The 63,169-nt window shown below is 34.4% G+C and overlaps 2 protein-coding genes across 2 annotated transcripts; both read left to right on the top strand.

Moving 5' to 3' along the window:
* Positions 1-1,325: 1,325 nt before the first annotated feature.
* Positions 1,326-2,456, top strand: LOC149263654 (expansin-B16-like). Its single transcript, XM_089389586.1, has 5 exons — positions 1,326-1,470; positions 1,564-1,622; positions 1,705-1,901; positions 2,011-2,140; positions 2,217-2,456. The coding sequence occupies exons 1-5, from the start codon at positions 1,326-1,328 to the stop codon at positions 2,454-2,456; spliced, it is 771 nt and encodes a 256-aa protein (XP_089245712.1).
* A 50,693-nt stretch (positions 2,457-53,149) lies between these two features.
* LOC149263653 (expansin-B17-like) lies at positions 53,150-60,247 on the top strand. Its single transcript, XM_089389556.1, has 3 exons — positions 53,150-53,294; positions 59,566-59,669; positions 60,008-60,247. The coding sequence occupies exons 1-3, from the start codon at positions 53,150-53,152 to the stop codon at positions 60,245-60,247; spliced, it is 489 nt and encodes a 162-aa protein (XP_089245682.1).
* The last annotated feature ends 2,922 nt before the right edge of the window (positions 60,248-63,169 follow it).

Genomic DNA, 63,169 nt, shown 5'->3' with positions numbered 1-63,169 from the left:
AGAGATTTAGTTGGAGGAGGGGAGAGAGGGAGGGAAGAACAAAGACACAACGAGAGAAAAGTGGAGAGAGAGAGAGAGATGAGGATGATGTAGGGAGAGAGATAGATATGGGTAGAGAGTGTGTAATTTTTTGGGATGAGATAGAGAGACAAAGAAGAAGAGACATAGGAAAATAGAGATATAGATGTAGGATGGGAGAGAAAGAGAAGCGAGAGATAGAAAGGAGGGTAGGAGAGACATATATATATATATATATATATATATATGGAGATATAAAAGTATATACATACAAATATTTTAAATATATAGTGTAAAAATACCATGCAGCATCAACCCACCAATTATTAACGTAATTTCACATCAAATGAATAAGTAAAAGCATAAGAACGAGTTGGCTTAACTTAAGCTTGCTCAGATTTCATCTCTTAAATTTAGATCTGTAAATCAAATATTTTGATGGTTGCCCAAATATAAAACAAACAAACAAAATCTAAATCAATTATTAAGATAACGATATTAAGAACGTTTCGATTTTTAGACTTTTCGAAACGATCAGAATTTCGATGATGATACAGTAATATATTCCATCACTTTAAATATTAAATGTTTATTTGAAAATTTAGTTTTGCTAACTGAAGTTTCGTATAATCTGGTGACACCAAGAAAATAGAATCGAGAGAGGATACGTCGTCCAGTTCCATCAAACTTCAGTGTGCAAACTTAATTGGATTCGGTTGGCATAAGAATATTTGGAATTGGTTACATGGTAAACATGAAGTATCATGTGTTAAGCTAATGGTTATAGGGTAAATATGGTAAATATTAAGCATCATGGTGTTAGGCAAATGATTCGTTTTCGCATTCATTTTATTGATTGGATAAGAATAAATAAGATAAAATCACTTAACCAATCCTTAGCTTAGTGCACCAAATATTTACTTAGCATTATTACATTGATTTTTTTAATTGTTTATCCTTTTATCCTAGATAACTAAACGTGCTAGTTGAGGCATTGGGTAAATTGATAGAGCCATCCTATCGCTAGAGCGGACTACCGTTAGAGCTGTTATGATAATTGCATGCTATTAATTGCACTTTGTTCCTGGTTTTCGGGAAACAAATGTATTTGTTTGATTTGTTTTCTTATTATAAAAGAGGCACTGCGCAGGAGAGAATTGCCATACATTTGGACTTGGGGACTTCTTTCCATCCATTTTCAGTTGGGGGCTTGGCTTGGCTTGAGATGCTCCAGTGGCAAAATTCTCACATTCTTTGATTCTGGTTCACTGTAGTTTCTCGAAGCTCAGTCTATGTTGTCTACTTCTATGGCATCCAAAATGAGACTTTCCTTTGCTTCTCTAATTCATGTACTTCTCACCTCTCTATTCTTGCGCTCCGAAGCAGCCACTGATGGCTGGAAGACGGCCACTGCTACTTGGTATGGAGATGTATATGGTGCTGGGAGTGAAGGTAATTGTAATGAGTCCTTTTAATCATATTAGTTTTCTGTAATCCGGAATAGGTTTCAAAGCATTGTGAAACAACCCCCTTTCAATTCTATAGTATCCGCAGGAAGTCCAGTGATATTCCAACGCGGAAAAGGCTGTGGAGCTTGTTATAAAGTATGGATTGAACTGTTGCTGCAATTTTTAGTAGTAACGTTAATTACTTTCTTGAGGATTCTCAAGAGTCGTGTGTAAACAGGTAAAGTGCACGGAGAAAGATGTTTGTACTGGAAAACCCTCTACTGTGGTTATTACTGATGAATGTCCAGAGGGTGGAGTCTGCGGAGGTGGCAAAACACACTTTGATCTCAGCGGTGCCGCTATTAACAGCATTGCAATTCCCGGGAGAGATGCAGATCTCCGTAAAATTGGAGTCATACCTATATTATTCCAAAGGTGAAATTATGTATTTATTTTTATAATATATTTTCATGTAAATGGTAGATTTCAGAAATCTACGATAAACATAATTCACAGACTGAAACACTTCCTCTTTGTTGTACAGGACACCTTGCCAATATTCGGGAGTGAATATTAACTTCCACGTTGATGCAGGAGCCAATAATTATTATTTCTCTGTATTTATTCAATATATAGGAGGAGATGGTAGTCTTGGGAAAGTTGAGCTCCGACAGGTATCGTATCCTTCATATTATATTTATTTGAATATCTGATTATATGAGGGATTCATTTCATTTTTATTTTGTGCAGGCCAATTCTAATTCATGGCAAAACATGAGGCAAGTATGGGGTGTAGATTGGGCTCTGAATAGTGCTGACCCTCTCCAAGCTCCTTTTTCTCTTCGTTTGACAACACTTTCCGGCAAGAAAAGGGTGACTGCAAATAACGTTATTCCTAAGAATTGGCAACCAAATGGTGATTACAAATCAAAAACTCAAATGGTTTCAGTTGATCTAACGTCCGACTTGTCCCATTCGTTGGAGTTCTGATCAAATATTGTAATATCTATGGACTTGTCCCATTCGTTGGAGTTCTGATCAAATATTGTAATATCTATGGAATACTTACTTTATTGAATATAAGAGAATACTTTTATTTTAAAATTGGTACTTTCAAATTGGTAGAGTTCATTAAATTCCTAGATTATTGGAGTTATGGTCATGGTCGTTATAAAGATGCGATTTGATGATGGAGTGAGATTTTAACGATAGATTTGCCTATTAATTATAATATATTTAGTTTGGAAACATAATTAATAAGATTCAAAATACTTGTTTTATAATGTATTTTATATTAATAAAACTTAATAAATTATATAAGTAATTAAATAGAATAATTATATAAATTAAATGACAAATAAATGATAATCAATGCATGATAAACATAAAAACGCCTATTCCAAAAATTATCCAAAAATATCTATATTAAAAAATACATCATAAAATTTTATTTTAAATTAAATTATTATTATTAATTATAAAAAGAATTAATATTAAACAATATTATTAACCATGGAGATTCATTCCAATTTTACAATGGATTTTCTTAACATATAAATAGATTTTGCTATAATATCATCTGTCAATACTACAACTTATCAATACCACATGCCCAACATGAAAAGTTTTGATATAACATTTTCTTTGATTAATTAATTTGAGAAATATTAAATAAAAAACATAACTATTTCATAGATAAATTTTAACCCTTGATCTATGAATACTACTATAAATATTCGGACATTTTCCATAGAGGTAAAATCTCAACCACCCACCCAATATTTACTAATAATTAAATTATAATTCTAGAAACCTATTCTGAAATAGACAAGTCTATAGGCTTAATTACTATCAAGCAAGATATTAATAATAGATTTGAATTATTAGTCATTATTAATAATAATGTTTATTTTAGTTAGCAAATCCATATAAATTAGATGACTCGTAAATGTTCATAGGCATCAATCCATAATAAGCATCAAAACACTTATTTTATAATATATGCAAAGTTGCTAAAATGTAAAAAGTCATGAAAACTAATTAAATTATAACTTTACGTTAAACTTTTATCATTCTTAATCATAAAATGAATCAATAAATAAGTTAAACATATATACATTTAAAAAGAACATGAAACAAGATCCTTAACTATAAAGATTCACTCTCACTTTACTATGGGGATTCTTAATATGTAAATATACTTTGTTACAATACTACTACGAGCCAATACAATGGCTTATCAATATCACATGTCCAAAAGGCCATGACACTTTTTTTAATTAATCAAATCCATTGAAAAGGATAAAAATGACATAATTGCTTTGAAGATAAATCTCAACATTTCATTTGTGTATAGTATTATGGATATTCTAAAATATTCCATAAAGGTTAAATCCCTACCATCTATCTAATAATTATTGATAGCTAAATTAAAATTCTTAAGATCCATATTCCACACAAAGTCAATATTTAATTTTCAATATTATTAAAAAAAACTATTTTGTAACATTTAATTGGACCACAACTTGAAGATCTTGTCGCAGTAATTCAACAATACAATGCCATCTAGATAATTGTACCACATATTTTGTTTTTCTATGATTTATCGATACAATTGGGATATTTGTGCCATACATTTACCAGAAGTTACTGCCCACCATTATTTATTTGTTTTAATTACTTCAATAAAAAGGAGCAAGTAAAAATGTAAATGTGCATACTTACAAGTGCTTCCTACACACCAAAATTTATGAAGCACCTGTACATAACTAGAGAATTAATTTCTCCACTTTAGACATCAATTTATTAGTCCCTTGCCAAGAAATAAGTATAACAATTAATTTTTTTGTTCATCACTATTAATTTAATATCGACCAACCCAAGTTGTAATGTTTAACATTGAAAAATAAATATTTATTTTTAAATATTATTAATTTTTTTTTTTGTCAAACATATGATTCCACCATTAACTGTGAAAGTCTTATTGCAACATTTACACAATATAACATCACATGGATAACTATATCACATGTTTTAAATAATATTTTTTCGAATACAATTGCAATATTCATGCCAATATTTTTAAATATTTACATAGCCATGTTTTATTCTTAAACTTTGCATATTGCTCCTATTTTATGGGATGTTTCCCACAATCATCATCTAAAAGATTCCTTGAAGGTTAAATCCCTTCCATCTATCTAATGATTTTTGTTAACTAAATTAAAATTCTTAAAGCCATATTCCAAAATAGACACAAAGTCGATATTTAATTTTCGATATTATTATAAAATGCATTTTTCAAATATTTAATTACACCATAACTTGAAGATCTTGTTGCAACCATTCCACAATACAATACCATGTGGATAATTGTACCACATATTTTATTTTTCTATGATTTATAGATACAATTTCAATATTCATACCATACAATTACTAGAAGTTGGTGCCCACCATTATTTACGTGTTTTAAGCACTTCAATAAGGAGGAGTAAAAATGTACATGTGCATACTTACAAGTGGTTCCTACCCACCAAAATTTATGAAGTACTTGTACATAAGTAGAGAATTAATTTCTCTAATTTAGACATTAATTTGTTTGTTCATCACTATTAATTTAATATCGACCGACCCAAATTGTAATGTTTAACTTGGAAAAATAAATATTTATTTATTTTTCAATATTATTAAAAAAAGTATGACAATTAATTTGTTTGTTCATCCCTATTAGTTTAATATCGACCAACCCAAGTTGTAATATTTAACTTGGAAAAATAAATATTTATTTTTTAATATTATTAAAAAAATTATCTGTCAAAAATTTGATTCCACTCTAACTTTGAAAATCTTATTAAAACATTTACACAATATAACATCACATAGATAACTATATTACATATTTTCTAATAATTTTTTAATACAATTATAATATTCATGCCAATGTTTTTAAATATTTATATAGCTATTTTTTTATTTTTAAACTTTACACCTTGCTCTTAAATTCCAAAATCATTATTAAAACTCTTAATCTCCGTTTGTTTTGTAATCATGTCTCTAAATATTTTTAGAATTTTAGTTTTCAAGTTTATATAATAAAATTGATAGAAAATGCAATTTAATAATATCCCATTCTTCTCCAGTCATGTCTACAAACATTTAAATATTTACATAAGTATTTAAATATGTAAAACAAAGTTTATAGTAAAGGGACATAGTTCCAATTTGAATTTCAACATCTGATGGTAGTTCTGCTTTACAAATGTGATCTATTCATGCATATTACAAGATTATCTAATTTTCTAGTAAACTTGTGCATACCAATTCATCTTAAAATGTAATTAGTAAGTGATACCCTATTACTAACTCCCCACACTTTGTTGTGCCTCTTCATAGATGTCATAATTAATACACACCCATTTCATACTTTGATAATTTGAATTTTTCCGAAATATCCAGTTTGCCTAAATCTACCGAATTTAAATCAATTACAACTTTTACACAAATTCGATGAATCCACACATCTTAAAATGTAATTAGTAAGTGATACCCTATTACTAACTCCCCACACTTTGTTGTGCCTCTTCATAGATGTCATAATTAATACACACCCATTTCATACTTTGATAATTTGAATTTTTCCGAAATATCCAGTTTGCCTAAATCTACCGAATTTAAATCAATTACAACTTTTACACAAATTCGATGAATCCACACATGGATTCTAAGATACTTTGAACAAAATAGTATTTTATGCAAATTTTTTAAATCCTTTTTAAATCCATAATTTTTAATGGACTAAACTATCTTGTTTATTTTATGTTATTAAATTTAATTGAATATACAAGTATTTTTAAATAATTAATTAATGATTTGATATATAATTAAAATATTCTCTTAACTAATTTATTAATATGATTAAAATAAAATGTAAAATTTGGTTAAATCTAATTAAGTATAAAATAGTTTTTTAATAATTAATTAAGAGGTATATATGACTTTTGATTAAATTTAATTGAATATACAAGTATTTTTAAATAATTAATTAATGATTTGATATATAATCAAATTATTGCCTTAATGATTTGATATATAATTAAATTATTGCCTTAACTACTTTATTAATAGGATTAAAACAAAAGTGTAAAATTTGGTTAAGTCTAGTGTATTTTTTTTTTAATAATTAATTAAAGGGTATATATGATTTTTTTCCCTCAATATATTTAAGATTAATTAATAATTTTTTATATTGTTAAAATATTCTCATATATATATATATATATATATATATAACACTATTACACGTGACAAAACCTATGCCAATGATAACAAGAGAACCAAATATTAAAACACATGCCAATGATTAAAACACATGCATGTACTATGCATGCCAAACCTAGCAAGGGAAGCATACATGCAACTTGATACCTGCAAGGTAATCCCACTATAGCTACTTGATCCAACTCTTCCTTGCCTGATCCTTTCTTTCCTTTGCTTTATTTTCCTTCCTTTTCCTTTATTTCTCCAATGCTAGAGTGATCCAAGAATGCTCTAAGTGTGCAAGAGTATGAGGGACAGAATAAAGAGATATATCTAGGCTAAAATTGACAAAAGTTTGTGAATTTATCCTCATAAGCCTTTTATTATTGAGGCATATATTTTCTTCATTTTCCTCTAATTTTCCTTTAATTTTACTCTCATACAATTTTGTGACCTTTCACCTTTGTTTTCTCATTATTTCCTTTATTTTCATAAATAAAATGCCAATTAATGCCTCTTCGTCTTTCAAATTCTTTTGTCAATTTCTTTATCCATAATAAATCAAATGAACACTCATTAGGATGTTTTTCCCAATATTCATCTTGGAATATGTGTCCCACATTCTTGGTCTTATTTTTTCCTTTATTAACTTTATTACATGAAATTTTAAGCTGGGGCCATTACAGACCCCACCCCCTTAGCGGAAAACTATCCTCGATGTTCTATGACACCTATAGCTAGCAAATACTACTGAAACCAAAACATACTGTCCTTGGAGCTTTATAACTTAGCTCAATGTGGTATTTATAGTGACATCCCACTGAATGCAAAACCAACATGACAAACATAAAAACATGAAAACCATATCGCTTATTGGATCTTTAAAACATAACTCGTTGTGCTATTTACAACAACAACAACGATACATAAGTATGTACATATACAAAAACACCTTTGCCTCAATTGGAAAACAATGAAGGGTACAAATCCCATATCTGGTCAACCATCTCCCATGTATCTTCATTGGGCTCAAAGTGCTTCCACTACACTTTTACTTGCTCGATTTCTCAATTCTGGAGCATGATCTACTTTTACTATAAAATGCACCTAGGTTCTCACTAGAATTCTTCCTCTGGCTCCACCTACTACAAACCAGTCAATCACATGATCAACATCTTTCACATATTTCTTAAGCAAAGAAACATGGAAAACATCGTGGACTTTCACTGTTAGAGGCAGTGCAAGTTTGTAGGCCACTGGTCCAATCCTCTCAAGGATCTCAAAAGGCCTACAATACCAAGGTGCCAACTTCGCACATGATCCAATAATCAAGGATCTCTTTTTGCGCTTGATGCACAAGTACACATGCTCTCGAACCTAAAACGCCTTGAACACATTGTTCTAATTTGCACAACTCTTTTTTCTATCCTATGTTTCCTTTAGATTATTCTTTATAACCTACATTTCTCGTTCCATCTTTGACAACATGTACGGTCCAATCAATACCCTATTCAATGGATCACTCCAGTTGATGGAAGTATTACAACTCCACCCATAAAGTTCCTCAAATGAACTAATCCTCAATGTCTCCTAATGCCCATTATTTGAAGTAAACTCCACCTATGGAAGATACTCCTCTGATCTACTCTATTGATGCATAACATACATCGTAAAAATGTCCTCCAAAATCTTGTTGACCCTCTCTCTCTATGGATGATAAGTTGTACAGAAGGCCAAATTTGTACCCAAACCTGCAAATAACTCCTTCCAAGACTTGGAAGTGAACTTGGAATCTCTTTCTATCACAATCCTATTAGGAATGTCATGCGATTTCACTATCTCCCTGATGAAGACCTGAGCTACCTAACTAGTTGAATAAGTAGACTTAACTACTATGAATTATGAGCTACCTTAGTTAAGTTATCAACCACAACCATGATGGAGTCATGTAGTCTAGTTGTTCTTGGAAAACATGTAATGAAATCCATAGAAATGACCTCCCATCTCCATTGCAAAATCAGAATCAGCTGCAATAACCACCTGGATGATTGCACTTTGCTTTTACATGTTTAAAATCAAAGCGTCTCGCAACAAACACAACTACCTATTTCTTCATATTCAGCGAATAATAGACTTCTTAACTGATGTTAGTGTCTTCTGATATCTCGGATGACCTGAATACAACTTAACATAAAATTCCCTCAAGATAAGATTCTTGAGCTCATTATTTTCCGGCACATAGATTTTGTCCCTAAATTTGACCAAAGCATATGTAGCTAGATGACAATCCACATCCTACTTGCATGTACCCTACTGTTGTAACCTATTCCTAAACTCACTATACATGTCATCTTGTTGTCCTACCTGTAAGGTCTGTTATTGTAAATGTGTCCCATATGAAATCATAACTGCTATATGATTTACTTGTAGTCTTCTGCTAAGAGAATCTGCAACCTTGTTCTCCTTACCCTTAATGTACTTGATGTTGAAGTCAAACTCACTAAGCCTAGCAACCACCTAGCTTATCTGACATTCATATTAGGTTGGTAGAAAAAGTATCTCAACCCACTGTGATCACTAATCAATACAAACCTCCTACCAAGAAGATAATTCCTCCACATATTCAATGCATGAATGATAAATACCAACTAAAGATCACACTTCAAATAATTCTTCTCATGGTCATTCAATTTCCTTGACTTGTAGCATACCACCTATCCCTCTTGCACTAGGATTCAACCAAGCCCTCTTTTAGAAGAATTTGTACACACCACGAACTCTTAATGTGGATATGTAATCTTAGAACTGGAGCATTTGTAAGAAATTGCTCCAAATTCTCAAAACTAGCTGCACGTTCCTCTATGCATTCAAATTTGTTTCCCTTTCTCTGCAAAGAAGTGATAGGATAGGAAATCCATGAGAAGTTCCTGATGAACCTGTAATAACTTGCTAAACCCTCATCCACATTTCTAGGAGCTTCCCATTCCAAGATAGCTCTTATCTTTTTCAGATCCACTACTATGCCTTCCTTGGAAACAACATGTCCCAAGTAATGTACCTATGTCTGAAAGAAACTGCATTTACTAAGCTTGGCATACAACTGATGATGTCTTAGCAATATCAATACTGATGCTAAGTGTTTGACATTATCTTCATCATTCTTAGAATATATCAATATATCATCAATGAATACAATCACAAGCTTGTCCAAATAAGGACAGAACACACTATTCATCAAACACATGAAAGTAGCTGGAGAATTAGTTAGAACAAAATGAACTAAGACAAACTCATAATGTCCATACTTGGTCTAGAAAGAAGTCTTCTAGATGTCCTCCTCTTTGATGCATACCTGATAATAAAATTATCTTAAATAAATATTTGAGAACCCCTTTTCCTTACTATCATAGTACCACTATGACATGTTCTTCTTTTTGAAGAGTCTCTTGAATTCATGCCAACTCACCTACTCTATCCTAATGTATCTGACACACTTCACACCTTCCCACCAAATGTATGCTTTCTCTTTGAGGTTCAAAATAACTATCTTGGACTTCATGTTATCTATATAGTCATGAAGCTCAAATAATTTCTTCATTCCAAGAAACCATGCCTATGCATCTTTTTTTTTCTTCAACTCTCCATCAGATGTAGGTGGATTGGCTGTCTTGAACTCATTCAAAAAATATCCCCTCTCACTCCTCCTCGAAGGATGATAGCAATGGTGAGTATGGTACCTATTTGAGCTAGAACTAGAGTAGAACCCATATCCACTTCCTCTCTATTGACAACGATGGACTTGCCAACATTAAAAGGGGTATCCTTGATATGAGGTCCTAATTAGGCCTCACACCATTTGGGATAGGAGCCCCATCTAGAATTTGATTCAACTAATGTCTACTTAAATATCTACCTTGGCTTTAGCTATCAACACGAGAGATAATCACATATCTACCTTCGAAAAGTAAGCTAGTGTGCCTGGTGAATGTTCAATTGTAGGTACATAAAATTTCTTCTATTATAGATGGGAAGAGTGTGATTCTCAAAGAGAGAGGTAATAGTACCACCTTAATAAATACACATGTAAATGAGAGTGTTTAGTGTAACACCTAGTGGAATAGTCCATAGAGATGCGATGATTGTTATAACCATAATAACAAATTCTCAACAAGATAAGCACTAAAATAACCGAAATAGTTCAAGTACCTTAGTACTCGTGAAAGAAAAAATGAACCATAAACATTCATAGAATAGTCTTGAAAACATTCATAATCCATGTATGAAAACTTGCTGGCCACATGATCGAAAAAGGATCCTAAAAATGCTCTAAGTCTTCGAATACTTAAACTCTATCACAGAGGAAAAACCTTCACAAAAGGTGGAAAACACTATTACACGAGAAAAACATGAAGAAATTGTGAAAAAAGAGCCTATTGGAGGCTAAAACAACATTGCAGAGGAGCCGTTAGATCAGGCCGATCAACAGTCTAGATCTAATTGGAATATCACAATCGGAGGCAGTAGGCAGAGTTTATCGGAGGTAGCCTTATGGAAATCGCAATGGCAATCACCACAATTAAACAAGGACCATTGATCAAGTGCATAAAATAAACAATCCAGATTTACCCACATTATCACATTGCTCATATGCAGAAGGACTTAGCTCGCGGTTAGAAGGATTGGCGATATACGATTGCAATTTATTGTATCGCCATATCGCATCACAACTTTGTAAGGGGTGATGCCAAGGAGGCTAGCGACCATGTGATGCGTCGATAGCTGATAAGGCTGATCAACGCAATCAGTGATCGAAAGCCAAAAGGGATATTCTATAGCGATATATAGCCAGACCTGAAAGGGTTATGAATGCGATAGTATAATATTTGAAGTCTGATATGGAGCATTTTGTCAAGTTTTCCTTTGTTTTTCGGGTTTTTCGCTATAAACCCAAATATGAAGGAAACCACGACTAAGCGATTTGCGATAGCAATTTAAAGGTGGACCCGATGGAGTTTAGGGCAGATTCCATAATATTTCAAGTCCGATAAAAGGCTTTTTTGTGGATTTTATAACTTTTTATGTATATTTGTCTGTGTAAACAGAGGAACGATATTTTTGGGATTTTAATGCGCCGATGGTCCCTTCCATTACAAAACAGGCGGTCACCATCCCTTGAGATGTTTAACAATGATTGTTTAACGCTCAAAGGGGATTTGAGCAGATAGAGGTTGGGAGCCAGAGAGCTAAAACGGAGAACGAATAGACAAGTGTCGATTGGCTTAAAAGCAACTCAGTGTTAGAGATAGAGAAAATCGGTGCTGAGATAGAGAGAAAACAGAGACATAGAATGAGAGGGAGAGTATGTGTACTCAGAGAGACTTGAGGGATTCAAGCAAAACCCTATTGTTTGTTCCTGTTGTGTCGAGACGCAATTTGAGCTCACATTTATAAAAACTCTACTCTTGAAGACATAATAGAGAGGTCACCACTGAAAGCTAGACCAGGAGATGTAGCCCAAGAGTTTTGGGTGAACTCCTTGATTATTTGCTATGTTATGTGTGTGTATCTGTTATGTTTCTCTAACTGCTCATTGTCTATATTATTCGCAATCTTTTCGATCCGTTGCACTAAGTAATATAGGAAAATTCTACACATGAGTCTGTAATACCTTAATATTAATCTAAGATCACATTTACAGATCAAGTGGTATCAAAGCTTTTGGTTTTGGTTTTGGTAAGGTTAGACAAGCTTGTGTTGGATTTTTGTATGCTAACTAGATCAAAGCTCAAACTAGGAGAAGGAGAAATTGTTGAGGCTAATCCAAAGATTGGAAGAGTCTATCCTTAGAGGAGAATGGTGGAAGAAGTTCCATTGGAATCAGAATCCCAGTTCATGAACAATTTTATGGCGATGTGAGCCATGGTGGAAGAGATGTATTGGGAATTTAAGAAGGGTCGAGGTGAAAGCAATTCAACACCTAAACAAGACAAATAGGTAGAGGAACCTTCTCTAGTTGAACCTCCAGAGGGCAAAGGGAAAGGGGAAAAGCATCCTCCATCATCTCCTCCACCATCACCTTCATCATCCTCATCTCCTAGCCCTGATAAGAAAAAGAAGAAAGCTTCTTTGATTAAATTAGATGTAAAGTTTGATTTTCCAATTTATGATGGAGAACTAAATGCAGAAAATCTAGATAATTGGATTAGACAGATTGATGTATATTGCAGGGTGCAGAAAATTGATTCAGAAAAGAGAAATATTCAGCTGGTTAGCCTTCGCCTTGGAGGAACTACACTAGTGTGGTGGGAAGGTAGTACACAAGCTGATCTGAAGAGACATGGTAAAATTCTTTCTACCTGGAATGAATTTGTTTTTGCCATAAAAAAACAATTCTATCCTCTAGCTTATATGCAGCAAGAAATGATGATTTGGCAAACTCTTTGCTAATTAAAGGGCTAAAGTGTACAAAGTTATACCCGTGAATTTAGAAAAAGAGCTTTAACTCTAGGCATATCTCTAGACACACCTGAAACTTTGTTAAAGTATATAGGTGGTCTTCATAGCTATTTTAATCACACCATTCTAATGTTTAATCCCAGTAGCCTAGATGATGTATCAGTTCAGCCTACACATCTAGAAGCTAGAGGCATGAATGTGAACCCAAAGGTTGGGGGATCATAAAAACCCTCTGCAATCAAGAACAAGGAAAAGAAGAAGCTGAAATGGAAGGAGAGGAAGCCAAACATTGTACAAAAGGAAAAACCTTCATGCACTCACTGCAAGAAGGATGGACACGATGATGAACACTACTGGTCTTTGCATCCATAGATGAAACCTAAGAAGTTCGGTGGTAAGAAGAAGAAGAATTTTGTTGCTATTCAGAAAGACTTGGGGTCAGACTCAGGTGATGAAACAACAGTCATAGCCACAGGTATAAAAGGTAAAAATTCTGAAGAATCTACAAGTAATTCTACACAATCTATTGATAATGAAGATAATTAGAGGAAAATACATGAGCTTTTTCATATTAGAGTTATTTCCAAGCACCAAAAGGTTGGTACTTTATTTGATAGTGGATCACAAGTAAACTTGATTTCTGAAACAATTGTAAAGAAGTTGGGATTACTAACATCACCTCACAAGAAGCCATATCCATTAGGTTGGATATGTGATAAGGCAAAGCTACAAGTGATAAGACAATGCACACTTAAGTTTGCTATTGGGTCAACATTTGTAAATGAGGTTGAGTTAGATATAGTTCCTTTGGATATATGTGGTATTATTTTAGGAAGTCCTTACTTGCATGACAGAAAAGCCATTTTATATAGAGCTGAAAATAAGTATCAACTCACTAAAGATGGAATAAAATATATTGTAAGAGCTCATAAACTCAAAAATAACTATTCTCTCATAAACTCAGGGCAAATGAAAAGAATTGTAAATTCATGCAAGCAATTTTTACTATTGTTTGTAAAGGAAAAGAACCCTGACAAAACCAATGTATTTGAAGGCTGTGATGCTAAACAGAAAGCTGATTTAGTTAAAGTTGTTTTAGAATATGATATCCTATTTCAAGAACCTAAAGGCCTGCCACCCAAAAGGGAAATAGTACATGATATTCATTTGCAACAAGATGCTCCATTACCTAACATCAGAATGTATAGGTTATCTGCTTTAGAGAATGAAAAGATCATGAAGTAGGTACAGGAGCTGCTCAATAAATGGTTTATAAGACCAAGCACATCACCATGTGGATCTGCAATCGTATTGGTGTGAAAGAAAGATGGTTCATGGAGGATGTACATTGATTATAGAGAACTGAATAAAATAACGATCAAGAATCGTTATCCCCTTCCTCGCATTGATGATCTATTAGATCAGTTGAAAGAAGCAGTTTACTTTTCCAAGTTAGACTTGCGTAATGGCTATCATCAGGTCAGAGTTGCAAAACAAGATGCATGGAAGACTACTTTCAAGACAAAGCAAGGTCTGTATGAATGGCTCATTATGCCTTTTGGCTTAACTAATGCTCCTGCCACTTTCATGAGAGTTATGAATGATGTACTCGGACCTTTTATTGATGATTTTGTAATTGTATATTTAGATGACATTGTTGTTTTTAGTAAAACATGGGAAGAACATTTGAAGCATGTAAAGCAGACTTTAGATGTTCTGAAAAAAGAAAATATATATGTGAAGTTATCAAAACGTGAATTTGGCAAAACATCTTTAAATTATTTGGGTCATATTGTAGGGGGTGGTGAATTGAAGATAGATCTCTCTAAGGTTGAAGTCATTGTGAACTAGCCTAAACCCAAATATGTAATAGAAGTTAGGAGTTCCCTAGGAGTAGTACAATATTAGAGAAAGTTGATTGCTAACTTTCCTTGATTGCAGCTCCCTTACATGCTTTAACAGGATTGAACAAGGTGTTTCAGTGGGGAGGAAAATAGCAGAAAGCCTTCGACACCTTGAAAGAAAAAGTTAGTACAGGACTAGTACTAGCACTTCCAGTTCTTCAACGCCCATTTGAGATTGAAATAGATGCGAATGACTATGCCATGTGAATAGTGTTGATGCAACACGATAAACCCATATGATATCATTCTGAGATATTTGATTTTGCAGTAGTTAATTATCCCACGTATGATAAAGAATGTATGCATTAGTGCAGAATGTGAAAACGTGGAAACATTACCTAATGGGTAAAGAAAAAATTATGCATACAAATCATCGACCACTTCAATATTTGCACTTACAAACTAAATTGCAGCAATTAAGACATTATAGGTGGAGGTGTTTACTACAACAATTTCATCTTGTCATTAGATATAAGAAAGGCATACACAATAAGGTTGCAGATATGCTATGAAGGCCAATCATAAATGCATCTACTATACTTAAGCATAACTCAGTAATGCATGATAGTTACATTGAACAATATGCTCAAGATGTATATGCAACTTTAAGTCATGGAAAGAAAGTAGAAGAATTGAATTATTATGTTAAGGACCAACTCTTATATCATTTGGGAAAGTTATGCATTCCACAAATTGAAAGAGTTAACATAATATGAGAAGCACATACTTCTCTTATATTAGGTCATTTTGGTGTAAGTAAAATATTTGCATACTTCTCGTCCTTGGGAAAGTGTTTCCATGGACTTTGTTGGGGGATTACCAAAATCTAGGAAAATTCATGATTATTTTGATACCTTGAAACAAGCAGGTTATAGCTGAACAAACAACAAAGTTGTTCTTTCAGCATGTATGGGTTCATTTTGGGTTACTTGCTTCTATTTTATTTGATTGAGATTCCCGATTTGTTGGGAAGTTTTTGTCAAGTCTATGGGAGTTGATGGAAACCAGATTGAAGAAGAGCACAACATTTCATCTTCAAACAGATGGTCAAATAGAGGTGGTTAATAGGACAGTGATCCAGTTGCTTAGAGGCTATTGTAGCAAGCATCCCAAGATTTGGGATGAACATTTGTGTTGTGTGCAACATGATTACAACCATCCCAAGCACTCTTCTACTCATAGATCTCCTTTTGAGACTTGTTTTGGTTTTATACCAAAGTCTCCCTAGGATTTTGTCTTTGGTAAAGACATAGTAGTTGATGGACACAGTGATGTGGATAAAGCAACCAAGTTCATTGAATAGATCCAAGAAATTCCACAGGCAGTGTAGGAACAACTAGAAAGAAGCCAGGCCATGTAGAAGGCAAGGCATGATAAGCATCGAATTGAGCATAGTTTCCAAGTTGGTGATCAGTCTGGCTATACATCATCAGAGACAGAATGCAAGGTGAAGGTAAGAAGCTGAAACCAATAAGGTATGGGCCTTTCAAGATACATGAGAAAATTGGTGAAAACGTTTTTCACCTTGATTTTCCAACTTATATGCATACCTATTTAGTCGCAAATGAAGAGAACTTGAGATTGTATGAACCTTCATTGATTGAAGATCCTAAAGAGCAAAGTCAATTACCTTCTATTGATGATTTGTTGTTTGAATATCTCAATGAGTTATAGGAAGACACAGTTCTGGACAAGAAGGTGAGAATTACATGTAGAGGGCATGCTGAGTACCTGAGAATTAGACTCAAAGGTTCAAAACGAAGTAGTCCATGATGGATAGAGATTGGACAAGTGAGGAAGCTGTATCCTCACTTGATCGATTCTTAAAAACCAACTTTTGGTGGTCTAAAAGATTTTAAGTGGGAAGAAGTGATCCAAAACGGATGCTAAAAAACCTCTAAGGCTTCGAATAATTAAACTCTATTGCATGGGAAAAACCTTCACAAAAGGAAAAAAACAATATCACATGAGAAAAACATGAAGAAATGGTGAAAACAGAGCCTATTGGAGGCTAAAACAACATTGCACAGGAGCTGTCAGATTTGGCAGATCAACCATCCAGATCTAATCGGCATATCGTAATCGGAGGCAATAGGCAGAGTCTATCAGAGGAAGCCTTATGGAAATCAAGACAATGATCAGCACGATTAAATGAGAATCGTCGATCAAGAGTGTAGATCAACGGTCCAGATTTACTCGCTCTATCGTACTGCTCATATGCAGAAGGACTTAGCCCGCGGTTAGAAGGATTGGCGATATGTGATTGCGATCTATCGCATCGCAATATCGAATCACAACTTTGTAAGGGGTGATGCCAAGGAGGCCAGCAACCATGCGATGCGCTGATAGCTGATAAGGCCGATTGGCGCAATCGGTGATCGGAAGCCAAAAGGGATATGCGAAAGCGATATATAGCTAGACCTGAAAGGTTTATGAATGCGATAATACAATAGTTGAAGTCCGATATGGAGCATTTTGTTGCCTTTTCCTTTATACTTTGGGTTTTTCTCTAAAACCCAAATACGAAGGAAACCATGACTAAGCAATTTGTGATAGTGATTTAAAGGCGAACTCGATGGAGTTTAGGGTGGATTCCATAATATTTCAAGTCCGATAAAAGACATTTTTGCAGATTTTACAGCATTTTATGTGTATTTATTTGTGTAAATAGAGGAACGATATTTTTGGGATTTTAACACACTAATGGTCCCTTCGGTTACAAAACAGTTGAACACCATCCCTTAAGATGTTTAACAATGATTGTTTAATGCTTAGAGGGGATTTTAGCAGACAGAGGCTGGAAGCCAGAGAGCCTAAAAGGGAAAACGAATAGACAAGCACCGATTGGGTTAAAAGCCACTCACTGTCAGAGATAGAGAAAAGTAGTGTTGAGATAGAGAGAAAATAGAGATAGAGAATGAGAAGGAGAGTCTGTGTACTTAGAGAGACTTGAGGGATTCAAGAAAAACCCTATTGTTTGTTCCTGTTGTGTTGAGACTCAATTTGAGCTCACATTTTTAAAAACTCTGCTCTTGAAGACATAATAGAGAGGTCACCACTCAAAGCTGAACAAGGAAATGTAGCCCAAGAGTTTTGGGTGAACTCCTTGATTATTTGCTGTGTTATGTGTTTGTATCTGTTATGTTTCTCTAACTGCTCATTGTTTATATTATTCACAATATTTTCGATCCGTTGCACTAAGTAATATAGGAAAATCCTACACATGAGTATGTAATACCTTAATATTAATCTAAGATCAAATTTACAGATCACCATAAGACTTCAAATATCAAATAAAAGTCCCAAGATGCATGAATACAATGAATATCACTTGCTCCAATAGTGGAGCATTGGAGCCACAAGTTTCTGCCCAAAAGTAGTAACTTTGCATCTCTAATGCCTTATGGGAGAAGCCAAGGTTAAAATTCCTTTACATGAGAAATGAGGACCTATTTATATCTTGAGGAGTGATCTTTCATATCCTCATGAATCTTGACTTTCTAACTTCTAGTTACTGTTGGAATTCTACAACCTTTGAAGTTCCAAATGATTTTTGAAATTACATGTCCTTTGGAGTTCCGTGATGCTTAAGTTTACACATGAATCTTGGAATTCTACTCGTTTGTCTTATACAATGATTACAATGATAAATTTTGTCTTCTACATAATCATATATGAAATTTGACATGTCACTATCTTAGGTAACTTGGATTGACAATGACTAATGACATGGACTTGCTTTAGTAGTGACATGTCTTCCACTATGTTTGTTCTTTATCATTATCTGATCATGGTGTTTCCACCCTCTAAGGAGTATTCATGGTTCTTTGATCATTAAGTTTTAGGATTGTTCTTTGTTCTTCTTGTGCTTCCCTCATTCATCCTCTTCTACCTGATCTTCCTTATGTGTGCTTGCCATAAGGTCCCAGGAATACCTGTCTTTGCAATCACAAATGACGAGAAACTATCTGTTTGAAAATATCCTACTCTACCATGTTTCATGCAATTTTCCTCTTCATTCCTTTTCAGAAAGCTTAAAATAGTCAAGGGAGCTACATGGTACAAGGATGCATTAGAAAGGGTTTAGGGTTGAGGAGGAGGGTCTTCAGGGTTTCAACATGTGCTCATGCACCCTAAGAAGCAAGGCAGTCAAGGTAGGGCACATGTTGCGAGTCTGAAGGATGAATGTGAAATATTTGGGTTTCCCATGTGCGCTATACGCTCAAGGGAGAGAGGGAGGGTTCAGGGCACACTCCTGAAGGTTGAAAGCTAAGGATTCGTGCCTTCAGGCTGCACTCATTTGCTCAGGAGGTCTTAAAGTTGGTGCAGGGAACACTCCTAAAGGATGAAGGTTGAAGCTTCATGCCTAAAAGGTGATACAATGAACTGAAGAAGTCCAAGAGGGAACATGGCGCATAGGGAAAGGCTAAAGGGCTGAGCTTTACGTCTTTAGGATACACTGGTGTAGTCAAGGAGGGCGCACTTATTTAGGTCAAAGGAGTGAGCTCTAGGAAGACTTAACCATTCTTGGAGGGTACCATTCGGGACATTGAAGGGCATTTATGTTTTTGGAGTGCACCCAACATTGTTTGAGGGTGAAGGTTGCACTTATGAACAATGAAGGATCACTCATCAATGCTTCAGAGTGTGCTCATGCAATCTTGGCCTTAATGGGATCTTTTGGAACTGAGATTTGTCTAAGTTTGGGTGATTGGTCAAGGGGTGGGAAAGATGATTTTTGGACATAAAACTACATGTGACACATACCAACTCATTGAGATAACTTAGAAAAACTTAGCCAATAATGAATATACATCAAAGTGCCACTTTATGCACATTCCCCAAGCATAAATAATAAAGTGTGTGCGATTGCGACCCAAAAGTGTCGTTTTACAACAAGAAAGGTGTTGTGACCATGAAATTCATATAATGATATTCAAATCATTGCAATGACACTTAAGAACACTCGAGACATATGAAACAACAAAAAATGACACTCCACGACCAAGGTGACACTTGACACGACAATGAGGTAGGATCCAAAATTCAAATTAGTGAAATTTTAGAGGGCATTGTAGTAGCAAAAACACTCTCCTAAAAGGTGTATCCAAGAACCTGCCATCTCTGACTATGTCATCCTTGTCTGACCTATGCCCACTTTGAGACCTACTGCCATATGCGCCATTAGATTTTTCCTCCTGTCCATAACTAATCCATGGTTGTTGATGTCTCTACAATTCTGACAAACTCTAAAGGATAACTTTGTGGACCTTTGATTGTTTCTGGAAATTATTTCCTATGAATGAATGATCCTCTCATTATCTTCCTTAAAAATTTTGATCTCTACCCTTAAACTTCTCAAAGGGTCAGCTATGTCCGGAGAGTACTCATCTATTGGCTTCTCATAATCTATAAGGTGAGTCTTGTAGAATGTAATCCGCCATTTTTCCAGTCATCTTTGATCTTCTTCTCCTACAAAAATACTGTGTAAAATAAACCAAATACAGACATAATCAACATAACTCAGTGAAGTTCAAGGTAAATTAGCTCATGAGAAAAATCAGTCCAGATTAGCATGATACATGTATATACATAATCATATCAATATACCGAATTCATGCATGACAATACCAACTGCATACCATGACATCATGTATGAAAATCATCAGTATGAAAATGCATACAAAATATCCATATAAACAACTGATAGGAAAACATGACAAACACATTTTTCCTATCTAGTCCAAGGATTAAACCATGTTGTGATACCAATCGGTAACTACCCATCCCATATTTACCCACTTTCACTGACCTTCTAGGGTAAACATGAGATGAGGGCTACTTTGACATGATGAAAAATCCTATGTCACCTTAAGGAAATGGGTTCAAGAAATGACACCTTACTGACCTTCCTTAGGAGCTATAGGATCCCCAGGGCATAAAAAACCAATCCAGGTTCCCAATCGCTGAGCTGAGGCTCTCTTTCTCTGACCTAGATTGCCAATTCCATGCATAATATTGCATCCATGCAACTGTAGGCCCTCAATTACATGGATAAGCCTGCAGGATAGTGACTGCAACCCCAATTTATTAGTTTTGAGCATAAGACCCTAGACTTAGTGCAACCTTTTGAGGGTTTGTCTCCAGATCACTGCCCAAAACTTGATGATAATCTCCAAAATGATATATGACTTTGAGATAAAGATGTTAATACCAATTTTTCTCAAAGAATTGGCCAGAATAGGCTTAATCATGATAGTCATTTTGTCAAACACATTGTGAACAAGTAATCTATAGGTCATAAATGCATATTTGGATATAGGAGTCTCATACTTATTTGAAAATCATCAAAAAGGTGCGTGTACTCTCATAATAACTACAATAACATCTATTAGGTCATGCATTCAATAACCATTCAGTTACCAATCAAAACATGTTAAGAGCCAAAACTAGAATATTTCATTAAACTATGCTTATAACCAACATATAACCAAAATAATAATAATGATAGAACAACCATCAAATCCACATAATAACACGTGTAAATTCTCTTAAAAAATAAGAGGAAAAGAGCTCTTATTAAAATATGAAAAAACCAACTAAGACAAGGACTTCCATGTACCAACCAACCATAGATTAGGCCGAACCAAATATTTCTTTTAGCCAATCACCCCCATTCCATATTCCAAGCATTAATGTGGGACTCACAGAAACACACCTAGGGTTTCCTCATGCTTCACTGCAACCTTGCCAAAACCAGTCAAGGGACTCCTACGCTGGAAACAAGCATCTACACTACCAGGTTTTACCACATTCTTACCATTTTTAGTCAAGTGATTCCATGCCCCAAACAAAGAAACATACACTACCATGCTTTATCGAAATCCCATAAAAAAATTCAATGGATCACTAGGCCCTAAACAAGCTTGGATGCCTTCAGATTTCTTGACCAATACCTTGAGGAATTTGCATGTGTCCACCATTAGGCTTTATTGCAATCCCGCCAAAAATAGTAAAGGGATTCCTAGGCCCTTGGGAATTTTCCTAAGGCCAACTCACTTGGTTCCAAAACCATTCGACAATCCAAGTCTCGACCAACTAAAAGAACTCCATCACACCATGGCTATCTGGAAATAGAAAGGAAAGGCTAAAAATAATATCACACCTAGAAAAACCCATGCCAATGACAATAAGAGAACCAAATACACACAAGCATTCGAAACCTAGCAAGGAAATCATACATGCAACTCAATACCTACAAATTAATCTCATTGTAGCCGCTTGATCCAACTCCTTCTTGCTTGATCATTTCTATCCTTTTCTTTCTTGTCCTTCCCTTGCATTCTTTTATCCAATGCTAGAGTGCTCCAAGAATGCTCTAAGTGTGCAAGAGTATACGAGAGAGAGTAGAGAGAGAGCTAGAGGCTGAAACAACAAAAGGTTGTGAATTAATCCTAATAAGAGTTTTTATTATTGAGGCCTCTATTTTATTTAATTTCCTCTAATTTTCCGTCAATTTTCCTCTCATGAAATTCTTTGACCTTTCACCTTATTTTTCTCCTAATTTCCTTTATTTTCATAAATAAAATGCCAATTAATGCCTCTTTACCTTTCAAATTCCTTTTCCAATGTCCTTGCCAATTTCCTTAGCCATAATAAACCAAATGAACACCCACTAAGATGTTTTTCCCAACATTCAATTTGGAATAGGTGTCCCATGACCTTGGTCTTACTTTTTCCTTTATTAACTTTATTACATAAAATTTTATCCCAGTGCTATTACAGAACATAGGAGAATGGTGTGGGGAGAATTTGCAGGGGGAGCATATTTTTTTGTAAATTTAGACTTCAATATTACTTAGCAAAACAAAGATACCTATATTTTCTAGACATCTCCCTTTGGAGTATGTTTCTATTTTCCATACATCTAGAGGCAAAGTTCATACTAAAAAACCCTCATGTAAGAACCAATACTAAAAAAAAGTAGCATAGTTGTGCACTTAGGAGAATGAGAGGGGCAATTCCCCATGATCCATTACATTAGTAACCAACAGTGAGACATAGAATAATTGAATAATCTCATAGCCGATACTTTACTATTATAAACATAGAACACCTAGGATGACGTAATACATAAAGAGGCTTCAAACATTACGTTTCCCCCCAAACACATAATTGTGCAAACATACCTACAAACATGCCATTGTTGGCATCAAAATTAACTAATCACAAAAATAATTGGCACCATCAAACTAAACACAAATACATATATAGGGGTGAGCCATGATACAAACAAATGAAAAAAACTTCAAGATAATTATGTAGTTGTGTCAAGGTAGGTTAGATACAATGCCATAATTCAATACCTTCAAAATAAGTAAATTCTCAGAAGCACATGTCAAAGACTGAAAAAACACTAATACATTGAAATTTGTCCTACTTGGCCACTAATCATTGTTCAAGGAGGATATTGTTGCGAGGACCATCACACTAGAATTGAAAGGGTCCAATAAGTCACCATAATATGATTCATAAGAAATATGGCCTTCCACATGCACCAAGCAGGTTTCTATCATTTCCAAGCATAAACATTGGTTCCTAAGCATCCTTTTGATGTTTTCCAAGGAGGAAATGACATTATACTTCTCTACTTTCTTGTCTTTCAAGACCAGAACCAAGAGGTTCTTCATTTTCTAATGCAAATCTACCAAATTCAAGTTCTTCTTCTTCCTGCCCCTAGTGTGCAAATGGTTAGGAGCCCATGCTAACATATCCTCCATGATCTCAAGGTTTGAATGGGATTTCCTTTCAATACCTACTTAAGTATCCATATTTCTAATTTGTTTCATAGTCTCTAATAGGACCACATTGAAATAGGTGGCAACCGAGTCATTGGAAAAGAGATGCTCTGCTTGATGACCCTGAGAAGCACTGCCACCCCCTCCCCGACATCATCTCATTATCTGCATAGAAGACATGGAAAAAACCTTGAGGTCATACCTTGGAAGGCTATTTTGAATTCCTCTCACTGCCAAATAACAACAAAATAAACTAGGCCCAACAACAACAAGACCAGGGAGCCATCCTAAAATATCATCTCCATAGCTTATAACATAAGCTACAAACTCGAAATAGACCCTATCAAGATAAAATAAAGGCTCAATGACCTTTATATAGAAGTCAAACCTAAAGACCCAAAGATAAACATCAACCCCAAACACAAATTTTGTGAAAAAAACCCCTAAATAGTAAACATGGGGCCACTCTACCCTTGTCGCAAATTTAGCACGCCAACACACTGAAACTTAATAAAACCAAATAATAAATTTATGCCTATATTTTGACCAAAACATGTAACTCAATAACAGGAGATGCATGCAAAGAGACAAGCCACTCCAACCCTAAAACAAAATCTGAGATCGATAATCCATACCCAAAGACCAAGCCTATGAATCCTCAGAATTGAACTCAACTTTGCTAAGCACCAAAATGACTAAGAAAAATAGCAATAGAAAGAGACAGTGCAAAACCCCAAAGGAAGCAACAATTGAGAGAGACATTAATCCAACAACCTTCAAAGCTCCTAGTAGTGAAACTGAAACCCTAGTTCTTATGAAACTTGGTCAATGCTTCCATAACCTTCACATTTCATCACCTTTACCCCTCATTTTCACAATTCTAGGCCTATAACTGAATGGTAGGGTCTTCGCTTGCTCAAATGAGAAAAAAAGCATGCAATAGGAGGTCGAGGACCAACCCTAGCCTTTAGATCAACCCTCAACAATGCAAACAACTCCCTCCATAACATTGCAATAAATAGTGAATGTTTACCGTGAGCCTTGCTTGTTGTTGCATGTGAAATAAAGAAATGTTCTTGACTCCTTTATTTCCCATCACATCTAAGGGGATGGTGGGCATTACCCCCAAGGCCCCCTCCCCCCCATTAACGCCCCCATTCAGGGGAAATTTTATCTAATTTATTAATATGGTTAAGATAACATGTTTACATATATATCCACCATTGCCACAAGAGGACTCTATACTATTAGGTGAAGAAAGTGTTGATGAAGACATTTTGGACACCATTAACACAAATCAAAAAATTGTTAAGCAAAAGGCATTGTTACGATGAGCAATGGCAGAATCTATTTGAAGGGTTGTGATTGTTTACTATGTAATATCACTTTGATCACAAAATCATGTTTCCTCTATAGAATATGCACAATACATTCAACCAATGATTAGAATTTTTGAAGGCACATGGAAGAAAAATAACTCGGCAATTTTTTTATTTTCACATTCGAAAATGTAGTTTCATTAGGTTTTACTAGAAAATATTTTGTTGATTATTACTAATCTATCAAAAATATTGTTTGTTAATAATTGAAAAAGCTATGATGAAGTGAGATTGTATTTTCAAGGTTAGAGTTAAATTTTCAATTTCCACTTTAGTAACCTATGGGAGATTAGAGAGGCATCATTGAAGGTACGCAACATGTATGTGTGGATGACTATTCACAGTAAACTTTATATTTACAAGTTTGGTATCATATGTTTACAAGAAAAGTTTGAAATGTTAGGAAAATTGGATCATAGTAAAGAAAAGTTATCTTTTGAAGAAATATGTGACAATTTGATGAATTTTGAAACTTGTAAAGTTTAGTCTATATTATAACTTTTTGTTATAGATAAGTGCATACAAGTTGGTAAAACCCCATAGACATCAATAGTAAGAATCAAAATATTACTTCATCTCACATTCCCAATATTAAAAAAACCATAAAAATTGACTAAATTATACCTTTATTTTAAATTATTATTATTAATTATTAAAAAAATAATAAGGTGGAAATGTGTGTATGTTGAAATATGTGGATAATAGAGATTTAACGTTCTTGAAATTGTAGAGAGAGGCCTTTTATAGCCCAATATGAGGGTGATGTTGTAGTGGTCTAAACCTTTTGTAAACATTTAACATAAATATAAAAAAATAGTTATTAATGTAATGTCAAATTCATATGTTTTAATTAATATTCAAATTGTAAAAAATATAATGTAAAATGAAAAATGAAAAATGTAAAATGTAAGGTATAGAGCTACCAAATTGATCATAAGAAATTAGTTTTCCTATAATGTAAATTTAACATTTTATTCCTTCTTTAACATATTATTTATTTATATATATTATTATTATTAGTATAATAATCAACCATATTTATTATTATTATAATAATAATAATAATTATGCTGTAAGGTATTTTCTCTGAAAAAGACTCCCCTCTCATGCCAGTTGTAACTTGGTATACCATTCATTTGAATGTTAGACTATTGAAATGGTTCGGTCAGTTACTAATTATTAATTTAAAAACATCATACGTAATACATTTAATTCAATAACTAGCATTTTAATCACTATTTCTTGAATCCAATTTAACATTTAACCGTTTCTTATTTATAAAATTGATTCGAGCCATCATCAGATTCGAGCCATCATATTTATAAAATTGATTCGAGCCATCATCAGATCCTGTTACATATTTATAAAATTGATTCGAGCCATCATCAGATTCCAGTTTAATCTGAATTGGTTTCAGAATTTATTAAATTGTTTTGGAAAAATCTGGGATTGTCTGCTGGGATGAGAGATCATGAGCAGTTCAGAGTCGAGTTTTCGTTGGATATACGTCGAGCCTTCGATTTGCTCAAGAGGCGTAGCAGCCATATGAAGTTTCCGCTGAATATACCTACAACGACTTCTGCGTAGTAGCCATATGAAGAGTTCCAGCCCCACTTGGTCTCGGAAACCATGGAAGCAAATAAACTAGGCATCTGTGAAATGAAGGAAAAGACTGAGTGCCCTCATGTGTCTTCCATATCTTGGCCACGGTTTAAATGATGCATAAATGATGCTGGAATTCCTTCTCAATATATAGGTTACCACGGTTGCCCTATATTCGTGCATAATTAGGTTACCACGGTTGCCCTATATTCGTGCATAATTAGGTTAGGACGGACAATTATCTTTATATGTAGTGCATAATGTGTTGTTATATCAATGATTTTTATTGAAATTTTGTTAGTAGGGATTTTTGAATTAGAAATTTGTTGAATTTCACAGGGGTGTAATTGATATAAATATTTAAATGTGGATTTAAAAAAAAGCATGATTTTTCTAAGTAGTTTTAATATAAACGATAATTGCATTGGAATCTGTTTTTTTGAATTTATCTCTAATATATAAGTATATTTTAAAAATTTGAATTTATCTCTAGTATATAACAGAGTATACTTAGTAAATGTTTTGAACAAATTAATTATAGAATATAAAGTATATAATATTTTAAGTAAATTTGAGATGATTTGTAATTAGATAAATATATTCATAAATAAGAGTGAGATAGTAAATAATTTTTATTTTGAGATTAAAAAGTGTTTTTTTTATTATATAAATATTAATAATATGATAATTTAATAAGAAAAGATATTTTAAAATAATTTAATTGGAAAATGTCATAAGAAAATCAATTAATCAATTTTTTATTTTTTAATATCTTATAAAAACTAAAAATATATAATATCTTTTTAGATATAATATATGATTTAATATATAATATTTATTAAAATATTAGTAACTAAAAATTATTTTAATGTAAGTTATAAATAAAGATTTTAACTTTTATCTTACATAAAATATTAAATATTTTTAAAAAATAATATAAAAATTTGTAACGGTTTTAATTTTGCAATATGAAAATAACAAATAATTTTTGTCAAAAAATAATATTGATAATAAGAAAATATTTTATATTATTGCGAAATAAAATATTTCAATGTCTATTTTAAATAAAAGTTTAATTGAAAATGAAAGATTTTCTTATGTGTTATTAGTCTCTTTCATATTTAATAGGTTATATAATTAATAAAAAATGTTTTGTTGTGTTGATATTTAATAGGTTGGATTAATAAAAATATTTTATTGTGTTGATGTTGATAATTATTTTGAAATAAGATTTCTAAAATATTAATTTAATTATTAAATGGAGATTAGAGATTTAATCTCTATTTAGTGTTATTTTTAACAATAACACTATATCAAAAGTTAAGATATTAATTTAATTATTAATAATTATTAGAGGGATATGTCATTTTTTTCCTTTTAATTAAATTGATTAATTAAAAAAATGTCGCATGAACGTGAGTTATGATTTTTTATGCTATTAGTAAACTAGCCTAGATCCATCTTAACTCTATATCTACCAAGAACCTACAAGAACCTACAGGGATCAAATCACATTCAAACCCTTGTAAAAATGTCAAAGTAAAATGAAATTTAAATATTTGCTAAAATCTAAAACCTATACACATATGTTGTGCTAAATTAAAATGAAACAATCAAAAATAAATTCTCATATCTGATTTGGCATTTGGCATTCTCAGATGTGAAATATGCATCTAAATAAATCACATTCAAACCCTTGTAAAAATGTTAAAGTAAAATGAAATTTAGATATTTGCTAAAATCTAAAACCTATACACATAAAAATAAGAGTTTTGACATTCAAACCCTTGTAAAAATGTCAAAGTAAAATGAAATTTAGATATTTGCTAAAATCTAAAACCTATACACATAAAAATGAGAGTTGTGCTAAATTAAAATGAAACAATCAAAACTATCACAAACCCAAATGTCAAAGTAAAATGAAATTTAGATATTTGCTAAAATCTAAAACCTATACACATAAAATAAGAGTTGTGCTAAATTAAAATGAAACAATCAAAACTAAATTCTCATATCTAATTTGGCATTCTCAAATGTGAAATATGCATCTAAATGGAATGACTTTCAAAAGTTTGACAGAGTATCTACTTGTCTAATGTAACCTAGTGGGGATTGCATCTTAAAGCACTAACAAAAATAAAAAGCTAAACTAAAAATGGCATCATCTCATGTTGCCAAATGAAATTTGTTGTCTAATGTAACCTAGTGGGGATTGCATCTTAAAGCACTAACAAAAATAAAAAGCTAAACTAAAAATGGCATCATCTCATGTCTCTTATACCTGAATTATGCCTATGTTACCTATGGCATCATCTCATGTCTCTTATACCTGAATTATGCCTAGGTTATCTCCCTTGGCATGTTCTTTGTCAAGGGAAACCAATGTTCCATGCTAATGAGTCCCATCTTCCATCTATGTAACCTTAAATAGCTTCAATGGCTTTGTAGGATGACCTCTCAACTCAATTTGTGCTCTCTTTGAACGAATCTCTTCATGAGCAGCATCCACCCAGAAGAAGTAGTATTTCTAGCTTTATTATTGGGCAATTTTTAACATCTGCATTAACCACAGAAATATTAAAAAAATCTTTTCAGTACTAAAAAAATCTTTTCGATACTAATTTCTCTTAAGAATAAAAACGGTTATGGTAGTATGTTTCTCTCAAGAATAAAATGTGTTCGGGATTATGGAACACACGTTTGGGCACATGAATTTCTTTGAAAAATGCCTTTTCTTGTGTTGTTTATTGATTTAAATGTCGTTGCACACTTTTAGTTAGTTTCCACAAAGGCAAAGCTGCAATCCAATTGCCTTCTACCAAAGCAGAGCTTGTTGACACTAACCAGAGAAGATATATTTATTTTTTCCATTAAAGAAGTTTGTAATTCTTAGATTTTCCTTTGAGGTGGTATTGCAAATGTTCTAGGATTGTAGAAGATTTAAATGGACTTCCTTTAACAATTGAGTATGGGAATAATGAAAGGTGTTCAATGTTTGGCACATTGGCTCCATAGGCATGCTAATTTTTTTTTTACTGCCACTAAATAAGAAAAAGTTGTGACAATGTAACAAAGTGTTGTCCTGAAAAGGATTGCAGGATTGCTTCTTGCCTCTCGTGAATCAAAATAGAACAATCAAAACTAAATTATCATATCCAATTTGATTCTAGCTACTACTTTAACCTGGCACCAAAGTCAAATGGAATTCATTGTGTGCAATGCAACCTTGTGGGGATTTCATCTTGATGCACTAAAAAAATAACAAGTTAAAAGAAAAATGCTAGCATCTGGTGTTGTTTCTTATACCTAAATTATGCTTAGATGGTCTCCCTTGTAATGTTCTTTGTTAGGGGAAATCAATGTTCCATGCTAGTGAGTCCCATCTACCATCCATGTAGCCTTCATTACCTTCAGTGGCTTCGTAGGATCACCTCCCAACTCAATTTATTCTCCCTTTGAATGAATCTCTTCATGAGCATTATAAGCATATGATCTTCTCTTGATATAATCTGGAAATGAATTGATCCTCACCTTCAAGTAATCATATTCTCTCTCCACCCTCCTATGCTCCTTTACAAAATTTGGTTTCACTTTGTTTTTTATGAAGTCACGTTTGAGGTTGAAATAACTCTCGGGATTGTGAGACACTATGCTATGCTTTCTATAGAAAGGCGTTGAGATTATGGAAAATATTGGGGATTTGGTCAAGAACCCATGATAAGACAAACCAAATCTCACATGCCACTCAGAATCCCCATAGCCACATTCCATCATTATTGAATTCTACCAAATGAGTGCTTGTTGACATTAACCAAATACATGCAAATCACTTGACGGTCATTAAAAAATATCATGAAGGTTATGGTTGTTAATTACATGTTTCTATCCATTGCAAAAATATTGAGGTGCTCTATTGGGTGATGTTAAATGGTTTAGACACTTTGTCATTACAAGATATCATGAAGGTTATGGTTGTTAATTACATGTTTCTATCCATTACAAAAATATTGAGGTGCTCTATTGGGTGATGTTAAATGGTTTACACACTTTGTCATTACAAAATATCATGAAGGTTATGGTTGTTAATTACATGTTTCTATCCATTGCAAAAATATTGAGGTGCTCTATTGGGTGATGTTAAATGGTTTACACACTTTTTGTTAGGCAAATTGAAGATACATTGTATTGAATATGAATATTGACACATATCCATTTAAACCTGGTATGATATGTATGTCTAGGTTGTTAATCACGACTATGTATTTTGACAACATAGAAATGGTTCACGTATGAAACCTGAATATGAATAATCGGGCTTCACAATATTGATGTGTTTATCAAACTCGTATTTGGATGGGTTAAATGACAATCATCGTGTTGCATTTGGAATTGTTGTTTTTTCTTCATTATATTGCACTTTTTTATTGTTATTTCGGTAACTAGTACCTCTTTCTATGCAAAGTAAATTCCAAACCATTAGTGAAATATCCAAAGATAATTGTGTTAAATGCCCTCCTGCCTAATACAAAGAATTTATAGTTTATAACATATTTGTATTTAGACTATGGGGAAACATTACATTGGTCTATTTGATGCAATGGAAAAGAATCGTAAATATCAGCCCCATGAGGCACCCTTTCATGAAGAGCTTCCTATGCTACCATTGCCCAATGTTTACTACACTCTCAAAGATATTGTATTTGAGGTTGCAAACAATAAAGGAGGATTAATCTAGTCCATTCACCATCCAACACACATATTTGGCTTATCTCCTTGCAACTTGATGAATGTTTTAGGCATAATGTGTGTTTACACTACCATTTACAAACATGAGGGGTTGTCTTTCAAGTACTTAGGGAACAATATTTCATGGGAATAATTTATGGACGCATCTGACGCAAAATTGATTGCAGAAGAGGAGATTTGGGCTGCCACAGATCCTTATCTAAAGAACGAGCCCTTTGATTATGCTATCGAGACATGTATAAATTGAAAAGAATAATACTAGCACAAAAAATTGATCTGGAACCATTACCATATGAGGGTGAAGGGTTTAGGTTGGCTGAGGCAATGAATGATAAAGGTCTGGTCTGGGATGCAATTTTAAATGAATTCTCTTAGATTAAGCACCTGGGAAGGAGGTTGCACATGCATTTTTTTGAGTATATTGTTTGGTTGTAATACATTTAACGTTAATGTTTATTTTTCATTCAAATTTGGCTATAGTTAGATCACATAACATATCAAATTTTATTTCATCTATGCTCTTCTTTGATATGTGCTGTTATTTGAGTAGATTGTTTGGTTGTTTTACATTTAACATTAAGATTTATTTTTCATTCAAATTTGGCTATAGTTTTTTTTTGCTGGTGCAAGAGATGAACCTTCTATGGAATTAATTCAAAAATAACTTACATATATTACCTACACCCATGCAAAGAGTGGGACTAAGACTAAGGCGAAGTCTACCAATGGTACGGATTTATACCCCTAGACCAAAGGACTACAGACTTTGAAAGAAAAACAACACATGATGAGAAACTAAGAGCATATCAAATAGTTGCTCGCAGTAGTTCTCATTAAAACCAATCCACAACTTAAACTAATTGTAGAGATGAGCGACAACCTGGCCCCACAAACAAGCCCGAGAAATCCCAACTGTTGATCGCAGTCAATAGATTTGACGGTGGAAAAGCATATTGCACGACCCCACATTCTTCTATTTAACGTGCGATAATGGCGATTTTCCATACAGTCCTTCTGTCACGTGTTAATCGTTGTATGGGATCGCTGTAAAATGGTTGAAACCGCATCCCACTCACGGGGCTTGTGATCACTCCAAAACTGCTTAGGAAACAACTTGGCCCCACAAACAAGCCCGTGAAATCCCAACCATTGATCTCTGTCAACAGATCTGACGGCGGAAAAGAGTATCACACGACCCCACATGCCGCTATTTAACTTGCAATCACGACGGTTTTCCATACAGTCCCTCTGCCATGTGTTAATCGCTGTATGGGATCACTGCAAATTGGTTGAAACTACTTCCCACTCTCGAGGCTTCCGATTACTCCAAAACTGCTTAGGAAATGGAATACCTTTCGAAGGCGATAGGATACGGAAATCGGGGGTGCCAAAAGCAGCCTACTCCCGTCCACATGTTAAATCAGCTTTGCCAAAGATATTGTAAAAGGAGGTCTTTGCTAGCTTGTCTGAAACCCTTGGAAACAAGCCATTCACTATGCAGCCACTAAATCTCTGAATGAGTTTGCTGCTCCAAACTTTGTACCGCTATAGCTCTCTGTTCACTGTAAAACTAAAAAAGAACACTCCTCTGTTCATATCACTTCAGGATTGTTAGTACTACCCTCCATGGTCCTACTTCTAAACAATAGCCAATCTTCCTCGGCTTGATCATGGCATTTCGCCTTGAGACTTATTTGGGTTAGCTCATGCCATTTTGTTGCAAAATTTTCCTCTGTGCAATTCACTCCTTGATTGGCCAGGAGATCCGCCAGCTTATTGGCCGTTCTTCGAACATGTTTAAAAGTGATAGTACGGAGGCTTTGGAGGTGTTTGTGGATTCGTTGAAAGATCAAAATGAGCCTCCAATTCTTTGAGACCTTTTCCGGAGCCATACCCCAGCTTATTTTCTTGGCCGAGTTAATAATTAACTCAGAATCAACTTCAACAATCACATTGTGTTGATTATCATAAAGCAAGAATTCTAAACAATGTTCCATAGCTAGAATTTCTACCATATTGTTGGTGGCCTTTCCAAGATGACCATGGAAAATAAACAGGATGTTCCCTTTTTCATCCCTTAAAACTCTGCCATGACCCATTGTGCCTGGGTTCCCCTTTGAGGCTCCGTCAATGTTGAACTTCAGAAAACCCTTGGGGGGAGGTTGCCAAAAATCAAGCTCAGATTCTTTAAAGAGATTCTTCCCGCTTAGGCTTTGAGGAATAAAACTTTGTAAACCTAGCTGGAAGAGAATCCTCCACTCAGAAGCCGAGGGAGGATCGTCAGGGAGATTTCGGACAATAGAACCCATAGTCTCTTGTATCTGTCTTAGGATTTGATCATAAAGGAAAAGGGGCGATCTTTTTTTCTCCTTGAAAATCCTGTTGTTCCTTTCTTTCCAAGTGTTCCAGATGATGAAGCCTGGTGTTAGAACCCAGGCAATGCTAAGAACTTCGTTATTCATAAAATTTCTTCTCCACTTGCTTAGGGTGTTGATGATGCTTCCCTGGTCTCTGTCCGACTGCTGGAAAATGGAGGCAAAGGAATCCCACAGCTTGGAGGAAAAGGAGCAATTGTTGAGAAGATGCTCCATTGTTTCCTCTTGCACTTCACAGAGCTGGCACCTGGAAGGCCCCAGGACACCTCGTTTCCTGATATTGTCCCATGTCAAAATCTTCCTGTGTTGTACCAGCCACATGAAGAGTTTAATTTTCATCCAACCTTGTTGTCTCCAAAGTCTTTGCCATGCTTTATCCGGAGCCTGTGAAGCTAAACCAAGGAGAATATTTTTAGCCTCCTTAAGATTAAAGGTGCCCTCATTGTTGTTGCCCCATCTAAGCTGGTCATTCCATTCTGAGACTAGAATTTTCCTTCGATCCAACTCTTGCATTAGTATTTCAGCTTTGTCCTTTAAAGATTTGTCATCTCTAAGATCTAGTTTCCTCCATTTTCTCCACTTTCTTGCCTCGTTGGTGTGATCCTAGAAATCCTTAACTTTGATTAATCTATTAGAATTTCTCTCTGCCTTAAGTTCCTTTAATTCTTTTTTCAAAAGAATGGGTTCCTGTTCCCATCTGTCCTCCCAAAACAAAGCTAAGTTTCCCTCTCTAATTTCCCATAAGCCTTTCTCTTGTACTAGACCTCTATTGTCCCAGGCCTTGTTCCATATGTGAGATCCCTTGACATTACCATCCATTCTTATATGATCCTCACTAGGCCATGAATTGGCATATTTTTCTTTCCAAATTGTAGCCCATTGAGCCTTTGGTTCTTTTAGCCAAGGCCACCATAATTTAGCCCCTAGAGATTTGCTTAAAGTTTCAGGATCATCTAATCCTAGGCCTCCATGATTTCTAGGTTTACAGATTTTTTCCCAGGCTACCAAGGCCCATTTTTTCTTTTTTTCCCCTTTCCCCAAAGAAAGTTTCTTTGTATGTTTCTGATAAGCTGCAAAACTCCTTTAGGAGTTGGGAGGGCAGATAGCATAAAAATTGGGATTGCTTGTAGAACCGCCTTTGTGAGCACTAATCTGCCAGCCAGGTTTAGGGACCTTATCGTCCACTTTCTGATTTTGTCTTGCAATTTGTTGATAACCGGCTCCCAGATGCTTTTGTGTAGAGGTTTAGCAGTTAGAGGAATCCCCAAATATTTTGAGGGAAGAGAATCTCTTTGAAAACCCAGAATTTTAGCAATGTTCTTTTGAATGGCAACATTAGTATTGAAGAAAAAAATCTTGGATTTGGTAAGATTAACTTCCATACCTGAAGCCGTGGCAAATTCATTGAGAATCTGTTTGAAAGCATGAGCTTCTTTGACTATGGGGATTCCTTGCAGCATGGTGTCATCCACAAACTGTTGATGAGTCCAAGCTTGACCTCTGTCAGAGAGTTGGAGACCTTTGATCTTGCCAACTTCTTTGGCATGATTGATAGACCGACCTAGTCCTTCCATCATGAGGATGAAGAGAAAGGGAGAGAGTGGGTCCCCCTGTCTGAGGCCTCTAGAGGGAAGAAAAGTTTCAGAGGGAGATCCATTGACCAAAATAGAAAAACTTGAGGAGGAAACCAGGGCCAAGATCCATCTTACCCAGTTGTGATCAAACCCAAAAGCTATGAGTATTTTCCTGATATAAGTCCAGCTTATTTTATCATAGGCCTTAGCAATGTCCAATTGCATGATCATACCAGCTTTTCGGTTGATAGTCAGAGAATGAACCACCTCGTGAGCTTGAATGATATTGTTAAGAATTTGCCTTCCTTCCACATAACCAGCTTGTTCCACCAAAATTAGGGAAGGGAGGAGAGGTTTGAGACTATTAGCCACCACTTTTGATATTATCTTGTAGACCACATTACATAAAGCTATTGGTCTAAACTTGCCAGGAGTCTGAGCGGTCTCTTGCTTGGGGATAAGTGCAATGTAAGAAGCGTTCAGAGCTTTCAGAATGACTTTATTCATCCTAGAATCTTTTACCACATTCAGATATCCTGTTTAACTGTACTCCAGCAGGCCTTGAAGAAATCAACGTTGAAACCATCTGGGCCCGGTGCTTTACCATTTTGCATTTCTTTGAGAACTTCGCTGACTTCATCCGTGGTAACTGGCTTGTTGAGGTTGAAATTATCATCACTGGTCACCAGCCTAGGAATGTGCCTTGTGAAGTTTCTGATGGAGTTCTCTCTGTCATAACAAGTTTCTTTGGCAATACCTTGAAAGCGCTTGACCAGAGCTTTTTCTATTTCAGCATGAGAGTTGTGAAGAATGCCATTCTCATCCTTAATCACTGAGATTTTGTTGTGAACCCTATTCGCCATTGTGGATCTATGGAATAAACTAGTGTTTCTTTCTCCCTCTCTGAGCCATTGAACCCTCGATTTTTGCCTCAAAAATATTTCCTCTTGTTTGCATAGTTCCTCCCATTCTTGATGGTATTTGGTGGCCTGAACATTTCTGGTTTCATCAAAGCCATCTGTGATAAGGACTTGGTTGAGTTCCTGCATTTTACCCTCTATTGCTTTTTTAGCTACAAAAATGTTGCCATATTCATTCTTGTTCCATTCATTGAGCCTAAGGTTGATGTGTTTTAGTCTTTTTTGAAGAAGGAACATTCTGGTGCCCTGAATGTTCAAATCTTCTGACCACCATTTAGCAATATTACTGTTGAAATCTGGATGATAAATCTAGATGTTTTCAAATCGAAAAGGTCTATTCCTTGGAGTACCGATACTCTGCACCTCCAGAAGGATTGGCCAGTGGTCAGATCCTCCAAAGGGTAGGATTCATGCTGAAATTTCCTTATTATAGAGCATAAGGTCTTCAGATATCATGAATCTGTCTAATTTTGAAGCCGCCTGAGATTCCCCTCCTCTTTTGTTGTTCCAAGTGAACATTCCATTACTAGTTACAATGTCTACTAATTTCATAATATCTGTAAAAGACCGAAACTTCAAAGAGTCGTTACTTTGAACTCTAGTTCCACCTTTCTTCTGTGAAAGCAATTTAATCATGTTAAAATCCCCTCCTAGTATCCATGGCATGCCTGCATGTCTGTCCCTCAGTTCCTCCAGAGAATCAAGAAATTTTAGTTTTCCTTCCAGTCTTTGGGGTCCATACACATTAGTGATTAGGTATGTTTCATTAACTCCTACAGGCTGGATGACCACAGAAAGATAATCTCGAGATGCCTCATCATCTAAAATTTCTATTTTCTTAGGATTCCAAAGGGTGAGTATACCTCCTGCAGTGTTCTTCGCTTTGACTTCCAGAAACTCATAACTATTGAGCCACCTGCTATGAATCTTTTTTAATTTATGAATGGAACATTTCGTTTCCTAGATGAAGATCAAATCCGAAGCTATTTGTTCCATTCTGTTGCTTATCAGTCTCTGTTTTCTTTTACTACTAAGACCTCTAATATTCCAAGAAGTAAACTTCATTATTAAAAACTGGTAAAGGAGTAGCTGGTTAGGTCTTTCATCTTACTTGAGTCTATCGTTAGCTTTCCACATTCCATTAATAACTCGTTCCTATTTTTCCGGCCTCTTTTTTTTCATGGGTTTTTGGGTGTTAATCCAGGTATGGGTTTTGTCATTTTTACCCCTTCATTGCTCTGCTTTTCCTTACTCCTTTGCCTCTCTGGTCCTTTGTTTTGGGTTTTCCATAGATATAGTTGCTGGACTTTATTTAACTCCTTTGGAGGTAAAAATTCTATCCCTGCTTTAGTTCCTTGAGACAATAAATTTTCCAGATCAAGATTCTATTTCTCAAGACACCTGAAGTTCTTGGTCCTCTATTTCCATCTCATTTTGGGTCATCTCATGATCCATTTCTATTTTTGCATCGCTTACTATCATTTCTGTGGACAAGATTTTATCTAGTGTTTGATCCTTGTCCTCTTCTTTCCCTTCTTCCATTAATTCCTCCCTCTTTGTCTATTCTGTTGTGTCAACTTCTTCTTCCACTTCCAAGACTTGGAACCTGTTTTGGCTGGTTTGTATTTCTTCAGATTTCTGTGCCTTTGATCCCCTCTTGCTTCCTTTTCCTTTGTTTTCCACTTTGTGAAAGCTTTCAGAGTCTTTCATAGCATTAGCTTTACTCTTATTGTCTATTTTAGTGAGAGGGCAGCCCTAAATAGGTGCCCATGTTCATGACATTTGCGACATCTGAATGGAATATGTTCGTAGTCTATGGTTTGAACGCAATCTTCATCATAAACTTCCAATGTTATCTCATCTGGAAGAGCTCCAGAGAGATCCATCTCCACACATATCCGGGAAAAGGAAGTATACTTTCCCCTCCTAGTGGCTTCAGAAGCTTTAACAAACCGTCCTAGCTTATTTCCTATGGCTATTAAGGACTCTGTTTGCCAATAATCAAGCGGAAGAGAGTAGAGCCTTACCCATACCGAGACTGAAGTAAAGGTCTCACGTCCGGGAACAAAATTCATGATCCAAGGTCTCATAGAGAGACCTGAAACAGGAAAGAAGTAAGGACCACCCTCAAAAACTCTATCCTTGTCTTTAATGTTCGCAAAGACCACGGTGAAGAAACCCTTCGAACCCAGGTGTAAGTCAATGCTTCCTTTTGGTTTCTAGTGGTATTTTATCCACATTTGTAAGGCCTTTTCAGTGGGCCTTAAACCCATGTATTTGCAAATGATTACATAGGTTTGCATATGGTCCCTGTGCTCCGTCAGAGCAACCACATTTAACGTGACTCTGGGAGTAACAACAGCTTTGGGCTTGCCTGGGCCCATATTTGCTTTGTTTTTATTCCCTGTTCCTTGACTTTTTTGTCATTTTCTTTATTAATACTTTTCTCCTTGGATTCTTGTCCATCTTGTTCCTCTTCACAATTCGTATTCCTTCCCTTTGCAGGTCCTCTATCATATTCCATAGGTTTTTTCCCCTTGCTGGTCACGGCCTGATTGAAGGAAGGAGTGGAGCTCCCCCCCTTGCGCCCCTCCATGGATCGCTGCCTCTGCAACAACTCTGTAACCCTAGATTTCTAATTTTTCCATTTTCCGCCACATCTTGAATGTCACCATTTACATTAACACTCCAACCTTGGGTAATTCTCACTCAAATTTGGCTATAGTTATATCACATAAAATATCACATTTTATTTCATCTATGCTCTTCTTTGATACCGACTTATGGCATTTTCATTGCAACATCTGGTGCAAGTGATAGTTATAAACATTGAAACCAAATAAGCAACAAAAAAAAAATTGGTCAAAATGTTATTGAAGATCAATTTTTAATATATATAGAAGATAGAAATATGACAAATAAAAACGGTAAGAAATTCTAACTTGAAAATAATTTGCATAATAAATCCCTACACTAATTATCTATAATAACCCCATCAATAAACATGTGTGGTTTTCTTTCTCAAAACTTGCCTTTTCTAATCCTTCAAATCTATTTTAATTGTTTGGAGAAGAAGATAATTTAGAGAATTTGTGAATCTGACCATTCATTAAAAGAAATTCAATTACATTACTTCTTGACTTTGCAAACTATAGATTAAAAAAAACATAAAAATATTCTTGAAGTAAATAAATTATTGAAAATATTTATAAATCAATATTTATAAATGAGTAAAAATACTCTTCAATATATATTTAGTAAAAAAAAACATAAAAATATTCTTGAAGTAAATAGATTATTGAAAATATTTATAAATCAATATTTATAAATGAGTAAAAATACTCTTCAATATATATTTAGTAATATTTGGAGGGGCACCAGTAAGAATTAATTGGTTGTCAAAAATTGTGATACTTAGAATTAAATAAAATAAATGTGCACAATAAATCTTTATAAAATCTACAAATTAATTATTGACAAGATCATTTTCTTCTAATTAATTACTAATAAAAAAGAATATCAATTCCAATTAAAAATTTGAAAAAATAAATATATAAGAATAAGACCAAACATGCATGTCAACTTTGTGTGAAGGTTATCGATAACACCAAGTTATAGATGGTAAAAAGTGTTGATGAGACTCCCTCTCTCTAGAGATTACTCTGTGGCATAAATGTTAAATTTAAATTGTGATTTTAACTTTAAACTATAATCTCTGCAACATGAAACTGCCGCAAAAAAATCTGCAATCTACCATGAAGTTGTGCCTTCACGCTTTAGTCATAATTTCCATTCATGTTCTATAGTCATAATTTCCATTCATGTCCTATATGTAGATATGAATTGAAGTAGCTCTATGTGATAAAGGAAAATCCCTGCGGCATCATTTGTTCGTTTTACTTAATGTTCATTTTCCTACGATGACAGTCAAAAGTTATCTCGGTCCTTTTAATACCATGTGCTTTATCGTGTGTAAGCGTTAGTACAGTTTGGTAAGATTGGCAGATAACTTATCAGTTAACTCTTTTTTGTTTTTTCTGGTGAAGGTTTCACTTAAGTGCCATTTTTTTAAATTTCAGTTAATTGATTGATAAATTAGTTTTTGATAAATTAATTATTTTTAAATTGATAATAATTTTAATAGATTTTGCAACACTGGAGATTAAGCACCTGGGAAAGAGGTTGCACACCTTCTGCTTTGAGTATATTGTTTGGTTGTAATACATTTAACGTTAATATTTATTTTTCATTCAAATTTGGTTATAGTTAGATCACATAACATATCACATTTTATTTCATTTATGCTATTCTTTGATATGTGCTACCCATTTGAGTAGATTGTTTGGTTATATTACATTTAACATTAAGATTTATTTTCATTCAAATTTGGCTATAGTTATATCACATAACATATTACATTTTATTTCATCTATGCTCTTCTTTGATATGCTACCGACTTACGATGTTTTCTTTATAACATCGGGTGCAAATGCTAATAATAATAAACTCCCCTGCTATGTACCTATCTTCACTATACACCATTAGATGATTGAATTATAACGATCCGTTGATTTACATGTGACAGTTGTGACCACCTAGAAACTCGCGTAGACTAGATGCAGGCGGTTGTAACTGACGGTTCTCATTTCTTGATAGAATATGATGGAGCACTAACTTATGAAACTGATTTCAAGCTGGATCAATTGCAGGATTATCAACAACCGAAACCCTCAAACTTAGCACTCTTGCTCGAAACATTGAAATGTGTGGAATGGACGGACTGCCATGAGGGTGTTCATGTGATGGAGCACTAACTTATGAAACTGATTTCAAGCTGGATCAGTTGCAAGATTATCAGCAGCCAAAGCCCTCAAACTTAGCACTTCTTCTCGAAAAATTGAAATGTGTGGGATGGACGGACTGCCACGAGGGTGTTCTTTTGGCATTACAATCTTCTTCCTTGATTTTCTTGGTATTGGACATCGACATCTCTGGTAATTTCAGAGATGGTCGCCTTCACCATACTTGTTACTTTACTAATGTTCTTTGTTGCCTTCTTGGTAATGAATCTCTTCGCACGTTATGCCAATGCATAGGCTCCCGCCCATGATCCCATTTCCGACAGTAAGATCATACCTTTCTATTTTATTTAAGAAATGTGGGTCTTTATGGGATCTATGAGTATTTGATCGGACAATGATAAGGGAAAACAACCCTCAGAAAATTCGTGGGAAAGTCTTGCAGCATCGGCAGAGCAAAACAATATCACAGGTACTATTAGATTCTACTCAATGGCATTTTAAAGAAAATTTGTTTCCTAAATTTAGTAGCCAAATGATAACTCCACACCTATTAAATTTTGGAATTCGCAATCACCAGTAAGTTTGATATTTGATGCGTATATGTATAAAATCCGATTTCATTATAGTTAAATTTGAGTATCTAAACTCATTGTTCAATTATTGACTCACCCCTTATCACACTCTAATAGAGGGAGAGCTTCTTGGTTTAGGTTTTGATTTATCATAATCATAATAAATTAAATCTTCTTGCCCTCTTCTGTTTTTAAATTACATCAAATCTAAAATTTTCCCCTCAAATCAGTGGCAGAATTTATGTTGAGCTTGATTTTATTATGCAGAGCCCAACAAGAGTCCCCTTTCTCCCTTCTCACAAATTTCTGTGCAGGGAAAGTAAATGTTTACCATGTATCTGCACATAAGGTGGCATAGCATTCTTGCACATGAAGGATTTTATGCTTATTTTGTGGATTTTATTATATTTCATTGGAGTGCTTGCAATATCAAATTCGCTGAGATTTTTTTTTTGTAATTGGTAAAGAAAGATTTGGATTGAAATATTTTTTGTGTTGTGGTGGTGCAGACAAAGGCCATAATGCTGATGGGTAGCAGAATAAATAGGAAAGACACAACTCAATTCCAAACATAGACGTACTTGTATATAGCTTTCAAACTATGTTCTAGAATGAGCTTTTTGGCTCAATTAGATATTTTTTTACTCAACATCAGAGATATTTAAATATGTCACCATGCTGTGCTTCAAAATGCAATTATGAAATTAATTTGCCCTTCTTATCTGAATGCAGTTATGCAATTAATTTGAACCGGTCTGATTTTTCATCCTGCAGACCTAATTTTATTTTCTATTTTTTCTTTTAATCTGATTTCTTCTTCTAGAAACTTTATGACACAATTGATCCTTATCTTTTCCTTGAGCTGAACTACAATGTTAGTTTCTTCTGAATTGAGGTTATTATTAGCCATATTTTTAATCTTCCCAGTCAAAGCGATGAGATCACCATCTGGTAGCCCCAGTTCAGTATTCGAATACTCATCTCCTCCCATTGAATGAAAGTGTCGATTTCATAGAGTAATAAAGGCGAAAAACATGGTGCAGGGCTGTTTGCAAAAAATGGATTTAACTGGCCATGGTGTCTTTGTCAAAGTTGAAAATGGTGTCTCTGCCAAAGTTGCCAGAGATGGGAGTAGAGAAATATTAATAAGTTGAAAAAGGAATAATATTATACATTAAGTTGTATATCAAATTTTCTAAATTTAAATTTCTAGATGATTGATACATGGTTTCAGGAAAAAAATAATTATATTTATCACAAATACTTTTGGTTTCAGTAATTTTTTTTTATATTTATCACAAATACTTACAAAAAAAGTACTTATCATCATGACACCTATTTCTTAATTGTTGCAAAGATGAAAACTAACAGTCTCAAACATTTAATGATTTCAAAGCTCATAACATAATAGTCTCAAACTTTTAATGATTTCAAAGCTCATAACATAAGAATTGCTGCATGCATAGTGGTATTAAATATATTCTTGTTTTCAACATACTGGAAAACCCTAACATACAAATTAAATATATTCTCGCAAATAATTGCTCATTGTAACTAATCGTGATCCAAATAAAATTCAATGGTGCCTATTTTTGGCTTTCAAAAACTCACAAACCTTCACGGTAGTTTTACTGATAATGAATCACAGACATAATTGAAGTATTTTAATAAAATTAATAAAAATTTTGATTAAAATTAGAAAACATGTTTGAAGTATTTTAATAAAATTGATAGAATTTTAATTAAAATTACAAAACTATGTGATTTCAACTATCTACATAAATTCCCACAAAAATGTCATCGCATAACACTGTCAAACAACTAAATCCATACTCAACACAATCCATACTCAACACTCGATTAGCTGATGTTGTTCATCCTCAATCTGCATAAGAAATACTAGGAAAATGAGAAATACATTCAACGATATTTTTCCTTCATAGTAATTCTTTACATAGACATTCATTCCTTTAAATGTCATTAAGTCCTTAATCTCATCTTTACCCAACGAATTTTAGTATCACTAAGTATTTCGTGTTGTATAGGCAACCAGTTTCTTTCATATAATTTATATTGAAATATACAGGATTTTTATATTTTTAAATTTTTAAATTTAATATAATATTAAATTTTAAAAATATTTAAAAATAAAAACATCTTGAATTTTTAAGATATTTTCGAATTTTACTTAAAATATTAGAGTAACGGTTACTTGTTCTTCGAATAATCCCTTCGATGTCAGATGTGCTTATTAATACCTTCGATGTCAGATGTGCTTATTGTGATCCTTAATAATCCCTTCAAGTGCCAAACGTCAGGGCACATGGTTGTGTCAGTAGGATAATCTCCGTTACATCAACGATTATAGTGGTTTTGTCAGCGACATAAACAAACAAATATTCAATTGGTCTATCGGACCTACAATTTTCTTAGTTTTTAATTATCTAGCTCCTCGTCTTCCTTGGCGAGATTGGTGCTATAGCTTTCTTTTTTTCTCTACGGTCTTCCAACTTCCTTTATCTTGCATCTCCTTCATCTCTTCTGGTTCTTGGGACATTGGTGTCTTAGCTTCGTGATCTATTGTGTTCGTCCTTTTGAAGATAGTCAGAGAAGAAGTTTCGTCTAGGAGATCTGCTTTGCTGTTAAATGAAAATTTATTTTGTGCGGTATTTGAATCTCATAGCTTTTGATTTGTTGGGCGGGGCTTTCTCCCTGCTTGTCTTGAGACTCATTTCTTTCTTGCCCGATTTCTTGTGATTCAGAATTTTCTCTAGAGTATTCTTCTTTGATGACAGTGTAGTGTTCTTTTTGTGCTCCTTCCCACCATGTAGATTTGTGGTGGTTTTTTCTAGCAGAGTTTTTCTGGGAGGCTTTTGGGCAATTTTTGGCTAGATGGCCTGTCTCAAAGCAAGATCGACATCTGAAGTGGACACTTTCATAATTGAGTTTCGGGTTCCACACATAGTCTTCACTTGTTAGGTTTATTTCAGCTAGGAATCTGGCGCTGAAGTCCATTTCCACACAAATTCGTGCATAGGTGGTTCTGGCATATTCCTCTGTTCCTGGGCACCTACAGTAAAATTTCCCAATCGCATTTCCAACGGCTTTTAGCGAGGAGAGATTCCAGAGATGCAAGGGTAGGCTTGGCAATCTCACCCAAACTGGTGCTGAGGTTATGAATGCTCTGGAGGGATCGAATGATGGGTTCCATGGCTTCATGAATAGGCCTGATTTTTCCCAAAACCAAGGGCCAGAATCTAGAATACATTGTCTGCTTTCAGGATTTTCAAAATCTACTATAAAGAAACCCCTAGCACAGGGGTAGATATTAATTTCATCAGAAATGACAAGCTTCCATACCTCTGAGATCCAATTATGGAGAGTTGTCAGCCACGGCCAAAAACCATTAAACCGGTAGATTAGGGCACTTTCAGAAAACTTCAAAGCCTCATCGAGTGAGGCTTGGACCACCTGGACAGTTGGAGCTGGGGCTTGACTCACGATATGGGCAGGAGCTTTCCCTCTAGAAGCGGATGAGCCAGCAACTATTTTCGCGAAGCTAAGAGCCATATTTTACTTTCTTGTAGACCCCAGCCACAAAGAAATAAGGTAGAAGATAAGATTAGATCTATATCTAGCCGCAGAAGATTAGATCTAGAACTTAGCCGCCTATATCTAGATCTAGCCCCAGAAGATTAGATCTAGAATGCAAAATGTGTAAAAAACTTATTCACTCAAAATTTCAGATCAGAATTATTAAAAACCACATGCCTACTTAATGGATTAGCCGTTCACAACTCTGAAAATACCTACTATGGTTCTTAGGAGCAGGCCACCAAAATGACAACGAGCTGTCTCTGAATCATTCTTCGCCGATCCGACGATCTTTGTGCTCCGTGAAATACCCAATCAGGTCGATGGATCACGCAATCAAGCAAAGTACGCACGCCGATCACTCACACAAATGGAAGAGAGGATTCGCATTAGCAGAAATACCCTGCATAACTAGTTACTCATCACTCGTAAATCTCAGCCTGAGGTGCAGAGCCGCAGAGCGTGAAGCCGCAGCCGCAGAGCGTGAAGCTGAATAGCGTGAAGCCGCAGCCGCAGCCTCAGAGAAATCAGAAAAATAAATGGAAAACCCAAACATGACCATCAAAGATCATTAATATATATATTAAATTTTATTTTTGAATTCTTAAATAGATTAAACAACTTGAAAACTTCATTTGAACATTTAGATTGTAGAGAATACATTTTAACAATTATTTGTTCTATTTTAGGTAAAATTAATCAAAACTATCCATGCAAAAGGATGAAAATGAAAAATAGTAAAATTGCTTTAAAACTTTCCAACCACAACATTTTTTGAAACCATATAAATATACATATATGAAATTAAAATATTTTACTTAAAATAACAATTAAAATATTTTAGTTATGGATGTTGTCTACTTTTATGGTTTTTTTTGTTATTAACATATTCTAAATAAATCCTAATTTTACTTAATGTTACATACTAAAAAAAAATTTATAACTTATATTGACTTTTTATTATTATTAAATTTATTCATATTTTCAAATGAGACATATTAATTTTTACTCCGTAAGGAATTTCCCTCTGAAATCAACTCCCCTTAGTGTCTACCTATCACCTTTAGATACCATTAGATTATATGTTAGACGATTGAGAAAGGCTGAACTATTCGATCACAAAAAAGTAGTTACGAATTGTTGTAGGTAGGTAGGTATTCGATTTGCATAAGTAAAGACCTGTCTGCGAACTCAAGCATCCAACTCTTCAATCTGGTTGCAGAGAAGGGAAAACTGAAGGAAGAGGAAGCAAAAAATATTTTCAGCAGTTGATTAGCCCGGTCGATTTCTACCACAGTCGGGGTTCATATCACCGGAAGTCGGAGAACCAGGTTTTAGATGAAAATGGTGATATGAAGGTCACCGACTTTAGCCTCAGTGCTTTGTGGGAGCATTTCATACAGGATGACCTTCTCCACACAGTGTACAGTGCACTATCATATGTTTCACCGCAGGTGATTACCAAGAAGGGATACGACGCAACCAAGGCCAACATCTGGTCCTGTAGAGTTCGTGCTCCTCGCGGGCTACCTGCCTTTCCAGATGCAAATCTGATAGTGATGTATAAGAATATCTGAAGGGGGATTTCAAATGCCTGACCTGGTTTTCCTCTGAAGTCTAATGTTTGGTTATCTGGCTACTAGACCCTAACCCTATGCTTAGATCTGAACCATTACACTTCAGAACCTTATACAATCTTTAGACATGCCCAATTTTGCTAGATTGATATTTTGTAACAACTGTTTCATGAAAGTATAAATATTTAGCACGAAAAAAACTCAGCATAAAAGGTTTGAATGGATTGCTTGCCAGGGTGAATTGACGTGTACCAGGAATTTGTTTTTTTTGCAGTGACCTTCTTTCTAGCTTACCACCCATTATTGAGCATTATGTAAAGAATGTGGGGTCTCTGCTTGAATTTCTTGTCATTGTCACCATAAGAAGGGTTCCAGTCAAGACAGTGCTTTTGTCAGAGAGATTTATGGTTGGAAAACTAGAGCCAAAGGGTGTATATAAATGCATAGCCCAATATGGTTACAAAGATGCCCCAAACATGGAAGGATTTGAATTTATCAACCAAGTTGTTGAAAGCATAAAGGATTATCTCAAGCTTAGAGGAACTCATTCCTCCTCACATGGCAGAAGTTATGCAAGCAGAAATACAATGGCAGAAAGTAACTACTGTGTAGATGAGGAATTGTAATAGCTTGAATTGGCAAAGAATACTCCATAGATACTTTCATTGAGTTCAGGCCTTATTTTCCACCACAGGGATGAAAATTTTTGCCTTATTTCATATCATAATGTACTAATATTTAGTATATAATGAAAATTGTAAGCATTTACCATGTTTTAAATATGCATTCATTTATAAATTTATGGTAGATTATTTATGCTTTTATTTAGCAGACATGTTTCTCATCAATCTAAGGTGGAGACTAATGAGCATGCATGACCTTTAAGTGTATATAGAGCATACATATGAATCATGATTTGAAATCTTGGCGTTGTAGTAGAAGATTACCAAAGTTCTATTATTTTTAGGTTATCATTAGATAGGTAAAAGATGGACAAGATGTCACAACGTGTTTTTAAATTATGTTTTGGAAGAGGTAAAAGTTTTGAGAGTGTTTTCAATTTACTTCAATTTTGAAAGTGGATATGTGCACTGGGCTATATGGAGATAATTAGAGCTATTTTATCCTGCTCATTGTTTGGTGAATTTGAGATTCAAAGTTTGTCTACCAAGTGTTTTACAGCAAATTGACAACATTGGCTAGCTTGCTGCTTGAATATGCATCAACTCTTGAAAATTCACCACTTATGGATTACCAACGGAGAATAATAGCATATATAGGGTTAGATAATTTATTTTTCTTACCTATATTATTACTGGTCTTGATGGTGTTGTTTTGGTTGTGGCAAATTTTAAGAAGAATTGATCACGCTCCTTTGGAAGTGCCAGCCTTTGATGCTTAGTTGTGATGTAAAATATAGGAAGATAGAAACCTTTGCATTGTTTTATGGATAATATGTTGCTTTTATTGACTTTTGGGACTTGAAAAAACTTGTTTCCTTCACCGGTGAGAATATTTGAAGGATGATCTATTACAAATAGTGCACAGGACATCGTTTACACAAAATATTTTCCTTATACTACCCTTCACTCAGTTTTTTGCTATCTCTGAAGGCGTTTATATATCATCTATACCATAGGGAGGTTGGTGTCCCTTCCTAATTGCAACAATTTTTCTGACCATGATGTTCTCTTGGAACTATGGAAGGCAAAAAAAGTATAAATATTTAGCACAGAGAAAACTTAGCATAGAAGGTTTGAATGGATTGCTTGCGAGGGTGAATTCACGTGTACCAGGAATTTGTTTCTTCTCCAGTGAGCTTATTTCAGGCTTACCACCGATTATTGAGAATTATGTAAAGAATTTGGGGTCTTTGCTTGAAGTTCTTGTCATTGTCACCATAAGAAGCATTCAAGTCAAGATAGTGCTTTTGTTAGAGATATATATGGTTGGAAAACTAGAGCCAAAGGGTGTATTTAAATGCATAGCCCAATATGGTTACAAAGATGCCCCAAACATGGAAGGATTTCACTTTATCAACTAGGTTGTTGAAAGCATAAAAGATTATCTCAAGCTTAGAGGAACTCATTCCTCCTCACATGACAAAAGTTATGCAAGAAGAAATACAGTGGCAGAAAGTAACTACTGTGTAGATGAGGAATTGCAATAGCTTGAATTGGCAAATAATACAGGGGTTGTCAACCTTGAAAAAAGCACTGGCAAGCAATTCATGCGCCTTGCATCAGATACTAAATTGAATTTTTTCAGTACGCAAAATGGTGGAAAGGCTATCAACTCGAGGACAAAGGAATTGCTTGAGAAGAGTGCAACGACTTATATTTTTTTTTTTTGATTGTTGTTATGATGGGCACTTGTATGGTGATTGGTTGGAGTGCTGATTATTGAAATATTAGGTCTTCCCATAAATGAATCTCAAAAAGTTCTTTCATGTCAAACTAGTATCAGCTTGGCACCTCAACTCAATGATCCATCACACATGTTGATTTTGTTCCAAATTATGATGCTTTTTTTAATCCTGTAGTGTTGTCAGCTATGCAAGGAATTCAGTCAAGGAACAGTAACATGAGCCAAGGTAAGATGATACACGAATGCAAAGTAGACACTATTAGCTTGGCTTCCATGAGTATATTGGGATGTAATCAAGTTTTTCAGTATGGATTAGTTTATTTGAAGGAGGGATGCAGCTCCCTATCATAAACATGATATCATCTGTGTGTATAATGTGAATTATGGCATCCCACTTCCTGACATAATTTATGTTTTCGTATGTTAACTCAAGCAGGTGTTGTTGTACTCGTGTCATTTTTTATCCTGTTACTACTGTTCCTTTTTCAAAAACTCAGTACAAGTAAAGTTAGCTTCATGTTCTCACCTCCAAGTATCAAATAGTATACTTGGAATTGTTTTCTAACTCAATTGATAAATCCATACCAATGATTTTCTCAAACAGAGTTCATAACTTCATCCCAATTAATTATGCTAAAGCTGTACAAATATAAACACTAACATCAGTTCTTTGTTTTGACTAGATCTAGGTGTCGAGGCCATGTTTGCAGACTTGGGTCATTTCAATAGGAAATCAATCTAGGTCCAAGGTATATGTCAAAGACAGAATTATTAGTATTTCATCATACCTATGAGCTTCATCCTCCTTAAGTTTTAGTAACATAATGAGAAATTTGGGTTTTTTGTTGCAGCCTGCTTTCTGTGTGTTGGTTTACCCATCTCTACTTATCACATATACGAGACAGGCGGTTTATTTGATGAAAAACCCAAGGGACATAGGCTCTACATTTTACAAAGAAATACCATAGCCTATGTATTGGTCAATGATCATTGTTGCCACTTTAGCAGCCATTATAGCTAGTAAAGCATTGAATACAACAACATTCTCAATCATAAAATAGTCCATAGGACTTAGCTACTTCCCTCGAGTGAAGATTGTTCATTAAGGAATTTGTGCATCCCTATATTTACGAGAATTTCATCGAGAGTTTGATTTCAACGAGGAGTTTGATGGAATTGACTTGTATTTTTGGAAACCCCTAGTTGACAGAACCATGTAGTAGGAAAAGGACATCTAATTTTTACTCTCACGATGGTAAATCGAGTTATACAACAAATAAAATCATATTTATAGTCAGTGGAATATTTTGTGATAGCTAGCAACCTTGTGTGCCCTCTTTAAAAGTGACAATTCATTCTTAAATATGTTACATATGGAAAAACGAAATCTCCAAATATAAAAAAAAAACTTAAAATAATGTACAATAACATGTTCACATAAACAACAATTGCTACATGAATAATGGATAACCTCTATATGACATTAACTATAACTCATTATCATCCACCCTTGCTTTCAAGAATGTCCATTCACATGTTGCTATTCTTCTATGCACTACTATTACTTATCCATATTCAAAACACACATAACTAACAGTTTCAAGTGTAACTCAATATCATCCACCCTTTCTTTCAACAATATCCATTCACATGTCACTATTCTTCTACACACTATTATTTACAAAATACCTATATTCAGCATACACATAACTAACAATTTCAATTGCAACTCATTATCATCCACCCTTGCTTTCAACAATGCCCATTCACATGTCCCTATTCTTCCACACTCTGTGCCTTACGACGTTTCCTTTGCAACATCATGTGCAAATGCTAGTATCCATTATAAGCATTATTATATTAGAGCTTACATATATTATTGATTGCACATAGTGACAATTCTCGATCATACGGATGGAGGGGGATAGAGGCAAAAAGAGATGCAGAGAAAAGAGAGAGAGAGAGAGAGAGAGAGAGATGGCAGGGAGACATAGAGAGGGAGGTGTTAGAAAAAGGGAGAGAGAGGAGGGGGTTTAGAAGGAGAGGGAGGGAGATAAAAAGATGAATTTGGAGGGGAGAGAGGGAAGATAGTGAGCAAGTTGGAAGGAAAAGAGAGAGGGAGAGAGAGAGAGGATAGGAGAGAGAGAAGGAGGGAAGAACAAAGACATAGATAGATATAGGTGTAGAGAGAGGGGGAGTGAAAAAGGAGAGACAAATAAATACTAAGGGAGAGAGGAGAGAAGGAGAGAAGATATAGAGAAGGAGAAGATAGAGCAAGGGAAACAAGGGGAATATAGAGAGAGGGAGACAAATATTGAGGGGGGAGAGAGGAGGAGAGAGGGAGGGAGATAGTGACAAAGTTAGAGAGAGAAAGAGAAAGGATGAGGGAGGTGGGAGAGAAAAGGAGGGAGAGTACTTGAGAGAGAGATTTAGTTGGAGGAGGGGAGAGAGGGAGGGAAGAAGAAAGACACAACCACAGAAACGTGGAGAGAGAGAGAGAGAGATGAGAAGGAGGTAGGGAGAGAGATAGATATGGGTAGAGAGTGTGTAATTTTTTGGGATGAGATAGAGAGACAAAGAAGAAGAGACATAGGAAAATAGAGATATAGATGTAGGATGAGAGAGAAAGAAGAAGCGAGAGATAGAAAGAGGGAGGATAGGAGAGATAGATATATATGGAGATATAAAAGTATATACATACAAATATTTTAAATATATAGTATAAAAATACCATGCAACATCAGCCCACCCATTATTAACGTAGTTTCACATCAAATGAATAACTAAAAGCATAAGAACGAGTTGGCTTAACTTAACCCTGCTAAGATTTCATCTCTTAAATTTAGATCTGTAAATCAAATATTTTGATGGTTGCCCAAATATAAAACAAACAAAAAAAATCTAAATCAATTATTAAGATAAAGATATTAAGAACGTTTCGATTTTTAGACTTTTCAAAACGAAGAGAATTTCGATTATGATACAATAATATATTCCATCACTCTAAATATTAAATGTTTATTTGAAAATTTAGTTTTGCTAACCGAAGTTTCGTATAATCTAGTGACACCAAGAAAATAGAATCGAGAGAGGATACGTGGTCCAGTTCCATCAAACTCCACTGTGCAAACTTAATTGGTTAAATGTGGATTCGGTTGGCATAAGAATATTTGGAATTGGTTATATGGTAAATATGAAGTATCATGTGTTAAGCTAATGGTTGTATGGTAAATATTAATCATCATGGTGTTAGGCAAATGATTTGTTGTCGCATTCATTTTATTTATTGGATAAGAATAAAATGTTATTTAAATAGATAAGATAAAATCACTTAACCAATCCTTAGCTTAGTGCACCACATATTTACTTAGCATTATTACATTGATTTTTTTAATTGTTTATCCTTTTATCCTAGATAACTAAACGTGCTGGTTGAGCCATTGGGTAAATTGATAGAGCCATCCTATCGCTAGAGCGGACTACTGTTAGAGCTCTTATGATAATTGAATGCTATTAATTGCACTTTGTTCCTGGTTTTTGGGAAACAAATGTATTTGCTTGATTTGTTTTCTTATTATAAAAGAGGTACTGCGCAAGATAGAATTGCCATACATTTGGACTTGGGGACTTCTTTCCATCCATTTTCAGTTGGGGGCTTGGCTTGGCTTGGCTTGAGATGCTCCAGTGGAAAAATTCTCACATTCTTTGATTCTGGTTCAATGTAGTTTCTCGAAGCTCAGTCTATGTTGTCTACTTCTATGGCATCCAAAATAAGACTTTCCTTTACTTCTCTAATTCATGTACTTCTCACCTCTCTATTCTTGCGCTCCGAAGCAGCCACTGATGGCTGGAAGACGGCCACTGCTACTTGGTATGGAGATGTATATGGTGCTGGGAGTGAAGGTAATTGTAATGAGTCTTTTTAATCATATTAGTTTTTTGTAATCCGGAATTTGTAATGATATTTGTTTATATTTTTGGAATCTGCAATCCACAACATATATTATATATTAGATTTATATAAAAATATATTGTATATTAAATTTAAATTCAGAAATAGAGAAAATTTATTCTACCATTCACGATCATTAAAATTAAAATTGTTTAAATTTTCTTTGATAGGAGTGTTGTAATTTAATTCCAACTGCAACGATGAACAACTGGAAAGGAATTTAATTTGTAGTAAATACTTGAGGCTATTCGGTGCATCAAAGTCACGCCTGATATTTTACACATTAATGTGCATTAAACTCTCAGAATTGAATTCCCCTGCAACCGCCGACTTGATCACCTGATGAAGGCATCACCATCTTGCTGCATTTAATTCATAGATAAACATTAGAAGATATTTTGTATTATTTTATTGTTTAAATCAGATATGTTTTAGCATATAAATACATCACACAACAATTTTGTTTTAATGTTAGCTGAAGAATGATACAGAGCAGTTGAAGAATGATACAGAGCAGAGGAGAGCATGCAACAACATGAAGATAAATTCTTCGAGAATATTGAAATGCACAGCAGTGCAAATATTTTGAATGTAATTTGTTTTATGGTTGTTTGCTGAGAGAGAGGGACGAACCTGTAACAATTAGTTTATTTTTTAATAAATACAAGTTATTTTTCCTGTTGCTGTTACACTGTCACCGTTGCTGTTACACTAGTTCCACCGTTGCTGCAACACCAAACTATGTTGCTGCAACACCGTTTCCAGCAAACGATTTTTCAGTTTTCTGTGTTAAAAACAGAGTCAAAAACAGAGCATTTTTTGTCTGTCTGTTATAAAATTATCACAAATTTTCAACATGGTATCAGAGCTGGTCTAGGCACTCAGTGAGTAAAAAACAGAGCTTGTTTTTCACTGTAGGAGCTGTAAGAAGCTTGTTGAGCAGATTTTTTTCCAGCAGAGAAAGTTTTTTGCTTGTTTTCATTTTACAGTCAATATCTCTTCTTTACCAATACAGGTTAAAATGGTAGATGTTGGAACAGGTTTGACAAATTTCCAACTGCCACAGTTTAATGGGAAAAATCACAGTTATTGGTCCATAACAATGAAAGCATTGTTTGCTTCTCAAGGACTATGGGAGCTGGTTGAAACTGGCTATGATGTACCTGCAGATGCAACAGCACTGGTTGCTTTGACAGTAGCAGAAAGAGACCAGTTGAAGGGTGACAGAAAGAAGGATGCAAAAGCCCTCTTTTTCCTCTTCCAATCATTACATGAAAGTGTTTTTCTGCAGATTGCTGCAGCAACAAAATCTAAGGAGGCATGGGATATTCTCAAAACTGCCTATCAAGGCATGGAGAAGGTGAAGACTCCAAAGTTGCAGATGTTGAGGAGAGACTTTGAAAATCTCAGCATGAAGGAATCTGATACAATAGATTCATTCTTCACTCAGGTTATTGGCTTGATAACCCAGATAAGATCTCATGGTGAGATTCTTGAAGATAGAAGGATTCTAGAGAAAATCTTGAGATGTTTACCCTCAAGGTTTGAATCTATTGTGGTAGCAATAGAAGAAACAAAAGGTCTCTCACAGTTCATGGTAGATGAGCTGAGTGCTTCACTTTTGTCTCATGAACACAGACTGAGTAAAGGAACAGATTCCTCATTTGAGCAAGCATTCAAGACTGAGATGTCTTTTGGCCAAAAAAGAGGTCGTGGCAGAGCAAATAACAGAGGTCCTGGAAGAAGCCAAAACAGAGGCAGAAATTATCCTGCTAGCACAAGAGGAAGGAGCTGCAATCAAAACCAAGCTGAAGGTTCAAGCAAACAGCAAGCTCATGGACAAAGGTATGACAAATCCAAAGTCCAATGTCATTATTGTAAGAAATATGGGCACTATGCCAATGAATGTAGGAAAAAGCAAAGTGACATGAATAATAGGCAGAATGCTAATTTTGTAAATGAAGAAGATAAGAACCCAAAGAACGTGCTGTTAACATGTAACATAGCACAAGACAAACAAGAAGATTTTTGGTTCTTAGACTCAGGTTGTAGTAATCACATGAGTGGAAATATTGCAATGTTTGCCAATCTGGATGAAAATGTGAAATCTGAGGTAACAACAGGGATTGATGATAAGATAACTGTCAAGGGTAAGGGCAGAGTCAGTATTTGAGCAAAAAATGGAGAACAGATGATTGTGCCAGAGGTATACTATGTACCTGGTCTGAAATGTAATCTTTTGAGCATTGGACAACTCATAGACAAAGGTTACAACGTGTTCTTCAAAGATGATACGTGTACAATCAGAGACATACCTCCAAGTAAGAAGATCATTGCACAGGTGCAGATGACCAACAATATAATGTTTCCTCTCAAACTCAGGGTAGATTTGAAGGAAGGAAGAACTATTACGGCTGTAACACAAGAAGTCTTTCAGGAACAAGTGAAAGATGTGAATTGGTTGTGGCATTTGAGATTTGGACATCTCAATTTCGGAGGCCTGAATCTGTTGCACAGAAAGGGAATGGTAAAGGGATTGTCGTTGGTTGAGAAACCAGACAGCCTTTGTGAAGGCTGCATATTGGGCAAGCAACACAAAGAAAGCTTTCCAGCAGGAAAGAGTATAAGGGCAAAATCACCCTTGGAAATTGTTCACTCTGATGTGTGCGGACCGATGCAAATACCATCATTTGTTGGAAATAAATATGTTTTAACCTTCATTGGTGATTACACCAGAAAAACATGGGTGTATATGCTGAAAGAGAAGAGTGAAGTGTTTGAGAAATTCCGCGACTTCAAAACTCTTGTTGAAAAGCAGTGTGGGAATTATATCAAAGTGCTCAGAACAGATAGAAGAGGAGAGTACGTCTCCCAATACTTTCTGTGTTTTTGTAGAGAGAATGGCATACAAAAGCAGTTCACCACAAGGTATACACCTTAGCAAAACGGTGTTGCTGAAAGAAAGAATAGGACCATTCTTGACATGGTCAGAAGTATGCTGAAGGAAAAACACTTGCCGCATGAGTATTGGGTAGAAGCTGTTACTTGCGCAGTTTACATTTTGAATAGATGCCCAACTAAAGCTGTCATGAACAGAATACCAGAAGAGGCATGGAGTGGTCAAAAACAAACTGTCACTCACATGAGAGTATTCGGTTGTGTAGCATATGCACATGTACCAAATGAGCTAAGGCAAAAGCTTGATAGTAAGGGGGAGAAGTGTGTCTTTATTGGCTATTGTGATTAGTCAAAAGCATACAAAATCTATAATCCATCCACCAAGAAGCTAATAGTAAGTAGAGATGTGCAGTTCATTGAAGATGAAGCTTGGGATGGAAGCTTAGAAAAAACAGTAAACGTGAAGACAATTGTGTCTCATGAAGAAGAAGAGAAAGGGACAACAGCAAATAATCCTTCCTTGGTGGCTCCTCCTCCACCACAGCAAGTACAACAAACCACACCACAAGCTGGAATTCGAACAGCTTTAAGAAGTCAAGGAAGTACTTCTCCAAGCACACCACAAGGATTCGAAATACCCTCAAGTTCGGATGGAACTCCAAGCACACCAAGAAGACCAAGATTCAGAAATCTGAATGAGATTTATGAACAATGAGAGGTAAGTAACAATACCGGTCTGAATTCATTATTCACTTTGTATTGTCATACTGATGACCCAATCCATTTTGAAGATGTTGTAAATGAAGATAAATGGATTGAAGCAATGAATGAAGAAATTGGTGCAATTGAGAAGAGTAAAACATGGGAGTTGGTGGACCTCCCTGAAGGCAAAGATGCCATTGGAGTTAAGTGGGTCTATAAGACCAAAAGCAATGCTGAAGGCAGGATTGACAGACACAAAGCAAGACTTGTTGTGAAAGGCTACAAGCAGCAATAAGGCAAAGACTATGATGAAATCTTTGCACCAGTAGCAAGGATGGAAACAGTCAGAACAGTGTTGTCTATTGCAACACAACACAAATGGAAGATTTATCGGATGGATGTTAAATCTGCATTCCTAAATGGAGTATTAAAAGAAGAGGTTTATGTTGATCAACCTCCGGGCTATGAAGTTGAAGGCCAAGAGCATAAAGTTTGTAAACTGAAGAAGGCTCTTTATGGGCTGAAGCAAGCTCCAAGAGCATGGTACAACAGAATTGATGCTTATCTGATTGAGAATGGGTTTGATAAGTGTGATGGTGAACCCACACTCTACATAAAACATAATGACGATAAGATTATTATTGTTGTTTCATATGTAGATGATCTGATTTTTACTAGCAATGATGCTTCTTTCATTGCTGATTTTAAAGCAGGCATGAAAAGTGAATTTGAAATGACTGACTTGGGCTTCTTAAGATATTTTCTTGGAATTGAAGTAGACCAAAGTGAAAATGGTGTTTTCATTTCTCAAGATAAATATGTAGAAGCAGTGTTGAAGAGATTTAACATGCAGAACAACAAAGCAGTTGTGACTCCAACTGTAGTGGGGTTGAAATTGACCAAAGAAGACAACAACAAATATTTTGATCCAAAACTGGACAAGAGCATAGTTGGCAGCCTTATGTACTTGACTGCAAGTAGTCCGGACATTATGCACGTTGTGAGTTTAATTTCCAGATTTATGGAAAGACCGAAAGAGACTCATTGGTAGACAGCCAAGAGGATTCTAAGGTATGTGAATGGAACGAAGGGGTTTGATATTTTATACTCCTCTTCTGAAAGTTTCATGTTGACACGTTACACTGACAGTGATTGGGCTGGAAGTGTTGATGATAGGAAAAGCACATCAGGATATGTGTTTCATATGGGATCGGGAGCCATCTCATGGGCTTCCAAGAAGCAACCAGTTGTGTCTTTGTCAACAACAGAGGCAGAGTATGTGGCAGCAACTGCAGCAGCATGCCAAGTAGTATGGCTGAGAAGAGTTCTCAGATATTTGTGTCATGAATAAGAAAATGGCACAACCATTTACTGTGACAATAGCTCAGCAATAGCATTGTCTAAAAACTCTGTTTTTCATAAAAGAACAAAGAACATAGACACCAAATTTCACTTCATACGTGAATTGATTAACAATGGTGAGATTGTTTTGCAGCACTGTAGAATAGAGGATCAACTACCTGACATCTTGACAAAACCATTAGCAAAAAAAGGTTTTGATCATTTTAGGAAATGTCTCGGTATGCAGCAGTTAAAATTAAGGGAGAGTGTTGGAATTTAATTCCAACTGCAACGATGAACAACTGGAAAGGAATTTAATTTGCAGTAAATACTCCATGCTCTTCGGTGCATCAAAGTCATGCCTGATATTTTGCACATTAATGTGCATTAAACTCTCAGAATTGAATTCCCCTGCAACTGCCGACTTGATCACTTGATGAAGGCATCACCGCCTTGCTGCATTTAATTCACAGACAAACATTAGAAGATGTTTTGTATTATTTTATTGTTTAAATTAGATATGTTTTAGCATATAAATACATCACACAGGGGTTCTGTTTTAATGTTAGCTGAAGAATGATACAGAGCAGCTGAAGAATGATAAAGAGCAGAGGAGAGCACGCAGCAGCGTGAAGATAAATTCTTCCAGAATATTGAAATGCACAGCAGTGCAAATATTTTGAATATAATTTGTTTTATGGTTGTTTGCTGAGAGAGAGGGACGAACCTATAATAGTTAGTTTATTTTTTAATAAATACAAGTTATTTTCCGTGTTGCTGTTACACCGTCACCGTTGCTGTTACACTAGTTCCACCGTTGCTACAATACCAAACTACGTTGCTGCAACACCGTTTCGACCAAACGATTTTTCTGTGTTAAGCTACAATACCAAACTACGTTGCTGCAACACCGTTTCGACCAAACGATTTTTCAGTTTTCTGTGTTAAAAACAAAGTAAAAAACAGAGCAATTTTTTTTGTCTCTCTGTTATGAAATTATCACAAATTTTCAACAAGGAGGCGCCTCTGGGTTTCAAAGCATTGTGAAACAACCCCCTTTCAATTCTATAGTATCGGCAGGAAGTCCAGTGATATTCCAACGCGGAAAAGGCTGTGGAGCTTGTTATAAAGTATGGATTGAACTGTTGCTGGATTTTTAGTAGTAACGTTAATAACTTTCTTGAGGATTCTCAAGAGTTGTGTGTAAAAAGGTAAAGTGCACGAAGAAAGATGTTTGCACTTGAAAACCCTCTGCTGTGGATATTACTGATGAATGTCCAGAGGGTGGAGTCTGCGGTGGTGGCAAAACACACTTTGATCTCAGCGGTGCCGCTATTAACAGCATTGCAATTCCCGGGAGAGATGCATATCTCCGTAAAATTGGAGTCATACCTATATTATTCGAAAGTTGAAATTATGTATTTATTTTTATTAGATATTTTCATGTAAATCGTAGATTTCAGAAATCTACGATAAACATAATTCAGAGACTGAAACACTTCCTCTTTGTTGTACAGGACACCTTGCCAATATTCGGGAGTGAATATTAACTTCCACGTTGATGCGGGAGCCAATAATTATTATTTCTCTGTATTTATTCAATATATAGGAGGAGATGGTAGTCTTGGAAAAGTTGAGCTCCGACAGGTATCGTATCCTTCATATTATATTTATTTGAATATCTGATTATATGAGGGATTCATTTCATTTTTATTTTGTGCAGGCCAATTCTAATTCATGGCAAAACATGAGGCAAGTATGGGGTGTAGATTGGGCTCTGAATAGTGCTGACCCTCTCCAAGCTCCTTTTTCTCTTCGTTTGACAACACTTTCCGGCAAGAAAAGGGTGACTGCAAATAACGTTATTCCTAAGAATTGGCAACCAAATGGTGATTACAAATCAAAAACTCAAATGGTTTCAGTTGATCTAACGTCCGACTTGTCCCATTCGTTGGAGTTCTGAGCAAATATTGTAATATTTATGGAATACTTACTTTATTTGCATATTGCTCTTATTTTATGGGATGTTTCCCACAATCATTATCTAAAAGATTCCTTGAAGGTTAAATCCCTTCCATCTATCTAATAATTTTTGTTAACTAAATTAAAATTCTTAAAGCCATATTCCAAAATAGACACAAAGTCGATATTTAATTTTCGATATTATTATAAAATGCATTTTTCAAATATTTAATTAGACCATAACTTGAAGATCTTGTTGCAACCATTCCACAATACAATACCATGTGGATAATTGTACCACATATTTTATTTTTCTATGATTTATAAATACAATTTCAATATTCATACCATACAATTACTAGAAGTTGGTGCCCACCATTATTTACGTGTTTTAAGCACTTCAATAAGGAGGAGTAAAAAAGTACTTGTGCATACTTACAAGTGGTTCCTACCCACAAAACTTTATGAAGTACTTGTACATAAGTAGAGAATTAATTTCTCCAATTTAAACATTAATTTGTTTGTTCATCACTATTAATTTAATATCGACCAACCCAAATTGTAATGTTTAACTTGGAAAAATAAATACTTATTTATTTTTCAATATTATTAAAAAAGTATGACAATTAATTTGTTTGTTCATTCCTATTAATTTAATATCGACCAACCTAAATTGTAATGTTTAACTTGGAAAAATAAATATTTATTTTTTAATATTATTAAAAAAATTATCTGTCAAAAATTTGATTCCACTCTAACTTTAAAAGTCTTATTGAAACATTTACACAATATAACATCACATGGATAACTATATTACAAATTTTCTAATAATTTTTTAATACAATTGTAATATTCATGTCAATATTTTTAAATATTTATATAGCTATTTTTTATTTTTAAACTTTACATGTCGCTCTTATTTTATGAAGTGCTTTCCAAAATCATTATTAAAAATCTTAAGCTTAAACTTTAGGCACAAATTAATAATATCCGTTTGTTTTGTAATCATGTCTCTAAATATTTTTACAGTTTTAGTTTTCAAGTTTATGTAATAAAATTGATAGAAAATGTAATTTAATAATATCCCATTCTTTTCCAGTCATCGCTACAAACATTTAAATATTTACATAAGTATTTAAATATGTAAAACAAATATTTAAATAAGTATTTAGATATCAATTTATTAGTCCCGTGCCAAGAAATAAGTATAATAATTAATTTGTTTGTTCATCACTATTAATTTAATATCGACCAACCTAAGTTGTAATGTTTAACATTGAAAAATAAATATTTATTTTTAAATATTATTAAAAAAATATTTGTCAAAGATATGATTCTACCATTAACTGTGAAAGTCTTATTGCAACGTTTACACAATATAACATCACATGGATAACTATATCACATGTTTTAAATAATATTTTTTTGAATATAATTGCAATATTCATGCCAATATTTTTAAATATTTACATAGCCATGTTTTATTCTTAAACTTTGCATATTGCTCTTATTTTATGGGATGTTTCCCACAATCATTATCTAAAAGATTCCTTGAAGGTTAAATCCCTTCCATCTATCTAATAATTTTTGTTAACTAAATTAAAATTCTTAATGCCATATTCCAAAATAGACACAAAGTCAATATTTAATTTTCGATATTATTATAAAATGTATTTTTAAAATATTTAATTAGACCATAATTTGAAGATCTTGTTGCAACCATTCCACAATACAATACCATGTGGATAATTGTACCACATATTTTACTTTCTTATGATTTCTGGATACAATTCCAATATTCATACCATACAATTACTAGAAGTTAGTGCCCACCATTATTTACGCGTTTTAAGCACTTCAATAAGGAGGAGTAAAAATGTACATATGCATACTTACAAGTGGTTCCTATCCACCAAAACTTCTATAAGGAGGAGTAAAAATGTACATATGCATACTTACAAGTGGTTCCTATCCACCAAAATTTATGAAGTACTTGTACATAAGTAGAGAATTAATTTCTCCAATTTAGACATTAATTTGTTTGTTCATCACTATTAATTTAATATCGACCAACCCAAATTGTAATGTTTTACTTGGAAAAATAAATATTTATTTTTTTCGATATTATTATAGAAAGTATGACAATTAATTCGTTTGTTCATCCTTATTAGTTTAATATCGACCAACCCAAATTGTAATGTTTAACTTGGAAAAATAAATATTTATTTTTTAATATTATTAAAAAAATTATCTATCAAAAATTTAATTACACTCTAACTTTGAAAGTCTTATTGAAACATTTACACAATATAACATCACATGGATAACTATATTACCTATTTTCTAATAATTTTTTAATACAATTGTAATATTCATACCAATATTTTTAAATATTTATATAGCTATTTGTTTAAAAAATTTATATAGCTATTTTTTTATTTCTAAACTTTACACGTTGCTCTTTCCAAAATCATTATTAAACTCTTAAACTTAAAATTTAAGCACAAATTAATAATCTCCGTTTGTTTTGTAATCATGTCTCTGAATATTTTTACAATTTTAGTTTTCAAATTTATGTAATAAAATTGATGGAAAATGCAATTTAATATTATCCCATTCTTTTCTAGTCATGTCTAGAAACATTTAAGTATTTAAATATGTAAAAGAAATTTATAATAAAGGGATATAGTTCCAATTTGAATTTTAACATCTCATGGTGGTTCTGCTTTACAAATGTGATCTATTGAGGCATATTACAAGATTATATAACAATTTTCTAGTAAACTTGTGCATACCAATTCATCTTGAAATGTAATTAATAAGTAATACCCTAAAATCAAGGATAATAAAGGTTAGCATTACTAACTCCCCACACTTTGTTGTGCCTCTTCATAGATGTCATAATTAATACACACCCATTTCA

This window comes from Pinus tabuliformis, chromosome 6, assembly GCF_031772625.1.
Source record: "Pinus tabuliformis cultivar Carrire ecotype Pingquan chromosome 6, CPIR1, whole genome shotgun sequence".
Classification (NCBI taxonomy): Eukaryota; Viridiplantae; Streptophyta; class Pinopsida; order Pinales; family Pinaceae; genus Pinus; species Pinus tabuliformis.
The sequence above is the reverse complement of the archived record's forward strand: the minus strand, read 5'-3'. Positions and strand labels throughout refer to the sequence as shown.

Bases quoted from the DNA above. Each gene is read 5' to 3' on its own strand.
- LOC149263654 (XM_089389586.1), top strand. From the start codon at position 1,326: ATGGCATCCAAAATGAGACTTTCCTTTGCTTCTCTAATTCATGTACTT. The intron at 1,623-1,704 runs GTATGGATTGAA...GTGTGTAAACAG, and splicing joins GCTGTGGAGCTTGTTATAAA to GTAAAGTGCACGGAGAAAGA. The intron at 1,902-2,010 runs GTGAAATTATGT...TTTGTTGTACAG, and splicing joins ATACCTATATTATTCCAAAG to GACACCTTGCCAATATTCGG.
- LOC149263653 (XM_089389556.1), top strand. From the start codon at position 53,150: ATGGCATCCAAAATAAGACTTTCCTTTACTTCTCTAATTCATGTACTT. The intron at 53,295-59,565 runs GTAATTGTAATG...ATGAATGTCCAG, and splicing joins ATATGGTGCTGGGAGTGAAG to AGGGTGGAGTCTGCGGTGGT. The intron at 59,670-60,007 runs GTCATACCTATA...TATTTTGTGCAG, and splicing joins CATATCTCCGTAAAATTGGA to GCCAATTCTAATTCATGGCA.